Source organism: Rhipicephalus microplus, chromosome 6, assembly GCF_043290135.1.
Source record: "Rhipicephalus microplus isolate Deutch F79 chromosome 6, USDA_Rmic, whole genome shotgun sequence".
NCBI lineage: Eukaryota > Metazoa > Arthropoda > Arachnida > Ixodida > Ixodidae > Rhipicephalus > Rhipicephalus microplus.
In genome coordinates, this window is record NC_134705.1 from 71983940 (window position 1) to 72056028 (window position 72089).

Here is a 72089-nt window from a genome sequence, read left to right on the forward strand (position 1 = left end):
GATGTTTACGACTGAGCGGAGCTGCATTCTGTGAACTTGTGTGCACGTTAAATGTTAAAAACTTCTGATGTGTTCCGGAGAACGCGCTGAAATCTTGGCATCTTGATGTGACACCACTGCAGTGTAACATACCAAAGAGATTTTCTTGCAGCCAGAGTGACAATTGTGCCACCTTTCGGATCATCTCCTCGAGTACTTCAGACACATCAACAAATTTTTGCTACTGATGACTGTAAAGTGTTGCAGTACAGCAATCCAAATAGGAATGAATCCCCTTGATGGGCCGCAAGACACGCAGGTCAGCGCAGTGACAACACCAGAAAGCTGTCCACTAGCCCTAAATCAAAGGAAACAGTACTTTATGAAGTTGATCCACACAGAAACTTTTTCATAGCGGCAAACCTCCCACGACACCTAGAGACATTATTCCACAGACTTCGATTGGAAGTAGCCTATACAAACAGCTTCCTGCACAAGATACATCGATCCAACTCACCGGAATGCCATTGTGGTCATGCAGAAGAAAATATTCGCCATATACTTTTGGAATCCGTTAAATACGCGAATGAAAGAGAAAAATTAAAGAACAAATTAGCAAGTTTGAAGAGACTGCCCTCACAATAAAAAATTACTTGGACAAAGGCCTGGGATGCGTCTCAAGAAAAAGGCGGGGATGCATCTCAAGAAAAGTGGAGACCAGACTGGACAAGCGCCTATGATAGACAGCCAGAGGTGGATATATATAAAATGTGTTTATGTATATACTGACAGTAGAAAAGTAAGGTGTGCGTGTAAACAGTTTATGACTGCGTGAACTGCTCTAATAAAACTGTGTATTGGCATGATGTCTGAACTAGCTTCAGTGTGCCCTTACATTTTTTTCCGGATTGTTAATTTGTAGGTACCGTTCTGTATTATTCTTTTTTTTTCGCTGCATAACTTCATGGTATATGCACATCAAGCTCTCCACAGCAAATTAGTTAAAACAGAACAAAACAAAACAGCATACGAAAGCGCCCGCCTCTCATCAGTAGGAACTTCTTGAAGAAGGACTGAATAAAGTAGACCTTAGATGGCGCCACTGTGCAAGAGAAGAGATGTCAATTCATTGTAATAAGCTGCAATTTTCATAGCTGCAGAAGAGCGCCCTTAAGGCGTAGTGCTATTCTAGCGTGAAACGACACCACAGGAAAGAAAACAAGATGTAATGATGTCCTTTCGCGCTAAACAACCAGAATGGATTTACACCAACTCGCTTGACAACATGTTGTGTTCATCTATAATTTCATTGATAGTGGGCTACTACTCCACTCACGATGTCTATGAAATGTATTTCTGTAGGAAAGCAGCTGGAGGAATACTAATATTGCCAAGTTATTTGACTAATTGCCACAAAGACGAGGCAAACCTCTTTAAGCTATTGAGTTCCTTCACCGTACAACAGGCTCTATAAAAACGTGAAACACTGAATTTTTCTGATAAGACGTACCACTTCTTTAGTTTACAACGTGGCCATAATACGTGAGCTCGTGAAATTGAGGAGAGACCTATCTTAGGCTTGAGTCAGAGGCCATCTTACGATAAGGCCCGTACTACCAATTTCAGGCGGCACTGATGCTCGTTGAACGTTGGAGCATATATTACTACGTCTCGCAGGTACCCGCGGCTGAAGATTTATGACGGCCCTGAACTTTGTTTCTGAGACGTTAGAACGTCACTGGGGTGCCAGTATATCGCCAATATTTAAAGGCGGCAAGACATACTGTATGAAAAAAGTAGTTTCCTTGAGCAATGCGTGCCGTGGGTACTTGTAAATGCTTGTATAAGTATACCGTAGAAAAATAGCGCGTGCTTTTAAGCGGTCAGGAGCGTCATTCACACGTCGCAGCGCATATACGTCAAGTGGTTTAATTCAGTCCGGCTTTTTGCAGTCAACACAGAACCTGATGATACCATCTTATAGTTTTCCGAATTTAAATGATACAAAAGACTTTTAGACTCAAAAATAACGTCTTGTTTCTGCATTTCTATTGTGTGTTTCTGAATGATACGGTGCTCGGAAGGCGCAACGAGACGAGGTCTTTGGGGACACCCTTCCGCATCAGTACGATGCTCGAACAACGGTACATGCACGCTCGTTAGAAGATATGACATCCGTATCCTGGTACTGCCGCATAATACATTCATGCATTTGAACTCGTCTTCTGTGACCTGTGGTACGAAGTTTTTGGTAAAGCTATTGAGGGCAATGACAGTACGGCGCGAGTTTTAGTTCTACTTAACTGCAAAGCGATTACTGGTTGATGTATACATTGTAGCGTCGCCGTCTTTTTTAAAGTGGTGTAGCTTTACCAGATTATTGATTTTGTTTATGTCCGGTGTGTGTCTGTGTGTGTGCGTGCGTTTGTGCCGCTGTCGGTAACGATGGATTAATCGATATGTGGGGTTTAACATCCCAAAACCACCATAAGATTACATATTTATTTATTTTCCAAATACTGTTAGCCTTTCGGCTGTTACAGGGGTGGGACATGCTAAGAATGACAAACATCCATACATTCAACTCATACAGCAATTTAAACAGCAACACTTAAACTTGGAAGTCTTACATAACATACATTAGAAACACCGGCATTGATGATGAAGGAAAAACAGTGCAGTCATAGTATCAGCATACAAATAAATTGAAATAAATTAACATAATAGACCATGCTTACAGAAAAATATCTTTGAGCCCTTCCTCAAAATTTTCCAGTGAATCACAATGAACCAGAGGTAATGGTAAAGCATTCCGCTGACGAAGTGTTCTTGGAAAAAATGAATTCGCATATACATTGACACGCTGTTGTGGCACTTCGTATGTGTAATCGTTTACACTTCTTAGATTTCTTCCACGGAACGGCGTTAAGTATTTTGTTGGGTTTATGTTTAATTTATTTTTTGACAATAAAAACAAGAACTTCATCCTTGCCAATTGCCGTCGTTAGGCTAAAGTGGGCTCTTAAAGAGTGCGTAGCATTTCTGTTACGGACTCAGTCGAGGAAAACTTTGAAAGAATAAACCTGGCAGCTCGCCTCTGTACTCTTTCTACCATATAATGAGGTCGATTTTGGAAGGATCCCACACAATGCTGGCGTATTCCAATGTTGCCCAAATATACGTAAGATATGCTGCTAGCTTAACGAGAGTTGTAGCAAGTCCTAGTTTTCTTCGCAAGTACCACAGTTTTTTCTCCGCCACCGCACAAACGTTTTTCAAATGGGTCCTCTAATTAAGATTACTGGATATTGTTACACCTAAATATTTTATTTCATTGACGGTAGACAGGCGGGTAGAACATAGAGTGTAATTGTAATAGAAGACACGCTTACTTTTGTTTGTTACGCGCAAAGCAACTGTTTTAGTTTGATTTATTTTCATTTTAAATTCAGTGCACCAAATACTGACAGCATCAAGAATATCATTAAACGTTTTTGGTAAGCTTCACTGTGTCTTTCTTTATAAATTAGGCAGTCGTCTGCAAAAAGTCTCACTGTAGTACTTCTATCTATGCAGCATGAAATGTCATTTATGTAAGTTAACAGTAATATCGGTCCTATAACTGAACTTTGCGGTACCCCTGAGGTAACGCTTAATGACTTAGATTTGAAGCCGTTTATTTCTACTAATTGTGTTCCGCCTGTCAGGTGCGCACTTATCCACTGTATTATGTTATAATTTATGCCTAGGTGTACTAACGTATTAATTAACTCCCTGTGAGGAACGTTGTCAAAGGCTTTGGAGAAGCCGAGACATATTGCGTCAAGCTGAACACTATTATTTAAGGCACGCGTGAAGTCATCGACTGTTTCTATCAATTGGGTTACAGTGAATAAACTGTGCCTAAAACCATGCTGATTAGGAAAAAAATGTTTTTGTGCCCTCAAGATACGTATACATAACTTTGGATATACTATGCTCTAAAAGCTTGCAGCATACACAGGTGAGGGAACTTCGACGGTAATTTTTCGCCTTTTGTTGGTCTCCACCCTTATGCGTTGGCACGACCTTCGCCACGAGCCAGTCGTCTGGGACACGCTTTTGCTCTATTGAGGCATTATATATTATGTATAAATAGTGCGCAACCCATTCCGCATACCTTCGCAGGAAATCATTTCGTATGCCATCTGGACCGATCGACGTTTTCACGTTCATGTTCAGTAATAATGATACGATGCCTTCATAAGTGACATGAACGTCAGGCATAACTGACAACTGAGAAGGAAGTGGCGTGGATGCATCACCATTATCAGGACAAGCAGTAAACACTGATTGGAAAAATCTGTTGTGTAGGTAAGCGATGGAAGAGCAGTCGGTCACCAATTCATATTTGACAAGAGAATGCACGCGTCTTGAGTGGTCTTCCTTCTGAGACAAGTGACGCCAAAAACGATGGGGGGAAGATTTATTAATTGTCGGCAATATTTCTTCGTAATACTTTGTTTTTGAGTCTTTCAGTTCAGCACGCAGAAGCCTTGATAAATTGCCTATCTTGGATCGATATTTGTTTACTTTTTGCTTCTGGCGGTTAATGGCGCGCTTCAAATGTATTATCTTCCTGTTCATCCAAGGATTCTGTTTATTTTGTTTCTTTTTTTGCAAGGGCACAAATTTGTTAATACATAACGTCAAAATTTCTTTAAACCTTATCCACATCTTATTGCCGTCACTTTCCTCACTGAACGCGTCCAAGGAAAACGACAAGTAATCAATTATACTTGTATCGTCGCCTTGTTCAAGTTACGCACATGTCTGAAGCTTTCTTTTTTGCATGGCAAGGCACCATCAATGCTTATGTTGACTGAAACAAGTGTTGTGGTCCGACAATCCATGTTCAATTGCAACGTTGTATGTGTCGATTCGCCCGTCAATAAAAACTAGATCCAGTATGAAATGTGAATACCCTGTTTGACGTGTACTGTCAGTGACGACCTGCGTGAGGTCATGGCTGAATGCCATGGCTAAGAGCCATTGGCAGTCTATTGCTTCCTTCAATTTAGTTGAGAATGTGATCCAAATTATTCCAGGGAGATTGAAATCTCCCGCAATAACCATTCTACGATTCCGGGTAGCAATACCATCAAGGTATTGCTGCAAACTTTCTAGGTATGAACTAGGGGTGCCTGGAGGCCTGTTAACGGCACCCAAAACAAGAAAAGTTTTGGGCAATTTTGTTTGTACCCATACACTTTCATGGTGGGGTTCCTTCCATAACAATTGCTTCAACATCTGATGCAAGTAGGATCGCCAAACCACCACCTCGTGTATCGCGGTCTTTCCTAAATATTTTGTAGCCGGGTGGTATGATTTCACGATCCGCTATTTCCGGTCGCAGCCACGTTTATATGACGGTGATTACGTGTGGGTTATAGCTAGCTAACATATATTCTAGCTCACTAACTTTATTGATAAGGCTACGAGCATATAGATTAATTAAGCGAAGGCTGCATGCACTTGACTGCGAATGGCATCAGTCATCGTCGTCAGAGTGATGTGGTTTTTTCTTTGTATGCTTAAGCTTAACAGAAGAACAAAAAAACAGAACGTTTTATTGTGCTAAATGAAGAAGAATACATGTGCATGATATACAGAAAGAGGTCTCATAGTCAGAGATTGCGAGGGAACCTCTTGTACAATGTAGAATTGAGAATGATTGTGATGTACGTAGCAGGGAGACAGAGCTACAGTAAAATGCAATTGAAACAAATAAAGTAAGAATATACCCTTGTAATCTCACAGAAACAATTTAAAAGCAAGAATAACGCAGTAACTTCAGTGACAAGTGATTACAGAACGCAAATCACAATGAACAGGAATCAATTAAGAAACAGCAAAACAGGCTAGTTAGTTGACATTATATGATTTTTTAACTTCAATTTAATTACCTTCAGGGAACGGCATACTTTAATGTCGGAAGGTAAACTATTTCAAAAAAAAATTCCGGAAAAATCAATGGTTTGTTTGCCATAATTGGTGCAAACTTTTGGCAATAGAAAGTTCTTGTTAAGGGCAAACCTTGTGACATTGTTATTTGAGAGAATGGTAGTAAAGTGTGGAAGTTGGTTATTTATAGTTCTATACATGTAAATACCAAGGTTATATTTAACTAGCTCAGATACAGTTAATATATTGTTTTCGTGAAGTAGTGACTTAGCGTTAGAGAGATGTGGGCTTGACGTGAGAATTCTTATCGCTTGGTTTTGAATTGTCTGAACTGAAGTAAGATGAGTAGTGTATGTGTTACCCCATGAAGTAATACAGTAAGAAATGTGCGAATGAACAAAAAAAATGCAGTGACATAAGTATTGATGGATTGAAATAAAGACGAGATTTAATCAGTAGTCGAACGCCATACGTCATTTGTTTCCTAATATATGCAACATGTCGGTGGTATTTCAAGTTACTGTCGAGTTGAACGCGTAGGAATCTACAGCAGTCACTCACAGGGATGTTATTGCGCGCAATTATAACAGGAGGGATAGAAGGTAAGGGTTTTTGTGGTGAAAAGAAGACAATAAATTTTGTCTTAGACGTGTTAATTTCTAACATGTTATTACTGCACCACCAAACGTGTTGTGCCAGATCAAAGTTTAGTTTTCCAGTTATGAATGTAATGCTGCTATCGGAGTTAAAAATTGTGGTGTCGTCGGCGTATAATATACAACTGGATGAAGAAAGGCATTTCGGCAAATCGTTAATATAGAGTAAAAACAAAAGGGGCTCCAGAATGGACCCCTGGGGTACACCAATATTAGTTATTTTGGTTGACGAATATGCATTAGAAATTACCACCTTCTGTGTCCCGTTGCAGAGATAGCTACGCAATAATAGTAATGTTGGGCCAGTTATACCAAATGCTTCAAGTTTATTAAAACGAATGTGATGATTGAACGAATCAAAAGCTTTAGTTAGGTCGATGAAAACGCTGCCCGCATAGTAACCGTTGTCAATAGCCTTTTTCAATTGGTCAGTAAGTGAGATTAGCGCAAGGTCACTGGACTAGCCGGAATGGAAGCCAAATTGAGAAGGCGATACTATAATAAATTTGTTCAGGTAATTTGTGAGACGTGTACAGATCAGTTTTTCAATTACTTTGCTCAAGAAGGGTAAGATGCAAATGGGGCGGTAGTTAATCAATAACGAAGCATCTCCTTTTTTATGTACGGGGATTATTTTACCCTTCTTCAGTTCATGCGGGAAAACAACTGTTCTAAACATTCAATTCACGATTGAAGAGAATACATTTGATATAAGGTGAGCTACCAACTTTATATGGGAGGGGTGAATGCCGTCAAGACCAGCACTCGTCATTTTTAGGGTATCTGTAACGCTGATTATTTCATCTCGAGTTGTGGGAAACAGAAAGAACAAATGGGGTAGGCGATATAAGGCCATTTCATGTAATAAAGGTAGGGTGTGCTCGACGTTAAAGAAGTTTGCAAACTGATCGGTGATGTCAGCTGGGTCACTATAAGTGACATCATTATGAAGAACTGTAGCTATTTTATCCGAACGTGGGTTCCTATTTAAAAAGAAATTAATGATGTCCCATTTTTTTTTCCGGCCTCAGTTATCTTTTGCGCATAATACTTTCTTTTAGCTTCCTTTAGCTGGGTGTTTATTAAGTTGCAAAATTTTTTATAGCGAGCAAGCAAATTCGTGTTAAACGGTTGCCTTTTAGTTTTTTGTAGAGGTTGTCACGTTTGCGCATGTCTGTTAGTAAAACTCGGCTGTTTTTGTCGTAGTCCCAGGAATACACGTCTTTGCCTATGACCAACTTATCGTAATTCAAACGCATGTGTTTTCCTGCATCTCTTTCTTCTTTTCCTGATTCCCATAATAGCTTACGCTTGGCTAGAGTTTCCTTGCAAAAGTCGTCCCGAACTGATATACTGCTGCCTTTTAGCTTTTAGCAATTTTTGTAAACTGTTGACGTCTCTCAAGAGTCGTATAACTTCATAATGACCGGACGCTGTGGAAAACCCCCTTTTCGGCCTATTCTGTGGATCCGTTAAACTGTTTCTAGTTCGACGCAAAGCGTGCGAACAAAAATGTCCTGCGGTACCGCTTGTTCCAGGTCTTCTGTGGCCTCTGCCTCGCCCTCTTCAACCCCAAAGACCAAAAGATTATTCCGTCGACTCCTATCCTATACGCTTATTAGCATTTCTTCTTGTCTTGATAGTGTCACGTTAAGGTTCGTGATGGTTTTTGTTAGCTGGCCTATTTTTTAGCCTGATCATTGATTTTTTAAATGGCGTCTTCTATTTTAGTCATTCTTTCTCCTAGAGTGCTCAGATCTGCCTTAATTGACTTCTGACCTTCCGACAGTTCCTTTAGGAGGACTTTCACGTCAGGACCTGGGTTGAGTTCAACATCGCCAGACAATAGCAGGCACGAAAAGGAAAATCCAGAGAACAGTACACTTGGGCACGGCAGCACAACAAGAAATCTGTTGTCAGTTTTGTAACAGTATTCTGAGTAGAAACTGACCTGTTCGAGCAACAGAGGCCGCAGATTAGACGACAATGCTTTCGCAGTGCTGCCGTGCTCACTGAACGCTGCTGGCAGAGGGTCCAACTTTATAGGTCCCGCGAAGAACCGCTCTATGCGCGTTCCAGGGTGCGTGCGCTCGAGGGTAGCGTCGACGATGTGTCCGTGGTCGATAACAGCGGTGTCAGCAGCTGGCACGGCCACGCATGCGCTGTATGCCCCAGCTTGTAGTGATGCGCAGACGAAGAAAACCTGTTCGAGCAACAGAAGCCGCAGATTAGGCCACATTGCTTTCGCAGTGCTGCCGTGCCCACTGAGAAATAATGAGAGACGCCGTAGTGGAGGGCTCGGGAAATTTAGACCACCTGGGGTTTTTTAACGTCCACCCAAATTTGAGCACACGGGCCTACAACATTTTCGCCTCCATCGCAAATGCAGCCGCAAGCCTCATAATTATATCATGGGTTGACACGAAGGCTTCCGCGTTTAATAAGCTAAGTTTATAGGAGTTTTAGACACATTACTTATCCTAATACTTACTTGTCAGATGCACGAGTGAAGGGGCCTAGGTGGAAGTGCCAAGACCTACCACCCCAAACTTTTTTTACAGAAAGTTTTTGACAATAATATCTCGGGTGAGTCACCTATGGTAAGTCACCTAATAAGTTTGAAGAACTGGACTGAATCTGCTGCTAACTCCAAATTGAAGGCCTTCCTACAATATTCTCTATTGGGACAGGCAGTATGTACTAAATAAAAAAAATAAAAAGTATATATATAGGCAACGTCATCTCTTACCGTAAGTGCTAGCTGTAATATCCACATTGACACTCTCGTGTTTTTTTTAAGTCGCAGCCATATTAAAAGCGAAGTTGTTCTAGCTCACTGTAGATTGTGCGGTGTCACTTAGAAAGAAAGCATCAGGAAGCGGCGCGTGCTCTCTTCGGCCTGGTTTTATCATCGGCGCCGTCCCCATTATCTCTAACTTTGCTCTTAAATAGGTGCCAATTTAACCGGCGCCGGATGCAATAACTTTGGTCGGCGAGATGGCAAGTGAAGGTATACATATGTAGAGAGAAATAAAGGTAGTAAAACAGAGACAGTCTAGAAAAAATAAACGTTCTTCGCGATCCAATATTCTAACCTGCGTACAGGCCATCAAAAGGCGACGAGATATCAGAGCACAGCATAGCCCTTTTTAGTACCTTAAGACAAGGTGGTGGGAAATTAAAGTGAAAGAAAGGAGGACAAAGTGAAATACAGCACAGAGAAATATAGAAATGGAGAAACAAAAGGCGTGCATGATAAAACCAGAAATAAAGGATTAAACATGGAGAGAAAGAGTAAGAAAGGAGAAGCAACAGATAAACAAGTGGATGACTGAGAAAGATAAACAGAGAGAGGAGTGTGAGGAGGAGAGAACACCCATAGCTCCGCCACCAGCTGAGTCTCCGCATCAGTAGTTGCTATAGGTATAGTGTATGAGAAAGGGCAGTGGGCTTACTCAGCTGCTAATCTAACCCATTTGGCGTCAGCTATGGGAGAGGTGGTGCCACAGGCGTCTTCAATAGAAGCTTCAACTGAAGAAGCTGCTCGCCTACGGCCGCTCGTAAAAGTTGCGACGGGCATTCGTTCGATATTTGTAATAAACTTGCATGCTTTGACTGCCCTCTGACTAAAGTAGGAGCTTATGGTGCCTTCACTTCAAAGTGTTTCCCTTTTCTTTTGCGATACAGCTTCCTGAAAATTAGTCTGATGGCAGCCGGCGCAGTCTGTGCGTTCTCCTTTCTACTGCAACGCAGTTAAAGCTTTTTATGTGTAGGTGGGTTTCGGAGGGTGTGTGCTTGATGAGTTCGTTGACTATTCCAGACAAGCACTATATTTGTTCAGGCCTCATCGTGTTTGGTCAAATATAACACCGCGTCGAGAAGGATGATATATCCGTGAAATTATATTGTTGGAAACAGTTACCGAATGTACGGTTCATGCTATGTAGACGAAACCTAAAAAGAATATGTAACAAGATTATGCCCGCCCTTCGACGACATAATTAAAAACAGCGCACGTTCGCTTCCTAGAAAACCTTTAACATGCAGGAATGCTGGCTTGGTTTGCGCCTTTGTTATTAAGCCAAATTGTAGTGCTTAAATACTTTTGTTCTGCTTCAGTCATAGAACTTTGCGCAACAGTTTTCTGGGAGTTATTGATAATCATAATTTTACAGATACACGTATGTTACTCATATGTAGAGCGACATAATGAAAAACTAAATAAAGATACGCATGAAGCTCCCGTTGATGACATGAAGCTCTTATTTGCAAGAAATGAAGAACACCATCTAGCCACTGATTCACACAGCTTATTCACTTCAAGTGCCACGGCTGAGCTTCAGATGCTTGGCCCTCGGCCGCTTTCCTGCCTTCTCAGTGTTCAGTCTTTTCACATAAATTGAGGACGTGTTACAACGTAAGAAAAGTAATTACTTTCGCTGTGAGGGTAGGAGCGTGCACACTGCAATCATGTGTAATTGAGAGACTGCGCTGAACATTTGCCAGGGTGTCCATAATACTATCGAAGTGCAGCTTACTCTGGCAGAAACATTGTGTGAAACTATCCTCGAGCTTTTTCATGAAGCTGTGCAGCTGACTGGAAGGATGAAGAAGGCCTTCTCAGTCACAAAAGTTGGTCAGCCAAGAAAGTTGAAAACAGTATCAGGGTGGATATTGGGTCTTCCAAGGGGTATCCACGTTTCTTTTTCATCGATAATATGCCCAAGGTTCTTAAGGTCAGGACGCGTTTGCAAGTGGAGTACACAATCAGAAATAGTATCTTTTAAAAGCTTGTCCGCTCTGTGCTTGTTCTTCTCGCAATTTCAGCCTGTTTGCATCCTTCGAAACGCAAAACAATGACAGCTTTGGCCCAATCTTCACGAAAACGTTGCATCCTAGGCACCTAAGCACGTAACCATGGTTTTGTCGTTGTCGCGGCATAGTTGATGCACTGTAAAGCACACTGTCAACTTGCGTGGTGCGTAACGCTCAAAACTGATGGCAAAAACTCGGCGCAACAATGTACAAAACAACACAACGTGGCTCAAACCCCGTTGCTCTACAGGACTTTACCGGCTCACAACCAGCGCAGCTGCAAAGTTCCTCCCAAACTTTTTCCATTGATGGCGATGCCAGCGCCGCCGCTCGTGCGAACAGAGGACCACAAACGTGTGATGTCTCTGGAGCCACCCCTCTGCATACCCTCTGCCGGAGAGTGAGCCCACTGCCCCCTTCTAGTACACTGTACTATAGGTCTCCCTACCTTCTGCCGTTTCTTAAACCGGTGCTATTGGGTGAGTGTAAGCTCTTGAATGATCGCAATCTTTTTTTCTCGCTTAGGCCGCTGCTTGAACTTTCCCTGACGTGGGCTAATAACGTCTAGCAGACAATGATAGTGATCGGAGCACAGAGTGCTCGTTCCACGAGTATTGCACGTAGACCTTGAGTCAATCGTGAAGATGAGAATAAAATATAGTAGCTGGCAATGCTGGATTTGTTGCGAATAAAGAGGAAGTATTGACGCCAATGGGTTTCCCTTTTCCCGGTGAAAGCATGAGGGCCTGCACGGAGAAGTGCGTCAAATATTGCTTTTTAAATCGTCTACCCACTGGTTTCAAAACTTGACCCAACACAAGATGGTGCCGGTATTTGTTGTTAGGAAAAGTGCTGCATCGGCGAGGCTTTATTAGGCCAATGCCTCGACAAGTGAGTTTGCAAGTCTGGGTGCTAGGCATGGTTGGGAAAACACTTCCCTTAACTCCAGGCACACTGTTTCTGTAACCGACAATCACACATTCATTCGACGTGATAGTGCGCCTCTTGAAATCTTCATGCACAATCTTACCTTTTTAATGGCGCAATATACCTTTGTCAGTCTCCAATGCTTTATGTGCGTTTCACCTTCTAGACTGTCAGACTGCGTCGTTAGCCGCCATCAGTTACTCCAATTACAAGCAGCTGCTTACAGCTCGTACCAAACTTAAGACAAAATAAAGTAACAATGGACACACACAGAACAATCTATGTGCGCCAAGACGAGCTCTGCGGATGAGCACTGCGTATGTTCTTTCACCACAGTGCGGAGACATAGTAGAACCAAAGGCAAACGCTGAGTACGTGGCTTTGAAGTTACAAAAAAAACTCTCAGTTACCTATACATTGCGTTCTCTTCTCTCGACAAAGGCGCTACATGCTCGAAATCGTTGCTTACCAGGCCAAGCCATTGGCTGAATCGAACATGGCTTGCTGGGTCATCAGTAGGGCTGCCATAGAAGGTTACGACTTGTCCCCGCGTGTGCGTGGGATCGCACCGAAAAGCTGCGCAATCTAAGAAAAAAAATAAAATGTGATCAGGATCACGAGGCGAGCGTTACGCATATCCTCCTCCCGTGCAATCCCGAACCTGATTAGCTGGCAGTGCTTTCTTCTGGATGAGAGAAGAGGTAATGTGAATGCAGCATTCGACAACTTCTTTAACTGCGCTTCTAGTCAACCGATTATACTTTTTTTTTGCTGCAGTTAACGTGAGGCGAAAACCTCCTTCAAATCCATTAAATGGCTTCCAGAAAAAGTGTTCAGGGACCCCGTCCTTCCAAAATACAGGGCATACTGTTTGACGAAATAACGTGCTGCTTAGTTGATGCGCAAGGCCTTATTGCTTAGGAGCGTTAATAAGCAGAAATAAATAATGATGGTCAAAATACACCTAAAAAAACTGAATATAAACGTTTAATGCTCGTCACACAGGCGTTATTTGTTGCAGTCGCATGCATGCCTAAACTTGTGCTTCCTCAGATCATTGCGAGCTGCCGTCATACGCAACGCGCTCAATATATACATGTGATGTAGTTACTTGTAATTGTTTGCCCGTTTGGCTTGTCCCATATACAGTGTACCCTTTGGCAGTCGGGCATAATACAATAGATGAATAATGAAAAATGACACAACAGTTGCAATATTGTTTTACCGGTAAATTCTCACACTACATTATACCGCCTCGACATCAAGAAACTTTCTTCATTTTATTCAGCACCATCCTTGAATATAGTTTGCAAAAGTGTCTACGAAGCGACGTAAAATGAATGATAACGTCAGAGTGTTTATAGGATTGCGTCTACTTTTATCCACGATATGCCGGATAAGTCCGAGTGTCACTGGCAAGAGCGATGTTCGTCTCTGCCTTGTGGCCTTGCCTCTCGTGCGTGACGCCATACTTGTTGTCACAGGTGTAATACGACAAAATAATGGTAACAGTTGCTCAGAGAAGAACAAATGAATTCAGAGCAGGGTAGTAAGGCAGTGCGGGAAAATCCCTTTGTCGCAGGTGAGAAAAGAATGGTTTGAAGTGTGCGCCAAACTTAAGAAGAATTTATATTCCGAAAGCCGGTTATGTAAATAGTCGGCGTATTTAAGAACAGAAAAAGCTGTGAACTACCTAGACGGGCGTGTAAACACCAATTTTAATGCGTTTGGTTGATGACTACCGCAACTCGCTGCCTTGCGTAAGAAATCACGCAGTTTTTACTAGAATTGAAAGCGAAAATTGCTGGAATAATCACACACATGCGTCAGCGCTATTATAATTTTATCGCCATATAGAACCCACTGTCCTCCGATTCAACAGTCTGAAGGTTTGAGTTCACGTACGATTGCAAGTTTTAATATTGTCTCGTGCGAGAGTTTATAAGAGCAACAGCTGTACATCAATACAAGAATGTGAATCGTGAACGAAGGGCTATTACTCTTCGTCTTTTTCATCTTCCTTTGCAACTGGCCATCGCTTACCGGCTCAAAACACAAGGTGGAATTTATTCCCTTCCAAATAGGGTATAGACACTATGTAGCACAATGATGGGGCGCCTAATAATAAAAAAAATGGCCTCGTTTTTGCATGTTTGATTGCAGATCTCGAGGAAAGACGATAGATTTCCTTCTGGAGAGAGAGAATAGAATAGAAGATTTATCTGATATTTTGCGCGAAGAAATCACTGAATCGGATTCTGAAGGAGCTGCGTGAGATATGAGTGCCGTCTGGCAGTAATCTCAGAAAGCAAAACGATAACATTCGTTATGGCGAGTGCGCATCGTGTGAGCACAATTTTCGACGCAATATTTTGTAGATTTCAAGTTAGGTGGCAGTACCTTATCTTAGCACCGTGTTTTAGCAAAGCGTAAGAAACTCGCCTTTTCGTGCCTTCACATTGTCAGCGGAGCGTAGTAAATGCTACAGTTTTTTGAAATTACTTATTTATTACTTGTGACACAAAAAAACGCACCAAAAATTATGTGTTGATTTTCTGTTTCATATATGCGGAATATTTGCTTTTTAACTGACAATCGTACAAGTATGGACGCAAAAACCTGAGCAATGTTGGTGGGCGCAGTGGATATATGTGGTTGTACTAGAGCGATTTTGGTTGACAACCAGTTAATCACACAGGCAGAGAGACAGACCGAAATTTTTATGTTGAACTATACCAAGAAAGACTATCGTCTTTTAAAAGAGTGAAACAGCGCTTTGACAGAGAACGAAGGAAAGAAGTTGCACACACGTCACCTCCTTCCTTCGTCCTGTGTCTTACTGCTGTTTTATAATGTTATCATGGAACCCCACGAACGCGCCCAATCTGCCTAGCTTGTTTCATAAAATGAAACAAGAGGACAAATAAAAGATGTACTTATAGCACATAGCACACAGTGTACGTGAAAGAACTTGCAGTTTGTGAAAAAAGTAACGCAGTTCACACTTTTGGGGAGAACTAACCAACACCATCAAATAAAACAAGAACTTTGTGGCGCCGGCACAATCGGACGAGGATCACCGCATGATTTGTGGTTTTAGGCGGATGACATACACAACCTTTCTGCGAGGTGAGACGTGCTCTGACGTTGCTGAGCCTCCGTCTTGAATAACTTCATTGTTGAATATTTCATCCACCGTATACTTCGTAGGTGCCGCAGTATTGATCAGGTGCTTCTTGTTGAGACCTCGCTGCCTAATGAGAGTACAAACCCAAACGTGGTCGCCAGGTTCATTGATAAATTGTTGATGGTGGACATGGTACATTTGTGCATATGCAAAATGCGGAGATCTTGTGTGCACACGGATTATTTGGTGCACTTCCTTTTCATTCAGTATGTTATCCTTGGTGCCAGGAAATAACTGCTCAGGCTGGTCGTTGTCAAGGGAACTATTGCGTTTGAACGTCTCAACCACAAATGAGGTGGAAGAGTGCAAACTTTGCCATATGCTGCGTTTAAGTTTTCAGCGCAACCGGTAGATACTGCAAGATTTCTTACCGCATTTCATGCTGCACGTCTACGTAAAAGTGATTACGACCACCAGCATTTCGTTGAGCAATTCTGTCGAAGCAATCGTCTTGGGGTGGTTTGCCGTGTTCTTCCCGTGGTTAGAGTAGCTGAGCTTGAAGATATCGTCCATAAGTTTCGCCGTAAACGTTGTCTCTTGTTCAGTCATGATGAATGACGGGACACCGTGCCGAAGCACAATATGGTGCATAAAAAACTGGGCAACTTTAGATCCTGTCCCGCGTTGCAGTTGCTTCTACTCAGCGTAACGCGTCTGGTGATCAGTTGCGAAGCGGATCCGCTTATTTCCGGAGTAGGACAAAGGAAACAATACAGTGAGGTCTATCCCAACCTGATGAAACGGCGTGCGTGGTGGATCGATAAGTTGTAAGAGGGCTGCAGGTTTTGGGCGTAAAGACTTGCGACGCTGACATTCTGAATACCCTTTATCCTTAGCATTTAACGCAAACTGCCACTTTAGTTCGGAATTATAGCTAATGCATTTGATCGAGCGTCTGTAGGTAGCCCAGACGGCCAGATGTTGGCTTGTCACGGGAGGTTTATTGGATGTCATCACTAAAGCTAGATTCATACGTGAGGGCAAAATTCCGCTGCTCCGCAGGCCAAATTGTCCTGCGATTAGATTATTCCGGTACAGCAGCGGAAACGTCGCACGCACACAGTCGGAGCTACGCTCGCGGAATTCCCGTGAATACTCTCGAATTCTATGCATATGCAACGCGCTTGTTCCTCCTTTATTTTCTACCTAAAGCCATTTGACACAGGACGCAGCTGATTTTCCTAAGATATTCGTATTTATATTATTTATTCGTTGTGACTTAGCGTTTTTGAACGCGTGAGAACCTCCGCGTTTGAGAACCTTAGCGTTTGAACATCAAACGCTAAGGGGAGTCTGCGTGTACGTCAAACCCTCATGGCGGTCCGCCGTCAATTTCCACAGTGTTACGAGACACGCGCCAAGAGAGAGAGAGAGAGAGAAAGATTAACTTGATCTAAACATATGCTAAGGAGGCTGAGAAAGGGCCATTTTGACCCTTAATTCAACTTCGAGGTTCCGCCCAAAATGGCACTGGCAACCGAAGGCTTGTAACGATGCACCGGGCCCTCTGGTCCGCCTTGCAGTTGCTGCTTGTATTCGTTGTTCTCGAGGGCTTCTTGCCAAGCTTTTTGTGTATTCAGTTTTGCTGCGCTGTGGGTAGCGCACAGCAAACATGTGTTCGAAATTGCTATAGGATGGTTTCAAAGGAAGCATGTGGGTGGCGGGTCGGGGTCGACTCTGTGTAAGGTGGATGGTGCTATGTACGTATGTGTTTGCAATCTTCTTAGAGCTATAGCTTATTCTTTGTTACGTTCTGGGTGCAGTTCTTCAAAGGCACGTCTTTGTCCCCGGTAATGTGAAGTGATCTCATGGTATTTGAGTGCTTGTCGTGGCTGCAGAGATTCTCGTACCGCACACTCGTCGACGGATCGTTGTCCACGGCGTGGCGTGTGAGCTCACGCGCCAGGTGGTTGACCTCTTTGTTGGGATTGCAGTGGTCGAGTCACGGTAACTGTCCCATGTGGGCTGGAAACCAGGATACGTAGATTAGAGCTTTCTCTTCTTTAATAAGGGTTTCATTGCTCTCGTACTCTCTTATTGCATTGACGGTGAGTTTCCCAGTGCTTCTAGCTACAAGGCTGGCCACGAACATTCGTGCTGCCGTTTTAGAGTCTGTGTATATTGTGGACTAGGCTTGGCAACTCTCCAAGGCTAGCGCAATCACCATTTTCCTGCTTCGTGGATATGGCTTGTTTGGACGGTTGCCGCGTATGTGAGATTTCCGTTTATATCAACGTCCGTTATGGCAAACGCCTCCCTGCCGTAAGCGGGCGGCATCTACCAATAGCGCGTGCGTATTGTGGTTTTTTTTCCTTATATGTGAGCGCCGTCGCACTGTCCTTCCTTCGCCCTTTGTTTAACGTAAGGTGAACGTTGAGGGGAATTGGCTTAACCCTGATGTGTTTCCTCACGTCATTACCAAGTTGGGTTCTTCTCTCTGGTTGAAAAAAATGGCAGTATATCCACGAAGTGAATGATGGAGAGTGGGGCGAAGCATCCGTCCGCCCATTTGTTTTTGTTTCCGTCCGTCCATGCGTCCATCTGTGTGACCGTGCATGCGTCTATCCGTCCATGCGTCCGTCTGTGTGACCGTCCATGCGTCTATTCGCCCGTCCGTGCGTGCGTCTGTTCGTTCATCCGTGCCTGCGTTCGTCCATGCATCCTCCCACGCATCCATTCATGCATCCGTCCATGCATCTGTCTGTGTGTCCGTTCGTCCATCTATTCTGCAGTCCAAGTACCACCATCTCGCATCTTTTTATCATATATTCCTCATATAGAAGTACCGCCATCCAGCGGACATTGCAAGGACTAAACGAGAGGTGGCACACGCACACTTTCTTACGGCTTGCGCTTCGGATCTACTTCCCATTTTTAACCACCTCGAGTTCATGGTATAAATACTAGTTCACTGTATTCATGGCACTGCGGCCCAACGCTCGCTAAACCTTTCTTACGCCCAGCGAGTATAACGTAGCAACGTTTTCCTGTCAGATACTGCTCAATGTACATGCCAATGGCTGCTCATTGGAAATGAGAAACAGGAGAATTCAGCTTTTACCTTATTACGGCTTGCGCTTCATATCTACTTCCGACCTTTAACCACCTCGAGTTCATTCATGGTATATACTAGTTCATTGTATTTATGGTATTGCGACTCAGCGCTCGCTAAACCTTTCTAAAACTAAGGAGGTTACACACAGTGAGTATAACGTAGCAACACTTTTTTGTCAGATAGTGCTCAATGTACATGCCAATGGCTGCTAATCGGTATCGCTTCGTCCACGTCAACTAAAAGCCGAATGCTCCTGTCTCTCATTCCCCATTAGAAGCCATTGGCATGTACATTCAGCACTATTTTTCATTGTTCACTGTGAAGGAAACCATGCCGCATATTTACGTTCCTGTACATACTAAAAAAAGAAAAAAGAAATAATTACATAAAAGGTGAAGGAGAACATATCATTTAAGAAACCACGGCGAAGAGTCACACCATTCTATGGACCTACATACGCTGATGCGGCACGTCAGGGGGCACCGCCGCACCAGCTCTCGTCACTCCTTCAGTCCGCGCATAGCGATCTGGTGGTTGTGGCACCTGCCCCCAGGGCGGCTGTAGTTCAGGCTACACAGCCTACTCCCAGACAGAGACCGGAGACTCCAGAGTCCTCAGGTCTCAAGGCCTTAGCTCACCAGGCGAGGCCCGAAATTCGAACTAACAGCCCGCACGTGCGGGCATCTAGTGCCTCCGAAGAGGCGATGATTACATCGGTACCCTTGGTGCCGAAAGAGCGGCGTGGCTCCTTGGAGCGCGCCAAGAAAACAAAAAAGCAGATAACAGGGCCTGGTGACGGCCCTGTTACGTGAACTCAAACTCCCCGTTTAAACAGCCACTCGCTTTGCGTACACACAGCACTATTTTACATTCACCGTGAACACTCAAATTATACAATGGAACGTCAGGGGCCTTCTCAGAAACCTTGACGACATCCAAGAACTTTTATACGAACAGTCACCGAAAGTGCTGTGTGTACAAGAAACACACCTTAATTCAAAACACACAAATTTTCTTCGTAAATACGTTATTTTCCGAAAGGACCGTGATGATGCCATGACATCATCTGGAGGTATTGCCATTATAATGAATCAAGGGAATGCATGCACACACTTACAACTCCAAACATCCCTTGAGGCAGTGGCTGTTCGAGCGGTTCTTTTTGATATACTGATCACACTCTGCACTATTTACATTCCTCCTAGCTATCAGCTGCAAAAACGTGATTTACACTCTTTAATTGATGAACTTGTGGAGCCTTATGTTCTCCTTGGATACTTTATTGCGCATAGCAGGCTATGAGGTGACTCTCGTTGCGACGCGCGAGGTCAACTGATTGAACAGTTCCTTCTCTCGTCGAGCGCGTGTCTCCTAAATCGAAAACAACCAACCTATTATAATCTCGCTCATACCACCTACTCCTCCATAGACCTAAGCACAGTATCTTGATCTCTTGTGCCTCTACTCCAGTGGAAAGTCGTCAGTAATCTGTACGGAAGTGACCACTTCCCCGTAGTTTTGAGCACAACTACAGCAACTGAGTGTCCACCACGTGTTCCCAAATGGCTCATAAACAAAGCCGACTGGGCACAGTTTTATACCATCGCTCGGCTAGATGGGAGTGACATATGTACTTTAGGCATTGATGTTGCTGTCGACTACTTCACAGCGTTTTTGATTGATGCTGCAACAAAATGCATCCCACAAACAAATGGGCACTCTGGAAAACGACGTGTCCCATGGCGGAACTCTGAATGCCGAAACGCGCGCAAACAGCAAAACAGAGCATAGAGGTTGCTTCGGAACTCACCGACAGCCGAAAATCTTGACACCTTTAAGAAAATAAAGTCTCAAGGCAGTAGAACGCGTCGGCAGGCCAGAAGAGAAAGCAAGCAGAAGTTTTTTGTCAGGGATCAATTCAAACACACAGGAGGCTTAAGTCTGGAACATGGTTGGTAGGATAGCAGGAAAACAAGTACACACACTTCCACTCGTAAAGACTCAGTGTGATACATTGGAAGATCAGGCAAACTTTCTCGGTGCGCACTTTGAACGGTTGTTTAGCTCGTCCCACTATACTGACACTTTCCAAAAATACAGAAAAAGAATAGAAAAGCAGTGAATGCAATCCCTTGATTCATTCTAATGGCAACACCTCCGGATGATGTCATGGCATCATCACGGTCCTTTCGGAAATTAACGTAATTACAAAGAAAACTTGTGTGTTTTGAATTAAGGTGTGTTTTTTGTACGCACAACCTCAACACAACTGCACTAGAAACGAGACATATGACGAAGCTTTCAGTCTAGCTGAGCTCTGAGCATCTCTAAACTCCTGCAGTACTCTGCCCTAGGTTGTGACCGTGTGGTGTATTAAATGTTAAAAAACCTACCAATCCAAACGCGAAAAACCTCAATTTGTTTGTACAATTCAATTTGGTTTTCTGGCACTATCCCTATCTCCTGGAAAGAGGCTATCATTATTCCCATTTGGAAAGAGGGCAGGAACCCTTCTTTAGCTTCGAGGTATAGGCTTATTGCACTTACTAGCTGCTTCTGCAAAGTCTTCGAAAAAATGATAATCTGCCGACTTGTACATTTCCTTGAAACAAACAATTTGCTAAACCCAATTCAGTGCGGGTTTCGAGAGAGTAGATCCACCACAGACCACCTTGTCCGCATCGAGGCACAGATCAGAGACGCTTTTGTTCATAAACAATATTTTCCCTCTGTGTTCCACGATATCGAAAAGGCTTATGATACAACATGGCGCTTTGGAATTCTAAGAGACCTGTCCCACCTTGGCGTGCGTGGAAGAACGTTTCACATAATCGAAAGTTACATGTCAAACCGGACTCCGAGTGGGCAGTGTTGTTTCCCAAACATTTGTCCAGGAAACAGACGTGCCGCAAGGTGGTGTACTTAGCTGCACACTTCTTATCAAAATAAATTCTTCGCGCTTGTCCATCCCTCGCAATATGTTTTATTGTACATATGTCGATGGCGTCCAGCTTAGCTTTAGATCTTGCAATCTGGCATTGTGTGAGCAGCAGGTTCAGTTAGGTTTAAACAAGGCCTCCAAATGGACAGAGGAAAACGGATTCTGCCTGAACCCACAAAAAAGCACGTGTTTCTTGTTCTCCCGAAAGAGAGGCGTGCACTTAGAACCCGACATTGAACTGAACGGTCAACATCTGTCTGTTAATGCGGAACATAAATTCTTAGGCTTAATCTTGGACAACAACTTGACCTTCGTACCGCACATCAAGTCTTTAAAAACTAAATGTTTAAACGCCATGAATCTTTTAAAAGTGTTGTCACGAACTACATGGGGTAGTGACAGGCAATGCCTCATGAATCTGTATAGAAGCTTCATTCGCACCCGCTTAGATTATGGGGTCGTTGTTCATCAGTCTGCGCCTCAAAGTGCTTTGAAGATGCTGGACCCCGTGCACCATTTGGGCATCTGCCTTTCTACGGGTGCTTTTCGCACCAGCCCCGTAGAAAGCCTTTACGTTGAGTCAAATGAGTTGTCGCTTCATCTGCAGAGAACACACATGTCCTTTGTATATTTGCTTAAGGTGAAGGCAGACAAGAACCAGCCCTCATACTCTACTATTAGTGATTTGTCGAGCTCCATTCTGCTTCAAAATAAGCCTTCGATAAGGCAGCCCTTCTCAGTTCGCCTGAAGGATCTATCTGAAGAAACTGGAGTGTCACTTGAACACAGTTTAATGGCTCCAGTAGCATACCCGCCACCGTGGCAGTGGCAGACTGTAGACTGCGATGTGTCTTTTCTAGCAGTTACAAAACATGCACCCATTGCCCATATCCGAACATACTTCCGGGAACTTTAACAAAAGTACACACGTCCTGAGCTTTTTACAGATGCCTCCAAGTCTATCTCCTCTGTGTCCTACGCTGCTGTCGGCCCATCCTTTTCGGATGCTGGCCCTCTAAATTGAGAGACAAGTATCTTCACAGCGGAAGCTTATGCGATACTTGTGGCCGCTAAACACATCAAACAACTACAACTACAGAAAACAGTAATTTATACGGACTCTCTCAGTTGGGTAATGGCTCTGCACACTCTTAAAAAGCAAAAGACCCTCTCCTCCTCTCACTTTACTCCATTTTATACACACTCTACACACTCAAACAACATGTTGTAGTATGCTGGGTGCCCGGGATCCATGAGATCTAAGGCAACAGGATGGCGGATCAGCGTGCTGCATCCGTCCATGAGAGCACTGCCACTACACTCATATCAATCCCGGCCTTCGATCTTAAGCCGTCTGTCAATCAAAAGCTCAGGGACTACTAGCAGAGCAAGTGGGATAGAAACACACAAAACAAACTTCACATTATTAAGACACACCTTGGCCATTGGCCGCCAGTATCAAAATCGCGTCATACAGAGGTAATACTAACGAGGCTTAGGATAGGACACAGATACACGACACACACATATATTTTGTCCGATGGTGATCCACCATTGTTTGACAGATGTGGTGAAGCATTAACTGTTCCTCACATGTTAATACAGTGCAAACAGTTAAAACGCTAAGAAAACAACACTTTTCATTACCCTACCGACAACATATACCTTTGCATCCTGCAATGTTCGTCGCTAGGGAACCGCTTTTTATTCATAAATCATTGTTACCGTTTTTAAAAGAAATTCATAGTTTTCATATCATATACCCTGGCATTCCGTAGCACGACTTCTCCAGAGAGGTTTTCTCTGCGGTGGCTACACAACAAAGCACTTGCCTCACGGGTTTGGACGCAAGTGTATGAACGAGTGAGGCACTTGTGCTGATTCCATACATGTCCAACATCGTTTTCATTATCACCAACTTTTGCCATCTATTCCAACCACACACACCTTTAACGGCATGGTCATGATATTATTACTTGTATGTTTTTACCCGCCTTACCGCGTAGAATTTTATGGCCCTTATACAGCCGCTTAACACAATTATTGTCCATATTTTTAGTAAAACGAACTGGTGCTCTTTGGCCGTGAATTGGCCCTCGCGCCACAAAACATCAAACATCATCATCATTTTTCATTGTTCAAAAATGCACAGAAGAAATCTCTCACCTGCACCATCTTGGAGGTCAAAATGTTATGCTCGTTACATACTACAATGGCTACGAGGGACGAATGTGTGCCGCTATAGAGAGCTTCGCCCCTAAACAATTGGCCTCGTATTTGCGTGTTCGACTGCAGATCTCGTCGAATAACGATAGTCTTCCTTCTGAAGAGATGAATTAGAATAAAACATTCATTTGATATTTTGCGCAAAGAAATTGCTGAATCGGATTCTGAAGGAACTGCGTGATACATGAGCGCCGTCTGGCGGTAATCTCAGAAAGCGAAACGATAAACTTCGGTATGGTGAGCACGCATCATGCGCGCACAATCTTTGAGACAATATTCTGTAGATTTCAAGTCAGGTGGCAGCACCGTATAGTCTTAGCAAAGCGTAAGAAACTAGCCTTTTCATGCATAGCGTCGCATTTTCAGCGCAGTGTAATTAACGCTACAGTTCTTGAAATTACTTATTTATTCCGTTTCTAATGCAAAAGAACACACCGAAAATATTGACGTGTTCATTTTGTGTTTCAGATATGCACAATATTTGCTTTTTAACTGACAATTGTACAAGTATGATGCAGAAACCTGAGCAATATTTGTGAACCTTGTGGTAGTATGTGGTAGTACTAGAATCATTTTGGTTGACACGCAGATAATCACACAGGCAGAGAGACAGACCAAAATTTTTCTGTTGAAGTATGACAAGAAAGACTATTGTCTTTAAAAAACTTGACACAGCACTTTGACAGAAGATGAAGAAAAGAATTTGCACACACGTCACTTCCTTCCTTCGTCCTGTCTTAATGCTCTTTTGTATTTTTATCATAGAACTCCGCGAACGCGCCTGATCTGCCTGGCTTGTTTCATAAAAAAAGCGAAAGAACAAATAAAAGATGTACTTATAGGGCATAGCGAATATGTACGTGACGAAAATTGTGGTTCGTGAAAAAACTAACGCAGTTCACAATTTTTTGAAGAACTAACCGACAACATCAGATAAAACAAGAACGTTGCGGCACCGGCACACTAGGATGAGGATCGCCGCATGATTTGTGGTTTTAGGCGGTCGACATACACAATCTCTTTGCGTGGTGAGACAGACTCGGACGTTTCTCAGTCTCCATCTCAAATAACTTCATTGTTGAATCGTCGAGCCACTGTAGTACTTTGTAGGTTCCGCAGCACTTGCTCACGTGCTTCTTGTTAAGACCTCGATGTCCAATGGGAGTACCAATCCAAACCTGGTCGCCAGGTTCTTAGATAAGTTGGCGATGGTGTACACTGCACCTTTGTGCATATGCTATAAAATATCATCATCAAACGCCGGAAGAAGTAGAAAGACGACTGCTGCCTTGAGCGAGCGCGTGCTACTTCACTTCTAACAAACCGTATTCGTTCGAAGCAGTCCTTGGTCTCGATTGTGTTAATAATAGTGCCGTGACCAGGGTACTAGCTCCTCGCCGGCAAGAAAGGTCAACCTGCCACGTAGCAGCAGAGAAGAAAACGGCGGAGGAGCCGAGGATCAACCTGGATTGAGCGACGAGACCACGGTAGACAGTACGAGCATCAGAACGAATTATTGACAAGTGAGGAGTCATTGTTAACCGCCTCAATATGAGCAAGGAAGTGATATAAAAGAAAAGGAAAGCGCTTCGTTCCCAGATCACGCGACTGATTAACGCAGCCGAGCAGCAAATTAATGATGGAGCTAACCGGGAGCAGCTGCTTACAACGCAGGCGCAAATTAAAGCAGTAAGCGACAATCTCAAGACCGCAAACGAGCAAATGAAAAAGTTTCTGACAGAAGGCAATGCCGAAGCTGAATTCGAAAGCGTCATAGAGTACGACATGAAATTAACGACGACCTTATCTGCAATAGAATTCAGACTTCGACAGCCTGCACAATTGGATTCAAGCAATAGGACAAGGCAGGTGACGCCCTCAAGTACAAGACAAGAAGCAACGGAACTAGTTAAGCTACCAAAGCTTGAAAGGATAAAGTTTAGGGGAAAAGCTTTGGAGTGGAATTACTTTTGGTCTCAGTACGAGTCGGCCGTTCACCTGAGACCGAACATGAGCAATGAACAGAAGTTCTATTGCTTGTTAGCATCACTAACCAGAAAAGCGGCGGCTGCTATTGAAGGACTTCAGTACTCGGCAGAGGAAAATTATGATGACGCAATCAAAATACTGCAAAAAACGTTCGGCAATCGAGAACATTCCGTTGAAATGCACATGAATGAGCTATTGAGTTCGGAGAAAGTGAGGTCTGTTCAAGATGCCGATGACCTAAATAGCCTAGTACAGAGAGTGCAAGTTAACATATTGGCACTCAAGTCCCTAAAAGTGGAAACCGAGAGCTATGCGCCGATGTTGTTACCGGTATTGAAAAAAGCAATTCCACCAGAATTATCAGTGCAGTTCGAGCCAAAAGAGGCTATGAGAAACAGCTCAGCTTCAGAAAACGGTGAGCAAAACAACGCAACGGGAAAAGCGTGCGAGGAAAAGCTGGACAGGCTTATGTTATTCTTAAGAGAACAAGTGGCTTTTCGTGAAGAAACACAACGTGAACAAGAGAGGATAACTGCAAAACCAAGAGAGAACCGCGGACAGATGCGCACAACTTCAAGCTTCTATAGCTCAGCGGACAGAATATACTTATTCTGCAAGCAGAAAACCCACGCAACCGAAAACTGTCGTAGGGGCACTCTAATGAATGAAAAGGAAGCTATGCTTACCGAAAATAGAGCATGCTTCAGATGCACGCGACCAAACCACACTGCACGCATTTGCAAGTCCCAACTGAAATGCAAGGGACGACATGCACGTCAGTGTGTAAAATGGTGATGCAGAAATCAAGTGCAGAGCTGGTATCAACAGCGCAAGCCGAAGCGACGACGTCTACGCTACACGCAACCGAAAATATCTAGCATAAGTTTGTGCTTTTTCAGATGGCTGTAGCGTGCGTAGAAGCAGAAACATATGGCCGACATTGCCGTTTGTTATTAGACAGCGGAAGTCAACGTTCATTTATTTAAGCGGGATTAGCGAAAGAAATAGATGCGAAGGTGTTGCGACAGGAAAGGCTGACGATTGGTTCATTTGGAGTGAACGAAAAGGTGAAACTGATGAACGTGGTGCAAGTGACTGTAGGATCACGGGAAACAAGCACGACAACAGGGATTGAAGCGTTACAAGTCGACGTCATCTCGCACAGTTGTATACCCACTCCAACTAAGACACTCCACGAGAAAATGAAACAGCTAAAGATGCAAGTGGCTGATCACAGGACCAAGACGACTGCAACAGATTCTGTAGATCTACTGATCGGCTCAGACTATTATTTGGAATTCTTTACTGGTAGAACTCGAAGAATCAAGGACAACCTGTTGGCTCTAGAAACTATATTGCGATGGGTACTGCAAGGGCCGTCAGAGCAAAGCAAGTCAAAACTAACAAATAATCAAGCATTCATTGTTCTGAAGGTCGAAGCTGCGGAGACAGATCTCCAGCAAGAGCTACTGAAGTTCTGGAGCTTGGAGTCAATGGGGATCACCAGAAATAGTTTGGATAACACCGGAAATGAAGGGCTCGAAGAATGCGAGCGCAATATTGTACAACAAAACGGTCGCTATCAAGTCACCTTGCCATGGAAACGGGACATAAACTTGGAAAGCAACAAGGAAAATGCAATAAAGAGACTACAGCAACTGACTAAAAGTCTGCAGAAAAATGAAGACATACTGTATCGCTACGACAAAGCTATATCAGAATATATGACAATAAGAGTCGCAGATGAGGTCCAAGAGCCATCAGAACAGCCAAATTCACTTTGCTGCACCATGCCCCATCATGCGATCATTAGAGAGGACCGAGCCACAACCAAGGCTCGAGTAGTGTTTGACGCCTCATCACATTCTCGAAAAGGCATGTCTTTAAACGAGAACTTAGAGGCAGGACCCGATTAGAATGAGAACATGCTATCGCTGCTTATTAATTTCTGAAAAGAAAAGGTGGCATTGGTTGGAGATGTTGAAAATGCATTTCTACAAATCTCTATACACGAAGAGGATAGCGATGCAAAGAGATTTCTGTGGTGGAAGCATGACGCTGAGGAAAGGTTAATGAATGAAGTGCAAACATAGCGCATGCCAAGAGTAACGTTCGGAACAACACCGAGCACGTTTATACTGGCAGCTACAATTAAACACCATTTGAAACAAGTGGAAGACCGGCTTCCCGACACGACAAGGCCACTGCAGAAAGCGATCTACGTGGATGATGTCATTCTGGGAGCAGCAACGCCTCATGAAGCAGTCAAGATGTACAAAGAGGCAAAGCAAGTGTTCAGAGAGGCAGCGATGAATTTGAGAAAATGGACATCCAATGAGGAGTGATTAAACAAAATAATAGATGAAAACGAAAGGGACAATTCTCACATAGATATTCGTTTTACAGGATTTACAATGCTTCTGGGCTTGATGTTGAAACACTCAAAGGGCATGATTTGCTTTCCTATAGAAAAGTGGAATTTATTAACAGATACAACGTACTTGACAAAAAGGGCCGTGTTACAAACCACAGCAAAGATATTTGACCCGCTCGGTTTGTTGTCGCCATTCACAGTACCTGCGAAAATAGGTTTGCAGAGACTGTGGAAAACGAACGTCACGTGGGAACATCAGTTCCCTAAAGATGAATGCGCAAATGGAAGAACCTTATGTCTGAAGCAGAGCACTATCGAGTTCTAGAAATCCCCCTATGCTACGCAAGCAAGAATCAACCATTACAAGCATACAAGCTTCATGTATTTCCCTACGCAAGGCCATTAGCATACGGAGTGGCAGCATACTTGATAGCAGTATACCACGATGGAAGCAAAGAATAACGGCTGGTAACAGCAAAAAGCCGCGTAGCTTCAATTAAAAAAGCTTACATTTGCGCGACTTGAACTGATGGCAGTGGAGGTACCATCAAGATTGTGCGACTACATCAAAGGTCACTTAAACGAAAGATTTCAGGAAATACACTGCTGGACGGACTCGATGATTGTGCTTCACGGTATCAAGGGAACAAGCATAAGAGATTCGTTTGTTGCCAACAGAATCGCAGAAATTAGAAAAAAAAAACTTCAAGCAAGCTTGTCATTTGTTTAAATTGACGACAAACCTGCTGACCGACTTACACGAAAAATAAGCGCAAAGGCATTGATAGCGTCAATGTTATGATGGAATGGTCCCGAATGAATAACATCACTGGAAAAACACTTAGTAAGCATAATTGGCACAAATACAGACGTGTCAGACCAGCATAAAACACAATGTCACCAATGCATTGAAAGAGCCGAAATTGAGCCAATCTTGGAAATCGAAAGGTATTCATCATACGGACGGCTTATAAGAGTGACAGCATGGGTGTTCAGATTCATAGACAACACAAGAAAGGAAAATCACAAAGGGCCGTTGACAGGAAAGAGTTAACAAATGCAAAAAATACTAGATAAGACAGACCCAAATATCACTGGGATAAACAAAGGGTGAGGCCTATTCAAGCACTCAATCATTTGAAAAAAATGGACACGAAGTCTACCTTGATGACGATGAAATCATCAGACAGAAGGGACGATTGCAGTACAGGCAAGAATTCAACAAGCACGTTATAGTAATTCCAAACGATGAGCATTTTACGGAACTACTAATACCTGACCTGCATAAAATGGTATTACACGGAGGAGTTCAAGTTATGCTAGCGAAACTTCGAACTAAGTTCTGGATATTGCAGGGTAGGCAAGCAGTGAAAAGACTTCTGAACAGATGTGTCGTCTGCAAGAGGCATAACTCCAGATCGGCGACTCAAGACATACCTCCACTTCCGGCAGACAGAGTCACTGAAGCAGAGCCATTCAAAGTTACGGGAGTTGACTTCACAGGACCTCTTTACGCAAAGGACAAGTACCAGATTGTGAAGCAATATGTACTGATATTCACCTGCGTGGTAATGAGAAGAGTACACTGGGAAGTTACCAACAATTTGTCATCGTCAAGATTTCTACAAGCATTCAGACGATTTACAGCTCGACGGGGAATGCCAGCAGTAATAAACTCGGAGAACGCCAAAACATTTATAAAAGCTGGGAAGGAAATCAACAGAATGCTCGAAACAATTAAAAACGAGGTCTTAAAGAATTACTGCAGTGGCCAACAAATTCCGTGGAAAACGATAGCCGAGTGCGCGCCATGGTGGGGATGATTTTATGAGCGCCTCATAAGAAGCTTGAAGTGGTCAATGCGAAAAATTATATTGAAAAGCACAGCTTTGGTAGAGGAGCTACGCACTATTGTAGCAGAAATTGAAGCAACACTCAACAATCGTCCAATGACTTACGTATGTGGAGAATCTGACGAGCCAATGCCACTTACTCCAGCAGATATCATAGGTGGACGGCGACAGCTTAAAGACGGACAAAGAAGACTGTACAACGGTGACATTGACGACGCATGGCGAAGCAGATACAAACTTGTGCGCGCTTGGCGGAAAAGATGGCATCAAGAATACATCAAGGAAACAGGAGCTACGGTCAAAACCAAGACGCGGCAAGCAAAAGCACTCTCACAGAGTGACACCGTGTTGGTTGAGGACAAGGCTCCAAAAACATTTGGAAAATGTGCCGGATTAAAAAACTCTACCCTGGGCGAGACGGAATACCAAGAGCTTGTCTCCTTCGCACAGGCAAAAAAGAGCTTCTAAGAAGATCGGTGAACCACATATACCCTATGAAAGGTTGTTTCAAATAGCCCATTAGAGCTTATCACATTTCAACTTGGGTGGGCGGGAGCCTATAAAATATCATCATCAAACGCCGGAATAAGAATAAAGAAGACTGCTGCCTTGAGCGAGCGCAGGCTACTTCACTTCTAATAAACCGTATTCGTTCGAAGCACTCCCTGGTCTCAATTGTCTCATTATATGCAAACTGCTGAGATAGTGTGTGCGCACAGATTAGTTGGTGAACTTCCTTTTCATTGAGTATGTTATCCTTTGATCCAGGAACTAACTTCTCAGGCTGCTCGTTGTCAAGGGAACCATTTCGTTTGAACGTCTCAACCACATACGAGGTAAAAGAGGGTACTCTTTGTCATTTGCTGCATTTAAATATTCAGCGCAACAGGTACATACTGCGAGATTTCGTCCCGCATATCATGCTGCATATCTATGTAAAAAAGATTATGACTACCAGCTTTTAGTTGAGCGATTCTGTCGAGCCAATATTCTGGGAGTGGTTTGCGGTGTTCTTCCCGTGGTTTGAGTAACAGAGCTTTAAGATGTCATCGAAAAGTTTCGCCGTAAACATTGTCCCTTGTTCAGTCATGATGAGTGACGGGACACCATGCCAAAGCACAATATAGTGCATAAAATCTGGGCGACTTCAGATTCTGTCCCGCATGGCAGTGGCTTCGTCTCAGCATAACGCATCAGGTAATCAGGGTTGAATCAAATCCGCTTATTTACGGAATTGGACAAAGGAAACAATACAGCAAGGTCCATCCCAATCTGACCAAACGGCGTGCGTGGTGGGTCGATGGGTTGTAGGAGAGCTGCAGGTTTTAGGCGTGAAGACTTGTAACGCTGACATTTGCGGTACCCTTTGACTTAGAGCTTAACGCAAACTGCCACTTTATGCCGGAATTATAGCTAACGCATTCGATCGAGCGTTCGTAAGTAGCCCAGATGGCCAGATGTTGGCTTGTCGTGGGAGCAGTATAGGATGTCATCGCTAAAGCTAGATTCACACGCGAGGGCACATCCGACTGCTCCGCAGACCAAATAGTCCCGTGATTAGTTTCATCCGGCGCAGCAGCGGACATGTCGCATGCACACAGCCGGAGCTACGCTCACGGAATGCTCGTGCATACTCTGGACTTCTATGCTTATGCAACGCACTTGTTCCACCTTTATTTTCTACCTAAACCTATATGACACAGGACGCAGCTGAAGCCAGTGATGTATTCGTATTTATTTCAATTTCTTCATTGTGACTTCATGTTTTTGAACTTGTGACAAAGTTCCCGCATTTTTACGTGCACCTCAAACGCTAAACGAAGTCTGTGTACATCAAACCCTCATGAAGCACCCCCGTCACTTTCGACAGCGTTACGAGACGCGCGCCAAAACAAACTACTTCGCGTACTGCTCTAGGTGCAGAAGTTCCGCCTCCGTAGCTTTCTCTACCGTGCCAGGAAAGGTTGTCGCAGAGTGTAAAACACGTGGCTTTTAAGCAGACTACTTGCTTCCCAGCCATGCCAATCTGATCAATGTTGACAGATTTGACGCTGAACTCTCTCGATTGAGAGCGGACGACCGTCAAACGAAACGATCGCAATAGCGGCGACACATTTCCATCGTGGCCGCGAGTGGAGGAGAGCGGATGAAACGAGGACGGCACGTTTTGATGACGCGAACATCACGTGATGTGCCGTCTGTGGAGAAAATTCCTCTTCCGTTCTCTCGAGTGAATCCACCTGAAGCCTTGTGGGATGACTAGAAAGGAAGATCTGGAGGCAACACTTATAGAATGGGATCGCTAAAGCCTTGGGGGATGACTAGAAGAGAAAATATGGTGCAACATTATTCTTTTTTTGTATATAAGTGCTCTCGTGAACAAAATGACGGGATTGTACTCAAGATTAGACGAGAAATTTATACAATAACAACTAATAAATCATCGATAATACGCCTTACTCGGGGTTCGCTGATTGTTTAGTCTTCGGATGCACCCAACTGAGAGTCCGCAGGAAAGCTCTGTCGTCTTCTGCAGTTGCACTGTCAAATTCTAGAGGTGCTGTTGACAGCGCATCGGTGCCTTCGTAACTTTTAACTACGTTCTGTGCAATAGTGACATCCAACTCCTGACGTCGCGGTCTGCTTTTTGCTAAAAGCCCGGAAGGTTACCGCAGTGTTAGCCATAGAACATATAGCATGATGATAAGCCACAACGTTGAATGGGTGCCCATAGAGATAAAGCCTAAAGTTCGTAATTTATCATATTACAGCGAGGCACTGCTTTTGCAACATTGAACTTGGCCTTGGCGCGTGACAGATTGCAGCTCGCGTAGGTAAAGAGTCGTTCAGTCCCATTTAGAGTTTGCTTCAAGACAGCTCTAAAAGCAATGTTGCTCGCTTCAATGCCTACCTCCGCGTCAGTATCCGGATCGAGTTGGTTAACTAAGGGGGAAGACGATGTTGCAGAACATCGGCCCTTATAAATGTAGTGTAGCCATGCGCAAGTCTATTCAGTAGCTCCACAATTTTAGCGAAATTTTCAATGAAGTGGTGATAATAGGAGCACGGACCGAGAAGTTATTGAAGACATTTCTTGTATGTAGTAGTTCTAAAAGCGGGAATGGTGGCAGTCTCTAGAATAGCGTGTTGACAATGCGACCGAACGATGACGAAGGTGCTTGTAAAACGGCTCTGAAGAGACAGCGACATCATTAAGTAAAATGAGGCAACTTTTTCTTTCGTTGTAATGTTGCCGGAGTGGAACAGACACCAAAAGGAAGCACTCGCATTCCGAACGAGCCATTCATTGTTACTATAGCCACTTTCTCGCGGTTTCGCTCATCTATTCCCATTGACCAATAACCCCTTTTGAAGTAGCTTGAGTAAAATACTTCGCATGCCTCAGCTTTTTTGAGATTGGTCTACCATAGGCATCGGGTACGTGCCTAATTTTGTGACATTGTTCAGCTTCCTATAACCAACAAAAAAAAACGAAGTGTGCTGTTGTTCTTCTTTAAAAAGATGACTGGCGATAACACAGAGGCTGCTTGAGGGGTTGTAGGGCGCCATGTCTTAACATTTTCTTCACCTGCCTTTAAATAACGCGGTGTTCAGTGTCACAATAATCTCGAGAATGCTTACAGTGGATGAAATTGAGAGAGAGACGGGAGGCGCAGGAGGCACAGCAAACACATTTCTTATGTTATACCTAAAGGCGAAAAATAATAAGCGTATGTGACTGACAAATGCCACAGTTTGAAAGACATAGGTTAAAACCAGTGGCAAACAATAATATAACCCCAACTTTATGAAAAAACAAACGTGTACACAACTCTTCTATACATTGATACAAGAGCTATTTCAAGCTTATCACCTTAACCCCAAGCCAATCTCTAGTGAATATGGCCTCTCTGTGACTACTCCCGTGCGGTAACACACTAGTCGAATGTCTCACTACTCATGACGTGGGCTTGGTAGCGATGTAGCTTCGACGTCGCATCATGTCCGTCACTGACGTTCTGGAAGCGGTCATTCGGTTGCCGTCTATGTGTGTCCGGCTGATGATTCATTTGTCTCGATTGCTTGTAACCCCACCGTCGGTCGTCATATGTTTTGACGGGTTAGGTGTACGCGTCAATGTTTACTCTGAGCACTGTCAAGTGCGTCGCAGCCATCTTGTTTAGTTGGTGAATAGCGGCAGTGTGCCTGGTAGTGCTGTTAGGAGGTGTTTTATGCCCGGTAAGCGTCTCTAGCAGTCTAGCAATATCGACGGCTGCTTCCCGGCACGCAGCTAACTCCAGGTCCGGATTTCTCCGCGAGCGTGACGCTGTCTCTTTCGACATTCTTTGCTCGGCACTCATTTGTACAATGCCAGCTCATCTTCTGGGGTTTTTCACCGCGGCTCAGGTCCAAAGTCACAAGCTTTTCTCTGAAAATTCACATGTGCGAGCATGACATGGGCGCATAGCATCGACTACGTTTGCTTGGCTTGAAGCGCAATCAGCACCCGGAGACCTTCTGCACGTGCCTTGTGCTATCTTGCTCATAACATACAGCTGGTGAATTGGGGTAAAGCTGTTGCCGCAAGGGTGCGCGTCGTCGGAGATGATACAGTGTTTTGTAATTGATGTATGATGCACTTTTCACCAAAGTGTGAAACAGGCGTGCACTTCCAGTAACAGGTCCTGCAGCCTTCGTTGATTTTCGCCAGGAAGTGTTGGACTTACGTGAACCACATGGAGAGGTGCCTTGGCAGCGCCAGCTGCCTCAGAAGCAAAACACTCACTGACTTTGATAATAGGGCCAGCGTATGCGATGGCAGTACCAGGGAAAAGGTGGTGGCGCTTATAGCTGAAGTTTTTAACAAGACTTTTGCAGTCGCCATAACAGAGGTCTCGCAGGTTTCCTGTTGCCCAGACCCGCCAGTAAAAAGAATTAGAGAGTGATTACTTTTTCTAACTAGGTAACAACGTACTAAGCCGTCACACGCCACTCGAACCACAACACTTACGCGCGTTAGTATTGTGACAGCGTCGTAAGTTACAAGCAGGCATATTCTATTCGGGCTGGTATGATTCGCTGGTGTGATGCTCTTTGTTGAGAAGATGACGATTGTCGAGTGTCGATGCGCCGGTCGATGCCTCCTCACCGATGCCCTCAGAAACTGCACACATTTGATGAGGTCTTGCGAACACTGGCGGAGAACGCTCTACTGATAACAAAGGTAGAACCAAGAGTCTGTATTTATGCCGTGCAAATTTAATTTTTAATTCATACTGCAGGTGGGTACATCGCCACATGTTGTGGCGATGTACCCACCTGCAGTATGAATTAAAAACTAGCGCACAACGCTCATGCTGAGAAAATCGTAGAACCACGTGTCATAGTTGGTGCCCTGTAAATGCCGATTGTCGTAGACATAGCAGTACACATCTACCACATATATTTGGTGTGTACACACACAAACATAGGGCACCGAAGAATTCAGGAGGAAACAGGCTGAAAAGTGCCACCTGTAAGAAAACAACACCTGCTTTCTTTTTCAGGAGGGACATATACCGAGCAAAGGAATACACAAAAAAGATGAGAGCAAAGAAAAGCACGCGAAACCAAACAAAACACACTCACACGTAAACACAAGTAAATAGACACATGGGAAAATCTCTATATATGCGAGGCCAATTCAATTTTGTTCAAAAAAGTTGGCAATCCTCGATGGACCCGATGACGCTGAGAAGCACATCTTTCCGGAAACAGCCAGACGTCAAGTGTAGTGTACCTAGGTCCAATAGTTATAATTCCTTTATGAGCAGTGCTTGCTGTGCCAGGAATCTAGAACACACTAATATTGTTTTCTAGTGTCTCACAGGAGCCACATGACGAACATATTGAAATATCCGCACGTCCTTGACGATATAATCATTCGCGCACAGACACAGAACGAACTCTTAGACTATATAACAGGGCTCTGTCGGGACGAGGAAATCCACGACCAGGAATTCAAGAGTGAACAATCCGCGTTTGGCGCGCTGATCAGGGTACTGTTTTGTAAGATGTAAGGGAATCAGCCTACGAGCATTGTCAAACCGGCATGAAGTTTATTTCATTGGAAGTCAAACTCGTTGTGGGCACAAGTTGAAGCTGATTGATGGGCTACTTCTTCCTCAGGAATTGTACCATGCGAATGCATCCAGTGGGAAATGCGGGAAACACCATGAGTAGGTAATACGCTTTGTGGCAGATATACCGAAGCTGGATATAATAGGGCCATTAGAGTTTTTCTCAATAATATGCTAAGAGCCGCACCAACGTATGTAAGTATGACAACCTTCGATGCTCCTCATTTTTCTTGTACGTGATATAAAATAAACTTTGAACTATGTAAAAGAACTCAGAGAAGATATTCGATATGTAATAAACAAAATCAAGATCTCGCGGCTGAAAATGACAGACTACATCGCAGAACAGAGGAAGTCGAGGCTTATCGGTGCTCAAATAATCTGGAAATTAAGGCTGTCCCATCCGATGTTGAACTTCTTGATGCGGTTAAGAACATCTGTGGTATTGTTTCTTAAAAAATAAATGCACATGACGTTGATATTTGCCACAGAGTATCGACTGCTCGGCATGACCAAATTAACCCAGTATTCTGATTCTATCTTGCAGTGTTTATATTTGAAGAGCTAGTCGCTATTCTTAACAGACACAGCAAATTGTTAACGCCGCAAACTTGACGAGACGTTGTTGAGCTCTCGACGCTTCACAAGCTTTTCCAGCAGAGGCGAGAACACAGCTCTCGTTGGATATCGCCATAGCGGAAATGCTCGGCTTCTATTTAATTAATGTTCCAGATAGAAATGCTGCGAAGCTCAACTGCAGATACTTCAAGCATCATAACTCAGCTGCTTCGAGAGCGGTCTTACACAGTGCCCCGTCAGCGAGCATCATTGGCCTATCGTGCTGGCCACATAAGTGCACATGTTACCAGCGCTTCTCAGGTTGTGTACACACAATTTTAAAATTTAAGAGCGACTTCAACGTATAGTTCAGATATCTGTCAAATTAAATTAACCATTTCAGGAGCGAAGCTCCTCTTAGTCTTTGTGCTGCGACAAGTGTAACTTATATTATCCGTCAAGCAGACAGACAAACAAACAAAAATACAGACAGACAGAGAGACAGACAGACGGAGGGACAGATGGACGGATGGACAGACCATGCACAGGAGGAAGACAGATGGATGCATGGTTAAAAGCTCGGACGAACGCATGGACGGACGCAATGACACACAGACGAATGCACGGACGGCGCTTGGACAGACGAACTGATGGACAGAAGATGGATGGATGGATGGACGGTCGCTTCGTGTCACTCATAATCCTTTACTCTGTATATGCTGTGATTTCTTTTCCTCGTGTGCAGTGCCTGAAAAAGGAGTGCCGACGATCAATGCATCGCGCTTTCAGCAACACAGGCTGTCACCGAAACCTTCCGGGCGTAGTAGCCGGTGCTTGTCTGACTCGTATGAAGAACACGTAATTTTCAGTCAGTAATTTGGTACCACATAAAGAACCAACACACCGGCGTACTTTTTCAGCAGATTGCATAGGTACCTTCCTGGGCGGTATTTTAGTTACACGTATCGATATAAGTGCCAATGTGTATGCCGGCACGCCTGCTGTGCTGCCAGTGGAGGCCAGAAAAGTAGCAGTGACTCAATATCGCCTCACCGGAAATGCATGTCTGTCTACACTTGCCCTTGTACTTACTTCAGGTACAGTTTAGCTAACAGTTCGAAATTTTCCAAAAATCATATGTAGAGACTTCAAGCATCGCAAGTCTGCTGCTTCGAGAGCGGTCTTACCCGGTGCCTAATCTCAGCGAGAGTCAGGCCTATGGTGCTGGCCACATTGGTGTGCATGTTACCGACATTTCTTGCTGTAAGTACACATATTTTTTTAGGTGTTGAATGACTGTAAACTATAGGTCAGACATCTGTCATTCTAAATAATTTAGATCAACTATTTTTTCTGTTGGGCGGTGCCCTCAAAAGGAGCCACGACGATCAATGTGTCGTACTTTCAGCAACGCAGGCTGTCACTGAAAGCTTCAAGGCGCAGTAGCCGATACTTCTGTTACTCTTGAGTATGAACACGCAATTTTCAGTTTGAAATTTGGTACGTGTCCAAGTGTGGCAGCTGAGCTGCCACACTGGGACACGTTTACACGGGATCGCATTAGTATTTTCTTAAGCGTTTTTTTTATTGTAGGTATCGATATAATTGCAAATCTGTACGCTCGCACACCCGCTCTATACTGCCATAACGTCGCTTGCACGAGAACATTACCCAATAATCAATTGTGTGTGCACATATGCATCGAACAAGTCATCATAGAACTTCTGTTCGTGTTTACCAGTACCAAAAGCGAGAAACGGCAATCAGGGAAGAAAACATTTGCAGTAGCAGCTGAGAATCTGTGGCTGCTCCTACAGTTTATTTGACATTTTTTGAAGTTGAAAATAGTTGTTCTCTTTCCAATATGCACATGTCCTTCGGTGCCCGACAGCCGTTTGTAAGTATCGAATAAAAACGCAATTTTGTTATTTGGAAAAAAATATCGAGTCTCTCTTGACTGTGCGACTTGTAAACATGAAGCCGAACGGCGTCATGATTGGATATATAATCATTTTACAAGCAACTAGACATGATCTGGCTTGGTGGAGTGCTCGAGTGGGAGCAGAAAGTGGCGAGATCGAATCCCTCTAGGCGGACTTTTTTTTCTTTTTTTATTTCGCCAGTGCATTCTGCGTCGTTTCTTTTATAATATGTTTATTTATGGCAAATACTCACTCAAGTTATAACGCTGTAAAGCCGTTTTGCGCTGTGCACTCAACGCTCCTCAGTAACGTCTCTCCAGCGTCCCAGTATCCAGCGCAGTACTGGGCTCATAATCCGGCAAGGCACTGTATGCTGGAACCCAGTGGCGCTAGGTTTCGCAATAGGGTAGCCGCAAGAACGGGAAACGCCGGGAGAGAATAACGTGCTCGTTTTCTGTATTTTCGGGGTGATTTAGGAACCTTTCAAGAGAGAGCAGTTCCTCAACAAAGCGCACAAGATTGCATTGTGGCTCCCTCAAAACATCTCTGCGGGCTGCGGGGCTTTTCAGTCTTCGGGCTACATAACACGTTAGAAGAATTTCTCGTTGAGCATTTTGCAGAACAAATCCACCAATTTCAAGGAAGGAGGATGTGCCATTGGATCCTTGAGAAAATCAGGCATGAGGTATCTCGAAGGGTAACAATCCTGATATCATGCCCCCCCCCCTCCCCACCATAAGAAAGGAGTCTTTCATAAAGCCACCGCCAAAAAACATATTGGCCAGTCATCAGGACAGCAGAAGTCTAATCAGTATGATACCATTAACTCGTTGCCCGAAACGCACGCGTCCTAACCACAATTTGCGTAGATTAACAACACCCATTAACGAGACCTAACCAATGCATACGGAATTAGCATGATCACTTTTACCGGCAAGAACGCAGATTCACACCAAGAGAAAAGCTATTTGTTCCGTCAGTGTGCTTGTACGACAGAAACCGAGGAAGCGAAAATAGTCCTAGCAGCAGCAGCAGAAGCCAGTTTGACTTTTATATAAGCGAGTCTTGGGCTTTTGTTTCTAACTTTTCGCCTAGCATTATTGTCACCTAAACGCTGTACGTTTACTCCTACCCACTCCCGTTACCGTTTTTTGAGGAACACTATGCCCTATTGAGCTGATATGTGTCCCAGATCAGGCAGGAAGAGCAAACCAGGCAGCCCGTCAATATGCGCGATGATTTGTCAACTAAACGGTAGGACCCACCTCGGATTCGGTTTACCTTCGTGAAGGCCTGACATCATATAAAATTACATAGTATTGTGGGCATTCAGTATACCAATCCTCTTCATCTGTTCATTATCATCATTATCATGTGTTGCTCATGCATCATCATCTTGGTTCGTTCATCTCAGCTGTCAGCTGCCAGTTCTTCGGGCCTAATAAAAATCTTCCAAACAAAGACTTCATACGTGGTGCAGCGTGCTGTTGGATCCCCCGTCATCCTCCCGACCACTCTACCCCCTGGAGCTACGTTCAGGTCGCCGCTTGGGCCAGGTGTCCGGAAATATGTCGCACCAAGAAGAGATCGGTGCTGCAGCCGTTCCCACTCTGCGACCACGTGCCGCGCCTTTTCACGTCATTAACAGCCTCCAGCGTGAACCCCATCCCTTCGCTGGTTTGCGCGGGGAATATGTGGAGGATTGGCTGGACAATTTCGAACGTGTAGGTGCTGCTAACCGGTGGGATAACACCTACAAACTCGCTTACGTGTGATCCTACCTCACGGGTGTCACGAAGACGTGGTTCCTCAACCACTTCATCGACATCCCCGACTGGTCAGCCTTCAAAGATCAGCTTCGCCATGTCTTTGGCACACCGGTTGTTCGTTCAGCTCTCGCAAAGAAAGCTCTCGCGACTCGGAAACAGCACAACGGGGAGTCGTATACATCCTACATCGAGGATGTCCTTTCACTTTGCCGCCGGGTTGACACCCCAATGACAGAGTCAGACAAGGTACGCCAGCTTCTTAAGGGGATCGGACCCATCGCATTCAGTGCCGTTGCAATCCAGAATCCGGCTACCGTTGCTGACGTTGCGACAACCTGTCAGCGCCTCGAAGAACTTGAGTCGATGCGCCTACAACCGGACAGTGACGCGACCCGTATTACGGCGGATCCGAACCTACGAGACACAACAAGGGTGATAATACGCGAATAATTATAATCAATGGAATTTACACTACCTTCAGCGTGTCCCATTCAGTCTTCTTCAACGTCATTGCGGGATGTCATCAGGGAGGAGCTCACGTCTATGACCCGTATGGCCCACCTGCAGCCCTCTGTCGCTCGTACTCTCCCATCGTTCTCGCATGCCGTCGCCGCACCATCAGGCACCGTCAGCTCGACGTCGCCACCACGAACGTACGCGTCGGTTGCTGCCGCACCTCCCAGAAGCTTTCCCACGAGCTTTCCATCACCACCGCCTGAGCCATCATCTGTCCCTCTCACTGCTCTCTCTCCCAGTGCATCTAACACAAGCTACTACCCTCCTTATCGATCGACTCGCCCTACGTGCTATTATTGCGGCTATCGTGGTCACATTTCACGCTTTTGCCGCAAGCGCCAGCAAGATGAGCGCCGAGGGTACGACATACGCGAACGAGACCATACCGCAGGTGCCTTGCAACAGGGCCGTCGTTATTCATCACCACCGTGTCGGTCTCCATCTCCGCCAGCATGCGGTGAACTGCGCAGTAGTCATCGATCAACCCGACGCCGTTCATCGTCGCCCTACCGTCGCTCCTCTTCTCCTCTTCAGCCTGCTTCCCTCGCTTCTGATCGGCGTCCGGAAAACTAAGTGATGCAGTTTTTGAAAGACAAACTGCATTCCAACACAGTACTCTAATTCCTCCAGCGCGCCCTTACAATATGATTGCAGTCACAGTTGAGGGAGTGCACGTTGATGCTTTGGTGGACACTGGCGCTGGGTTTTCTATTATTCGTGCTGATTTGTGTACCCGTCTTGGAAAAGTCATGGCGCCTTATGATGGACCAACACTGGTTACAGCCCAGGGAACAATGATTCGCCCTTCCGCTCTCTGTACCGCCAGTGTGCTAATCGACGACAATCTTCATCACATACAATTCGCTGTGCTATCCCCGTGCTCTCATGAACTCATTTTAGGCTGGGACTTTCTTTCGTCTGCTTCCGCGGCTATTTGTTGTGCACAACGTGTCGTCCATCTTACTGACACAGACCACTTGCTTAGTGATGAAACCTACAGGCCACTTAGACTCATCGCTGCTCTAGACATCGAGTTACTCCCGAACGAACATCAATTATACACAGTTTTGTCCAACGACGTCGACTCTGGTGACATTTTGGTCACTCCATCGCCCCGTTGCCCTAATAAAGGCATAGCTCTCGCATCAGGTGTGGCTCGCTTCAACAATGGATCAGCTGTCCTTGCTGCTACGAACACCACACTAGATAAAATTTTACTGCTGCGGGGTACTACTGTTGCCTGCGTTGCCGATCTGGAGCCTGTGTGCGCCTTGCCTCTTACCCCTGCCTCCTCTAAACGCCATCCTGGAGATCATGCTGCTTCCTCGGCCTTTACAGCAGCCATCAACAAGGACTTGACAGACTCGCAGAAGCAGCAGCTGCTTGATTTATTGCAAAAGCATGCAAATTCTTTTGACGTTCATTCATCCAGCCTGGGTCAGACAACTGCTACAGCACATCGTATTCAGACCGACGGAACATCCATTGTGCATCGTCGTCCATACCGCGTCTCCCTAGCCGAACAAAAAATCATTGAGAAAAACGTAGACAATATGCTGCAACGGAAGATAATCCGACCCTCAACCAGTCCTTGGTCGTCTCCAGTGGTTCTGATGCGTAAAAAAGACGGTTCCGTACGATTTTGCGTCGGTTACCGAGCACTCAATAAGATCACTAGAAAGGATGTATACCCCATGCCACGTATCGACGACGCGCTCGATTCCTTACAAGGTGCTGAATTATTTTCAAGTCTCGACTTGCATTCCAGCTATTGGCAAATCCCCATGCACGAAGATGACAAAAAAACTACGTTTGCAACCCCGGACGCCCTATACAAATTCAATGTTACCTATACGAATTCAATGCAATGCGCCCGCAACTTTTGAGCGCTTGATTGACACCGTGCTGCGTGGCCTGAAATAGAAGACTTGCCTATGCTACCTCGATGACATTGTTGTTTTTTCATCGACGTTTCCTCAACATCTGCAACGCTTGGACGAGGTCCTGACTTGCATTGCGGGCGCTGGTCTTCAAATTAACACCAAGAAGTGCCATTTCGCCAGCAGATCTATCAAGGTCCTTGGTCATGTTGTGAGCAAGGACGGAATTCGTCCAGACCCTGAGAAAACTGCTGCGGTGCTTCGCTTCCCTCGCCCTGACAAGCCGAAAGATTTGCGAAGTTTCCTTGGTCTCGCCTCTTACTTTCGGCGATTCATACAAAACTTTGCCTCCATAGCCGCACCACTCCATAAGCTACTTGCTTCTGGTACGCCATTTCAGTGGTCTCAGGAATGTGAATTGGCTTTCGACCGGTTGAAGAGTGCCCTCACGACCAATCCTGTACTTTCTCATTTTCACGATGGTGCACCGACCTTCCTCCATACAGACTCTAGCGGCTACGGTTTAGGAGCCGTGCTCCTCCACCGCGACAACTCTTCGCGAGAGCGAGTCGTTGCGTACGCCAGCCGCGTCCTCTCCGCAGCCGAGAGAAACTACACGATCACCGAAAAGGAGTGCCTCGCCATCGTTTGGTCAGTGCAGAAATTTTGTCCCTATCTTCACGACCGCCATTTCATTATTATGACCGACCACCATGCTTTATGTTGGCTTTCGACACTCAAGAACTTGTCGGGGCGCTTCGGCCGCTGGATTCTACGTCTACAAGAGTATGATTTTGACATCGTGTACAAGTGTGGCAGAAAGCATAGCGTCGCCGATGCTCTCTCTCGCTGCCCACTACCAGCGGCTGCCCTCAGCGTTTCCGCAATCACTTTGCACAACATACCCTCGGAGTCCACGTCTACGGTGGTTTCCTCTCTCGCCTCTATGGACCAGCTGCCTTCGGACGACCCGCACGATCTTTCTTCTCGACAGCTGGCTGACCCATACTGTCGACGTATTATAGGCTACCTCACTGGCAGTTCCCGTCCACCTAATGCGAGGCTCCGTCGCCAACTCTCGCAGTTTAAGCTGGAGAACTCGGTGCTGTACCGCAAAATTTACCATCCTGACGGTCAGCGCTGGGTTCTTGTTCTACCCCGATCGCTTCGGTCCGAAATCCTCAGAGCACTTCATGACCATCCGACGGCTGGTCACCTTGGTTACCACAAAACCTACGATCGCCTTCGAAGTCGGTTTTATTGGCCAGGTATTACCACTAGTGTAGCTCGGTACGTTGGGTCCTGCACTACCTGTCAATGTAGAAAACTACCCACATCTGCTCCATCCGGTACACTACAGCCTCTTCCGTGCCCAGCCACACCATTCGAAGTTGTAGGCATCGATCTTTATGGCCCCCTTTCAGTCAGTGCTGCTGGAAACCGATAGATAGTAACAGCCGTTGACCCTTTGACGCACTACGCCGAGACGGCATCAGTCACTACCGGTTCAGCTTTTGAAATTGCCGGTTTCATCCTCCGAGCCATTATACTGCGTCATGGTGCTCTACGTGTATTGCTCAGTGACCGTGGAAGGGCCTTTTTTTCACAACTAGTGAACGAACTTCTTCGCGCCTTTGGCACAACTCACAAGGCTGCCTCTAGTTATCATCCCCAAACTAACGGCCTCACTGAGCGATTCCACCGCGCTCTGGCTGACATTATCGCCGCCTATATTCAACCAGACCACAAGAACTGAGATGTAGTCCTACCATTCGTCACTTTTGCCTACAATACGGCTATTCAGCGGACAACCGGCTACTCACCATTTTACTTAGTTTATGGACGCTCCCCTACTTCTCTCCTGGACGTCTCTTTCTTTACCTGCCATGTGGATTCATCTCCATCCTCTTCAGAGGAATACGTTTTACGGCTCGCAGAGAGCCGCCAACGTGCTCGTATAAACACTGAAGCCCGACAGCAAGACAGAAAGCTGGTTTATGATGAATCGCATCGTGCTGTATCCTTTAAACCTGGAGACGAAGTGCTCCTTTTGACGCCTATTCGCACACCTGGTTTGTGCGACAAACTCCAGCCACGGTTTATTGGGCCGTACACAGTTCTTGAAGAAACTTCACTAGTGAATCATCGCGTGACGCCACTTGTAGCCCCAGCAGATCGCCGTTATCGAACTACTGAGGTCGGCCATGTCTCCCCTATGAAGCACTTCATGCGACGCTCTTTGTCCCCTTGACTTGCCGCGGCCAGGCTGGCCGCTTTCACGTGGGGGGAATTAGTGTGGGCATTTAGTATACCGATCCTCTTCATCTGTACATTATCATCATTATCATGTGTGGCTCATGCATCCTCATCGTTGTCACGTAGCACCATCATCTTGGTTCGTTCATCACAGCTGTCGGCTGCCGGTTCTTCGGGCCTAATAAAGGCCTTCCAAAGCAAGACTTCAGTATTACCGCCTTTCGAAGCCCTACCCTCACATTACAAATTAAGCAAGTGACGAGTTTGTCTTGCATCGACTGCAAACAGGTTACCATGTTCATTTATTTATGTACGTATGTACGACCACACTAATGACCCACACTACTCGCACTGTGGGTCAATAGCCACATCTAGTCAAATTAACTGAGACTGCAGGCCTCTCTTGATACCCTCGCCACCCTCGCGCATGATGACCACAAACAGCATGGGAGTTCAGCTCTAGCCTCTACAGAGGGCTAAGAAGGTGGGTGCTACTTTCAGCCTGGAAGCATACTTACTTCCATGAAATTAGTTCACTATAAAGCCGCGTTCAATTTGATCTCCCCCCACCTTCTTTTTTTTTCTACGTAACATGTGCAGCAAAAGCTGTCACATGAGAGCGTGAGACTCCCATGACTCGGCCCGTACTGTCGTGTTACTGTAGCCATTTCGTCATCCTCGTTTTTGTGTCATCAATGCCCTTCCGCATACTCATCGAATGGAAGGCTCTGTGCTCAAACTGTGCGTCAAAGAAGTCGCGAAAAAGCTGGTCATTCATCCTATGCGGCCCCTGTCACGGTTTCCTTAAATGGTTTGCTCAGCGAGGTGCTCAGCCGCACTGGACAACAGCGTGACTTGTCAACATGACTTGCTAATTTTTCGTCGTGCTCTCTCCGATATGTCCTGTAAAACTGGGGAACCATTAAGCTTCGCCTTTAGGAGTTGGACACGATAGCGATAATTTTTTCCCACTGCCAACCTAAATGTCTTAGTGTATAAAATCTTTTTGAACTTGCTGTGCGCCTACTACGTAACCTTAAGGGTGTACTAGCGTGTATGCTTTTACTAGTGAGTGACTGACCTTAAACTGTGAAGTTATTATGATAGTCCCATGTTCTGTCGCCCGCTGGCAATGTACGCTCATACCAAGCATTATGACGGCAATATTTCATGTTGACTCAAGAAGCATGCATACAGGACGCATTGGTTTGTGAAGCATGAAAGGTACTTGCGCTGCATTTCCAAGCATACGAAAGTGTTTTCAATGTATTCGCAAGCAGAGGCGTGGCTCTGTGCTTCTATAAGATGTGATTAAACGAGTGAAGAGAATGAAAGTGGCTCCTGCCATGGAGCCCGTCTTTTTCAAGCTTCACACCAGTACATTATCTGGCAGGACATTTGAATTATTATTTATTATTATTTGACTTGCATACACAAATTCTTAAGGACACAGAGGAAAGAGTGAGACAGCAAGCTGGCAACTGCCACCTAGAGGGGCACAACGCCTGCTCACTCTTTCGGGAGGAGAGAAGAAACAGCGGAAACCAAGACTAGAGGAGAGAAATAGGAAAGAACATGAGAAAGGGAAAAACTGACGAAGACTTTGACGAGTACGCGTAAAAAACACAAATAAAAATATTCAATAAAGAGAAAAAGGAAAAAAGAAACCATCTATAAACGGGTGACTAGTTCCGTTTGGTTCATAAATGTAAGGAGAGCTCGGTGGGCCTGGTCGCATCGGGAAGCACTACCACTCGGAAATAGGTAGTCGTCTAGAGTCGCAAATTAGAGTACCAGGAATTCATATTCCTTAATCAACAAAGGCTGCTGCGTTGCAAATGTGGGACAGTGCACTACGAGATGCTCAAGTGCTTCGCAGGAACCACAAGCTGCGCACAACGGGCTGTCCACACGCCATTGACGGTGTAGTCGTTCAGGCACCAGCACAGAGCCCACTCTTTGTTTGTACAACAGCGCTCGGGAACTACCCGGCAAGCCACGGCCACGAACATGGGGAGGGAACGATTCATTCGCCACACGCTGGTCTGAACGTTGCTTTAGGAGGTGTCGGCGTATAACCAGACGAGCATTGTCCATCGTACATAAAATTCCTGGACAGTCACAGCCATCATGATTGCTTGACGATGCAAGGCGATCCACTTCTTCATTGCCCGCAATACTCACGTGCGAAGGTATCCACTGTGCAGCTAGGCATACCCCACGTGAGAGAATTTTGTGAATGGATTCTATTATGCTGATCAGAATTGGGCTCATAAGGGCACCACAAGAGTTGGTGAAAATGACCACCTTAGATGCTGGTAACCCTTCTTTTACGTACTTAGGGTGAGATCAACCGCTGCTAGCTCGGCCGTCACCGACAACGAGGGTTGCGGTATTTTAAACAACCGCCTAATATCGGTTGAAGCGCAGAAGAAAGCTGCAGAAGCGCTCAGGCCATCACAGCGTTCAGAAGCGTCTGTAAATACTTTTGCACAGTCTTCGAAGTTTTCAAATAAGTGTGAATGGGCTAATTGGTATAGTTCCGAAACAGGTTGGTAACTTTTTGAGTATTCCTGGAATTGACAGATGGGTAAGGAAGGCACGTGACCTGTGCTCTCTCGATGTTGGCAACTGAATAGTTTCGCTGGAATTGCCAGTAATGTCAATGAACGAAGCCGCCATTTTACCCATCTGAGAAAGCGGGCGCTGTAACAGCCTGTTAAGGAATGTCTTGCCATGTGAGGCTCAGTTCAGACGCTCAATATGATATAGTGCTCGCTGATCGGTTTGCAGCCTTAGCGCCAACTTGTGTGCTTCAGACAGTAGTGGGATGGATTGCGCTTCACGAGGTAAGCCAAACAGTACTCGGAGGGCAACACGATGATCCCGTTCTAGGTGAGACACTAAAGCAGGCGGTACAATTCAGACTGGCAAAGCATACATCACGCAAGCGAGTACAGCTGATTGGTAAACCTGTAGAGCCGTCCTCTGATCAATGCCCTCACCCCTAGCAGTCAAGGCGGCTACATACTTGAACACGGACAGCGATTTTTGCCTCCCAGTTTTAACAGCAGGGTGCCATGAAAGGCGATCTTCGACGATTACACCCAGGTAGTGATGTTGGTGTACCCACTGTATCAGTGTGTCACCGAGGTAAAGCCATTTGGATGATACGCGTTGCCTTGGATGATACGCGTTGCCTTGGATGATACGCGAACCCAGCTGACTTCGCAGGTGAAACCTGCAGGCCAACTTCCACCAAGCATTCTGAAGTACATTCAGAGCTCGCTGCAATATACCACGAAGACGTGGACAATGGTGTGACAGACCACTGACCCAGAGTGCGATGTCATCAGCATAAATCGCTATGCCTATAGGAAAGTCACATTCTTGTGTTAATTGGCCTGGAAGTCCAGCAAGTAGACTGTTAAAGAGAAGCGGTGACAAGGCGCTGCTTTGCGGGACGCCCCATTTAACAGCGTGAGGTTGACTCGGTACTTCTCCAATGCGCACTTCAATTCCGTGCTCAGATAGAAAATCACGTAGAACATGTAACAGACGACCTGAAATTCCTCCACTCATCAGTGCACAAATAATTGCCTTATGTGGCAGCGAGTCAAACGCTTGCGTATGTCTAGAAATAGAACATACGCTGAATGTCTGTTTGCTCGAGCACATACAAGCGATAATATAAGATCTGTTATGCTGTTGAGGGCTGAACGGTAGCGACGAAATCCACTCACGACATCAGAGGAGAAAGTGAGCTCCTGTAATGTGGCGTCCAGACGAAACAGCACCATACGTTCCATCAGCTTCATACCATTAGAAGCTTGTGATATTGGCCGGTATGACTTCAGGAGTTGTGCAGGGCGACCAAACTTTAAAATTGGCTTCCCAAAATACGATTTTCATTCAGCAGGAATCAGACTCATTTGCCACACTTTGTTGTATTCGTCCAGGATACTTTGATGAAAGATCTCATCAGTGTTTCTCAAGGCTGGTACGTAACACCATCTTCGCCTGGGGCAGTGCGACAGTAACAGAGGCTAAGTGCATGACGCAGCTCGGCTAGGGTAAATTCTGCCTCATCCATTTCACAAGGAGGTCCATATAAAATCGTTACGGAACGATAAATGGCGTTGTCTTTTGACATAAGACAGGTGAAAATATTGGCAAAATCTTCCGCAACAATTTTCGGAGATCATCTAGTCGTGATGCACAATGCTGTAGTTGGGTTCTTGCAGACCTCAGGTGTTCGGGGAGCCTTCATTATGCGCCATACACTACCAAAACTACTCGCCATATTCGACGTGCTACATTTTGCGGCCCAGCTTCTTCGACGAAGTTGTTTTTTTGTGCCCCCTAATAGCTGCATCTAAGCGGTTTTAAAGCGTCCTATCACAGCTTCTTTTAAAACGCTGTGCCCTCTTGTGAGCACTTCGTGAGCACGTAGTCTCAAGAGCTCTCGCTCAGGGTTTAGCTTTTCTATGTCTTGCAGTCGTCGTAGTGTAGCTTGCCGCAGACATTCACTCACTAGTTTAAGCAGGTTATTGTTCATGGCACTCCCGCAATCAGCTGACGAAACTTGTCTAAGTTTGTCACTGTGAGGCAGCACTCTGGATGCTAGGAGAATTCTCTGGAATCAGCCAAATGGGCAGGTGGTCTGAACCCCACGGGTCAGCTTCACTTAACCAAGACGCGCATCTCTCGTTGATATGGCAAGATCAATGGTGGATTGTTTCTTTCCTGTGTCGACAAATGTGGATGAGCCGTCTTTAAGGGTTTCCAGTTCATGTTTAACAATAAGCTCATTGATTTACACTCCACGATTGACTTGTGGGCGACAACATCAACGAGGATGATGGGCATTGAAATCTCCACACAGCAGAAATGACGAGCCACACCTAGACAGCAGGCACTCCAGCAATGTGATGTCCGAAGATTGCGTTGGCCGATGTCACAGAACGAGCGCTCAACAAGGGCGCGCCGCCAAATTCTCGCGACGAACCGCCGGAGTGACGCGGCGAGGTCAACGAAAAAAAAAGAAAAGAGAAAACAAGCATCCAAGGCTCCCCGGGCGCGCGACGCTCTCTCCTCGGAAGCGTGGCTTCGCCGATGAACCTCCTCACCTCCAACGGCGGCCGAGCAAGCCCTGAAAATTTCTAGAAGGTAAGGGGTGTGTTATGCCGGATTGAGTCATCTGTCGGGGACGGCCCTCGTACTGTCTCGCGCCTCTCCCCAGCCTTCGCTGCGTATCACGCCGACGAAATGACGAGAATTTTCTGGAATGTCGCGCGGAAGGTATTTAACCGAGCAGCGGAGATGAAAGATCAGGAGAAGACGGAAGTTAGCGCCAGAGCGCGTAGGGATTCCGCCGTGTAGTCGGCGAAGGTTTTGTCCGTAGCGACAAAGCAGGAGAAGAAGAAGAGGATTTCCACCTGAGGGGTGAAGGCTCGAGCTACAGGCAACAGCGTGTGTTTACCGCTATCGAGCGAAGACGCGTGGCAACAGCTGCGTGTGTGAAACCGACGTGTTTCTGGCAAAGAAGTTTGAAGCTTGAAGAGTGGCCAATTGAAGACGCGAGGTTTCCTGGAAGAGAAACTTCAGGGGGCAGCAGAACGACAACAACGCTGTACTTTGAGTGAGTGATTCTCAGAAGAGTATCATTCAGACTTTTGTTCCAAGGACTTTGGACTGAATATGTTTTCTATCTCTTTAGTCTTTAAGTGTCTTGGTTGTTAAATGCATGCGACTGCATTGTAGTGTGAATTGTTGTCTGTGTCCGTTGTTTTGAGTGTGGCTGATTGTACTGTGTAGTACCTTGGTTGAATGGTGACATATTGTACTCAACTATTGTGGAGTGTGCATACTCGGGTATTGTTTTCAATCTGCCATTATTGAGAATATAATTTTGTTTGTTTATCAACTCTCGGCTCTGACTTGTTCTTTGGGCCACAGCCAGCGTCTGCTGGCACGCCAATAAGGACCACTTCTAAATTTTCCACGCTTTCGTGGTGCGGTTCGGGGGGCCGATACTTCGGCTCTCGGAATTAGCCCGGCGATCGTCTCCCTAATTAACGGGATCTGGGTTACAATTAATCTGGCGTCCGCGACACAGGACCTTTTGGTGCACAGTGTGTCCAAAGTAGTGAGAAAGAGCGTCGAGTTGTTGATAGTGCTATCGGAACGATTTTGTGTGTGGTTCAGTGTTCTCGTTAACGAGTGCAGGAGAGTGTTCTGATAGACTGATTTAGGCAGATACTTTTTGCACGCGGCAAGGTTTTAATTGCGAGTTGCGAGACAAAATGGATCTCGAAAAGTTAGTCGCTCTTGGTGAGAAGATGGGTCTTTCTGGCGCCGAACTACGGAAGTGGGTCACCCAGAAGAAAAAAGAAGGAAAAGAGAGGGCCAAAGAAGAAAAGGCAGCTGAGCTGGAAAAAGAAAGGCTGGTGGTCGAAAGAGCCAAAGCGGAAAAAGAAGCTGAGTTGGAAAGAGAGAGGTTGGCAGTTGAGAGAGCCAAAGAAGAAAAAGCAGCTGAGTTGGAACGAGAGAGGTTGGCAGCTGAGAGAGCCAAGGAAGAAAAAGCAGATGAGTTGGAACGAGAGAGGTTGGCAGCTGAAAGGGCGAGAGAAGAGAGAGAGCAGCAATTGAAGTTGGAGCTGGAGAGAGAAAGACTGGCAGCTGAGAGGGCGAAAGAAGAAAGAGAGGAAAGGGAACGGCAGCGACAGCTCGAGATAGAACTCGAGCGGCTCCGTTTGCAACAGCGAAGTGAAAATCCCGTCCAAGCCAGAGTTGAAAGCAGCGAACGGGAAGACCACGGCTTCCGCTTGAACCCACGCAAGCTGCTCGTAGCGTTTGATCAAAGAAAGGACGACCTTGACGCGTACCTTCACCAATTTGAGACGATTGCAAGAAGCCAGAATTGGCTGGAACATCAATGGGAAACTGCATTGAGTACTTGCTTGAGTGGTGATGCGCTCAGTGTGTACGGTAGGCTGACGCCGACTGATGCAGCCAACTATGCAAAGGTGAAAGCTGCTTTGTTGAAGCGATTTAGATTTATTGTGGAAGGATTCCGGGACAGATTTCGGACAGGAAAGCCAGCTGATGGTGAAATGGCTACACAGTATGCCGCCAGACTTTGCCATTATTTCGACAGATGGATTGAACTTTCAGGGACATTGCACGAGTACAATGAGCTTAGAGAGCTCGTAATTAGAGAACAATTTCTTACTAGTTGCCACCCAAGCCTGTCGCTGTACTTGAAAGAGAGGAAGGCTTAGTCACTTGAAGGAATGCTTGAATTGGCTGATCAATTCTTGGAAGCGCAAGGTGGAACTAACTTGGCCAAGGTCAAGAAGGAGTGTCCCGAAGACTCGAAAAATTTGGTGTCCGAACCAAAAAAGCGTGCACCGGAGAGTGTTCCGCGATGTTTTCTGTGTAACCGAGTGGGACATCGCGTGAAAAACTGTCGAACTATCTTTACGAGCCCCACGGTTGTAAAATGTTTCAAGTGTGGTCAGACTGGGCACAAAGCAGACGCATGTCGAAACGGAGCGAGTCAAACTCACCAGGTATCCTGTGTGCAAGCGGCACCGAAATCCGGTAATAATGCCGTCACCGATGAATTCGTGGAGTTGAAAAATGGGGAGAAAATTCCTATTGTGGGTGGTGTAATGTCAAAACAGCCAACCGGGTTGCGAAAGGAATGCCAACGCTGCCTGGAAAAGTTGCGGGCAAGAAGGTTACGGTGTTAAGAGACACCGGTAGCTCCACTGTTATCGTGCGGAGAAATTTGGTACGGGAAAGTGAATTGACAGGCAAAACAAAACCGGTTTCTCTAATTGACCGTACGGTTCGGATGCTTCCCGAAGCAGACATGGAGGTGGAAACCCCGGACTTCAGCGGGAAGGTTACCGCTCTCTGCATGACGTCCCCCCTTTACAACCTTGTCATCGGAAACATCGCCGGGGCGCGAGGGCCGAATGATCCGGAAGGTATGGGAGAAGACCCTAAGATAGAGCCTTCGCCAACCCAGCGACCGCGAGATACAGTGGAGGAGCGTCCCGTGACGGATCACACTCGAGCCCAATGTGAAGCCCTGGCGCAAGAGACAGTGAATGAGAAAATGATCGTGTCGAATGAGTTCACGTGCTGGGCAGCTGGACGTACGTCGGCACGACCCCAACCGACCGACAGTGTAACGGTGACGGAGTTGGCCAGCCAAGCCCAATGCCATGACATGAACGAGCTGGTAAATAAACAGATAGGACCCGTTGAACGTTATGACCCGTTAACGGTGTCGGAAGTGACAACGATGGCTGAGACGCCGCCGGAGATACCGTCGTTGGAAAGGGCTCGCCGAAAAAGAACGTGGAAACACAAGAAGAGATCGAGCGAACGCCACAAGAAAGGGCGCAAGCGCTGCTCAAAGTACACAGGATAAGCGCTGAGGTCGAATTAGAATGTGTTTGGCAGTGCTGAGTGCCATATGCTGTGTTAATGTTGTGTTATCCTGTGTCACAAGTGTCGAAGTGTTTGTGCTGTGATGTGATGTATAGTATTGTACAATTGTTGTAATGAGAGAACTTTGTACATTTGTGTTGTTGGGAATGTGTGGTGGAGTGTTGTACTCATGTGCCTGTGGTTATATTTCATGTGTGTGAGATTGAATTACAATGTACAGTTGTCCTGAGTGATCTGTTGTGAATGTGAAGTGTCATGAGCGACGGTTTGTGTTCCAGTCTTTTAGAGTGTGTGATGACCGTTCGCGCTCGTTTGTGTGGTTTTGAATATTATGAGATAATATTCTTAAAGGGGGAGGGCAGTGTCACAGAACGAGCGCTCATTAAGGGCGCGCAGCCAAATTCTCGCGATGAACCGCCGGAGTGACGCGGCGAGGTCAACGAAAAAAAAAGAAAAGAGAAAACAAGCATCCAAAGCTCCCCCGGGCGCGCGACGCTCTCTCCTCGGAAGCGTGGCTTCGCCGATGAACCTCCTCACCCCACAACGGCGGCCGAGCAAGCCCTGGAAATTTCTAGAAGGAAAGGGGTGTGTTATGCCGGGTTGAGTCATCTGTCAGGGATGGCCCTCGTACCGTCTCGCGCCTCTCCCCAGCCTTCGCTGCGTATCGCGCCGACGAAATGACGAGAACTTTCTGGAATGTCGCGCGGAAGGTATTTAACCGAGCAGCGGAGATGAGAGATCAGGAGAAGACGGAAGTTAGCGCCAGAGCGCGTAGGGATTCCGCCGTGTAGTCGGCGAAGGTTTTGTCCGTAGCGACAAAGCAGGAGAAGAAGAAGAGGATTTCCACCCGAGGGGTGAAGGCTCCAGCTACAGGCAAGAGCGTGTGTTTACCGCTATCGAGCGAAGACGCGTGGCAACAGCTGCGTGTGTGAAGCTGACGTGTTTCCGGCGAAGAAGTTTGAAGCTTGAAGAGTGGCCAATTGAAGACGCGAGGTTTCCTGGAAGAGAAACTTCAGGGGGCAGCGGAACGACAACAACGCTGGACTGAGTGAGTGATTCTCGGAAGAGTATCACTCAGACTTTTGTTCCAAGGACTTTGGACTGAATAGGCTTTCTATCTCTTTAGTCTTTAAGTGTCTTGGTTGTTAAACGCATGCGACTGCATTGTAGTGTGAATTGTTGTCTGTGTCCGTTGTTTTGAGTGTGGCTGATTGTACTGTGTAGTACGTTGGTTGAATGGTGACATATTGTACTCAACTATTGTGGAGTGTGCATACTCGGGTATTGTTTTTGATCTGCCATTATTGAGAATATAATTTTGTTTGTTTATCACCTCTCGTCTCTGACTTGTTCTTTGGGCCACAGCCGGCGTCTGCTGGCGCGCCAATAAGGACCACTTCTAAATTGTCCACGCTTTCGTGGTGCGGTTCGGGGGGCCGATACTTCGGCTCTTGGAATTATCCCGGCGATCGCCTCCCTAATTAACGGGATCTGTGAGACAGCCGAAAATATAGGCTTGCCACAGTGATAGTTGTGTTCCTGAGACTAATAGAAACTGCTACATATTCAAAGTCGGTGTCGGTCACTGCGAAATGAACATGAGATCGTATGTGCAAAGACGCTCTCGGAGCATTTCGTGGATGCGCGGTGTCTGTGCACTGAAAAGATGCACACGCCATTACCGTGCATCGGGTATTGCTGTGAACGCCCACGTAACCCTGAAGTCTGAGCTCGTCATTTTTCACATTGCTTTCTTGGAGAGATATAACATCCGGTGGATTCTTCACTGCAAGGAGCCAAAGAACGAGATCATAATGACGTGGTCGTATAGACCTGACGTTCCATTGCAGCACATAGGGACGGGGCTTGCGACAGCTGTTCATGTTGCTTTTAGTGAAGACTGTCGAGAATTTAAACGAAAGCCTCCAAGAGCTGTTGTGCGGCTAATGCTGCTGGCGTTCGACGACCAGCTATGAGAGATCTGACAACGTGAACACGCATCTTGAGCATGGTTACAAGTTGGGCATCAGTCCCGTCGTGGTGGTCTAGTGGCTAAGGTACACGGCTACTGACCCGAAGGTCGCGGGATAGAATCCCGGCTGCGGATGCTGCATTTACGATGGAGGCGGAAATGTTGTAGGTCCGTGTGCTCAGATTTGGGGGCTTGGTAAAGAAACCCAAGTGGTTGAAACTTTCGGAGCCCTTCACTGCAGTGTCTCTGATAATCATGGCAGTTTTGGGACGTTAAACCCCACATATAAATGAATCAAGTTGGGCATCATTGTTGGCTGGAGCCGTTTTTGGTGCCCTGTTTACTGTATTTTCTACTGCAGACATGGCCTTGGCGGAAGCTGGTTCCGAAATTTTATGAGGCGTGACCGTTGAGGAGGTTGTGTCCGACGGTTTTGTTGGTAGCGCTGGCCACGATGTTGCCGAAATGCTGGAATCGCGCCTCCCTTCGTCGCTTCAATTTCCTCTTACTGTGCTATTCTTGGGACGTACAGGTGCATCTTCAGTTGTGCCGTTGCCAGCTACTTGACAGGTGGTATGTCTAGGCGTCTTTTCTCGTGATACTGTCATTTTAGCTTTCTTCTTCAGGAACTTCAATTTTTTCTTTAGCTTGGGACCTTCTTTGTCCGGTGCCTAGTGTTCGCTATTATACAATGGGCAGCGAGATGTCGCAATGTTGAAAAGTTTTACTTTGTGATTTGCGCCACATTTAGCACAGACCGCAACACTTTTGCAGAAACCGTGTACATGTCCACGCTTAAGACACTGGCGGTATTGCAGAGGCTTTGGTATGAAAGGTCAGACCGGGTACCGCACTATTCTGGCCTTTCTGTGATTAGGTAAATTTTCACAACCGAAAAGAATCTGCACACACTTCGAAGATTCAAGCCTTCGAGCGCTGATGACTCTGCTGGTGGCGTGCAGACTGTCATACTTTTGAAAACGTCGTCTGAAAGTTCGAGGTGTTCTTCCGATATAACCCCAGCTGTTACACTAGCGCCCTGTGGAACAAAAGCCCACACGTGGACATTGCATAGCTGAGATAGACCTAGCAGGGTTTGCACCATCTTTTCCTCTGTTGTGTCTACGGCAATGATATTTTTCCTGGGATTCACTCGAACTTCTTAAATCAGACCAGGGGCAATTTTTAAGAAAAAGTCATGAGACTTCTGTTTGGAGATAGCGTTCAGGCTTACCGTGACGTCGACGTGCACATAAGCAAGTGTCGTGGTCACGATGCTGTTGTATATGTCTCTTCGCTTGGGGACGATGCCGCCGACTTCCGTCTTGACTGTCGGTGCTTAGAAGGTAGAAATGCATCCGAGTCATCCGACGTAGCATCAGACTCAAAATCGGCAGCTTCTGATGTCACTGAACAGCTGAGCCTCTTCCCTGCAGTGGCAGGCTTACCATGCCGCTAGGCAGGTCCACCACCATCTCTTCCATAGCAAACGTTGCAAGGAGGGTTCCCCCAGCAGAGCAGCGGTCTTGAGGACCAGTACAGGGCGTGCTGGGTGCCAAAGATGCACGACGACACAAATAATTTATTTACGTCGATTTACGTATAGACCTACTGGAAGGCCGAGGAACGCCAGTAGAGCGAGGAACGTCAACAGGCCGAAAATACAAACAACCGCAAGCTCGGGGCGCACATGTGCACCAACGCTGTGGCTCTCCGTTTCTTGCTGCTTCGTCATCGTTCACATAGTTCCCTACAATGGACCCTAGTGAATAGCGTAGCCAACCTGACGACTTAAGGCGTAGTCACTATAGCGGGGTCGTAATACGGCTTCAGGCAACTCACATGCACAATTTCTTGGTCACGACGGTCTAAGTCCTCAAACTGTGTCAAAGGCTAAATCCCATTGACTGGTGACGTACGGGGAGAATGCGGTAGGGCCCGTGGTTTCGTGTCAGTAATTTCGACGAAAGGCCAGGAGTACTCGGTGGAATCCAGAGCCAATCGAGAGCACCAGTAGTGAAAGTAGAGAGATGTCGATCGGTGTCTTGCCATAACTTCTGGTGGCCTTGGTTGTCGGTCGTCAGTGAACGGGCCAATCGTTTGCGATCTTCAGCGTATCTGCAACATCAGAAATTGCAGTGTACTCACTGTCGGGCGTGTATGGGAGGATAGTGTCCAGCGTGCACGATGGTTCACGTCCGTACAACAGAAAGAAAGGGGAAAACACTGTTTTCGGGTGCGTAGCGGTGTTATACGCATACGTGACGAATGAAAGGCCAGTGTCCCAATTGGTCTGGTCTGAAGCTGTATACACCATCAACATATCACCGAGAAGCGATTATATCGTTCCGTGACGCCATTCGTCTGCGGGTGATGTGCTGTCGTCATGCGATGAACCATGCGATGAACCATGTTGTTGAGCGAGCAAGGCTTGAAGGGCGTCAGACAAGAAAATACGCCCCCGGTCGCTCAAAAGTTCGCGGGGAGCATCATGGTGAAGAACAAAGTTGCGCAAGATGAAAAACGCAACTTTGTTCGTGTTGTTGCGGGTAGTGCTGCCGTCTCCGCGTAACGCGTAAGGTGGTCCACGACGACAATTATCCAGCTATTTCCAGAAGACGACGTGGGAAGTGGTCCGTATAAGTTGATACCGACGATGTTAAATGAAGGTGCTGGACAAGACAGAGGCTGAAGTGTACCGACAGGGCGTTCAGATGGGGCTTTACGTCGCTGGCACGCAGTACAAGCACGTACGTACTTGCGGAAAAATGTGTACATGCCGCGCCAGTAGTGCCGCTGAGGTAGACTGTTGTACGTTTCGAGAGCGCCAGCGTGAGCGCTTAACGGGTCGTTCTGGAAAGCAGTACAGCTTTCAGAGCACGTGTGGTTGGGCATCACCAACAGCCACCTCCGACCTTCAGACGTGTAATTCTGCCGATAGAGGAGGTCATCTTGAATAGCGAAATGTGTGGCTTGACAGCGTATAGTTCTTAAGACCGAATTAGCTAACGGATCAGTCAGAAAGGCGAGGAGTTGGGAAATCCACACATGTTTGCGTTGTTCCAACGCCATGTCTGCGAAGTCGATTGGTGTTATGACAGCTGAAGAAGAGGATGAGGAGGTTGAGTCAGCCGTTAGCGGTGAGCGGAATAGAGCATCAGCGTGGGAGTTCTTGCGGCCGGATCGGTATACAACAAGAATGTTGCATTCCTGCAGGCGAAGCGCCCAACGACCAAGGTGCCCCGACGGGTTTTTGAGCGATGATAGCCAGCATAGGGCGTGGTGATTCATGACGACTTAAAAAGGGCGGCCATAAAGGTATGGGCGGAACTTCGTCAAAGACCAGACAATTGTGAGGCACTCTTTCCCAGTGACGGAATAATTACACTCGGCTTTCTTGAAGGTTCGGCTCGCGTAAGCAACCACGTATTCTTGGTATCCTGGTATTTGTTGAGCCTATACAGCACTAAGACCGACCCTACTAGCGTCGGTGTAAATCTCTGTAGGGGCATCGAGGTCGAAATGACGTAGTATTGGAGGTGATAATAATAACCGCCGAAGGGCGGTGAAAGATTCGTCGAACTCTTTTGCCCAAGCATAAATGCCTTTGGAAGTTATCAACAGGTTGGTAAGAGGCGCGATGATGGAAAAGAAGTTGCGCACAAATCGACGAAAGTATGGGCACAGGGCGATAGAACTTCGAAGCGTCTTGATGGACTAGTGCTTCGGATAGTCGGCGCGGAGTTTTGCCGGATCCGGGAGAACAGTCTCTTTGCAGACGACGTGACCTAGTATAGTGAGCTGACGTGCGGCAAAATGGCACTTCTTGATGATAAGTTGAAGGCCAACAGAGGTGAGACACGTGAGAATAGCACTAAGACGAACAAGGTGTGTTAAAAAGTCGCGAGAAAAAACGACAATGTCGTCTAGGTAGCAGAGGCACGAATTCCACTTGTAGCCGCGAAAGATGGTGTCCTTCATGCGTTCGAAGGTAGCTGGGGCGTAGCAAAGTCCCAACGGCATGACGTTAAACTCATACAGCCCATCAGGTGTTACAAATGCAGTCTTCGATCGGTGAGGATCCGCCATTGGAACTCGCCAATATCCTGAGCGTAAATCTAAATAGGAGAAATATTCTGCTCCTTGCAAGCAATCGAGAGCATCGTCGATGCTTGGCAACGGGTACACATCTTTCCGAGTTATCTTATTGAGCCAGCGGTAGTCGACACAGAATCAGATAGACTCATCTTTTTTGCGCACAAGTACAACAGGGGACGACCAAGGGCTCTGCGATGGCTGGATGACACCACGCTTGAGCATACGTTGACTTGTTCGCTGATAATATGGCGCTCTTCCGCTGAAACTCGATAAGGTCATTGGCGTAAGGGAGCATGAGTACCGGTGTCAATGTGGTGTGTGATGTTAGCTGTGCGACCCAAAGATGTTTGAGCGCAATCGAAGGCAGTACGGAACTCTTGAAGAAGGGGCAAGAATTCACGTCTTTGTGTCGGCGATGGCTCAGCGGCAACAGAGAGCTGGAATGAGTCTGGCGCGGGCAGTGTGGCCACAGGTGGCGTCATAGCATTGAGCTGGAGGTGAGATGGGTGTTTGGCAAACACCAGAGGGCGTAAGAGGTCAACATCTTGTATGTTACCCAAGCATTATCCGCGAAGTAAGGTAACTGGCGACGATAGCGAGTTCGCAACGAGCATGGCGGTAGCACTGGATTACACGGTGAGTATGGCAAAGGGCAGGTGTAGGCTACGGCGGCGGGTAAATACGTAAAACGGAGTGAACAAAACAGTTGCGGCAGGAGTGGCCGTACAGGTGAGGGCTACAAGGGTGGATGTTTTCGGTGCTATTTCCGTGTCTGCAACAACGACAAATTTGTAAGCTTCAGAAAGAGAATCTACCAAGCAAGGGGGTTGGCAGTGGTGTAAGGGCAACTTCTGCACGTGAGCAATCTATGGTGGCCTGATGAAGCGAAAGAATGTCCCATCCAAGAATGACTTCGTGGGAGCTTGATGCCAGCACAAAAAATTCAGTAGCATAAAGTTCATCTTGGATAATGACACGTGCAGTGCACACAGCTGTAGGTTCTTTGCACTGTGAGTTGGCCGTGTGGAGCATCAGGCCCGAGAGAGGCGTCGTCAACTTTTTCAACATGCGGCATAAGGTCTCGCAGATAATGGAAACGGTGGCTTCTGTGTGGATAAGCGCATGTGAGGCGGTCCCCTCAACATTGACGTCGATAACGTTTTGCGGCGATAAAGATGGAGGCCTTAAGCAGTTCGAAAGGTATGCAGCTGTTGCTTCTGGAGCTGCAGCGATCAGTTTCCCTCTGCCGTAGCAGGTTAGTGACGCATAGGTGACAGGGAGCATCGTCGGGGCGATGGTGACCGACGGGGTTGTCGGGGCGGTGGTGACCGATGGTTTGCGTAGGGTCAATGACCGTCAGTGGTGTACCATGAGTGCGCCCTAGACGACGACGCAATTGGCCTGCTCACGGTATCAACTGGACGGGAATCTCGGCGACAGTGGTGGGTGACGTGTCCAGCAATACCACAGGCGAAAAAGATGGGCCTATTATTTGGCGTCCTCTAAGCGTCTGAGCGACGGTAAAATGGAGCTGAAGATCTCGTGAAGGGATTCGGCGCAGCAATTGGGGTTGTAGGTACGACATAGAGTGGCATGGCAGTTAGAGCATACGGCATACGCTGTTGCGTAGGCTGAGCAGCAACGGCGGCGTACGTGAAAGGCGTAGTGACAGGTGGTTCCTGATGCAGCGGTGGAAGGGCCGCAGCGACTTGGGTCCGAATAACGTGGTGGAGGTCCAGTGCCAAAGCTTGTGCGGGCTCATGTGTCAGTGGCAGCAGTGACAGCTGGCGCGCTACCTCTTCGTGGACGTAGTCCTTGATTGTCGAAAGCAGGGACTGCTGATCGGTAGGATAGGCAGCTAGGTGCAAGCTTGCGAGCGTGTCTGGCGTCGTGAGGGCTTGACGAGCGATTGCGCGCTGCCTACACAACTCATCGAAGCTCTGACAGAAGAAAACGAGCATTTTTCGCGAGCAACATCTGAAAGGCAACGTCGTTAACGCCTTTCTAAATGTGCCTGATTTTTTCTTCCTCAGCCATGGTAGAGCTGAGGCGGTTGCATAGATGCAACACATCTTCAATGTAGCCCGTGTAGGTCTCGCCAGTTGCTACGCACGGTGACGTAAATGCTGCTCGGCTTGAAGCTTGCGTGCCGCAGGTCGTCCACAGACGTCCTTAATAGCAGTCTTGAATGCAGACCATGCAGGAATGTCAGCTGCGGGGTTATTAAGCTACAGTTGCGCGGTGTCCGCAAGGTAGAACATGAAGTAGCCCAGCTTACTTAGGTCGTACTATTTGTTACTTGCGCCGACTTTGTTGTACCTCGCAAACCAATCTTCAACGTTCGACTCAGTAGAGCCCGTGAAGATAGGAGGATCTCGTTGAGGATACACGGTGCCGCAAGTGACATAGACGGTCGAAGGTCCCACCTGGAGAGGTGTCTCGGTGGCCATGTTCGTGTCACGTAGCGGGGGAAGCTCACGGGAGCGAAGTTCCAGGTCTGTACTGGAGTCCACACACCTCCACCAGATGTGACGTAGTTTATTTACGTACAGATTTACTGGAATGCCAAGGAACGCAAATAGAGCGCGCTACGTCAACAGGCCGAAAATACAAAGAAGCGCAAGCTCGGGGCGCACATGTGCACCAACGATGTGGCTTGACATTTTTCCGTTTTCGTTTCCCTGGGATTATGGCTCATACCCACTTAGGGGGATTGGCCAAGAAAGTGTAGTGCAGTTTTTCTGTGATCATTTAAACTATGTGTATTTAATTTGTATTATAATAAGACTAATGTAAAAAAACATAAAAAGAGCAAACGAAAAAAATCAAGTTGAGCAATTTTGAGATTTGGGGTGTTATGATTACCACTCAGCGGCGTTTACTTCACTCTGCCTTGGGCCGTAATAAATAATTTTTTTGATTGAATATCACAAAGTATACGCTTGGTTGCCTGAATATAATCGCAAACGGCATTGAAAGCATCCCTGTGGCAATGTCTCAAAACTGAGGCACCGAAGCTTAGCGCCGTTTCCGCCGTCAATCTAACGCCTATTTTCAGAAATGGCATAACTAGTAACCATTTTCTAAGTATATTGTAGCGGTGACAATACAACAAATAATGATCTAGTGGTTCCATTTCTCCGCAGAATTTGCCGAGGGGTGATGTTGTCTGACCAGCTCTGTGTAGATACAGGTTTAGGGGGGGGGGGACACGACATCGAAATTTAGTAATTAAGACTTCGAGCTTTCTGGACTGACTCCAGTGGGGTTGCCATGGAAATATGAGGTGGTTATAGTCTGTCCATGTAGTTACTTTTTCTATCGTATCCGTGGAGATTGCTGATTTTCGATATCTTATTGCCGTGATATATTCAACATCTGGCAGTATGGACAAAACTGGCCCGTCAAGTGCGGCTCGTGCTAAGGAATCGGCCAATTCATTTAATCTTAATCCACAGTGTCCCGGAACTCATAGTAACCTCAGGAGTCTCAACTGCGGGGGTACTAATGTTTTGAATGTGCTTAGAATTCGAGAGTTCTCTGAAGCTGTCAGAGCTGCACAAACTGAAAGAGAATCCGTCATTATGACTGCGTTGTTTTGATTTGATGGAAGTTTTCGAAGAGCTAAAATAATCGCCACGAGCTCCGCTTCAAAAACTGGAGTAAAATCAGGCATTCTCACTGAAAAGGACCAGTCGTTTCTTGCTGCTTCGTCGTCCTTCGCATAGTTCCCTACAAATAAAAAAAATTTATTTTATCAGCCAAGAAACCTGACGACCGAACGATAAAACTTCGTCGTCGTCCCCGTGGTTTTCACTCACCTTGGGGAACAAATTGCCCTATTTGTGAGAAACAGGAAATTATAGACCATGTTTTCTTGCATTGTTCGTAAGGATTGTATTTTCGAAATGTACTTAAAAAGACGTTAAAGAAGGAATTACATTTAAATCCTTATGATATAGAATTTCTGCCAATAGTGGACGACAAGAGGATGCCTACTGATTTGAATATGCTATGTGGCCTTCACTGTTTACGGTGGGCTCGTATGACGGTTTTTTATTGCGACAAGAATGCACGGCCTGCACGAATGTACTTTCCGTGATTGTATGGCCAAGTTTGTTGAACTGCAAAAAGTCAGGGGATTGTACCAGAGTGGTTGTCGAGGGTAGGTCCCTTGGCAGCACTTCGAGAACTTTAGTTTGTGTCGGACTGTTAATGCTTGTTTTTGTAGTGCTTGTGGTTTGATGTACACGCGTAATAACTGGCACAAAAACAAAAAAAAACAGGCATGGCTGTGTGGTAGAACATCCACGTGCGACCTAAACGACCGGGGTTTGATCTATACACAGAATTCTTTATTATTATTTTATATGCATATCAATTCTTTGGTTACACCAAGATGATTTTTCGCTCACTACCAATGACGCCAATGCCGACTCTGGAAGTCCCGCAAACCAGCTCCTTAACGCTATCACGTGAAAACTCTTGATAGCCAATAGCGCCTACAGCCACAGCAAAGCACTTGGTTGCCTATCCCAGACAGTGTCGAGCCAGACTTTCATCACTGCTTCATTCCTCAAATGAACTCACTTTCCGTGCATGTAATATCGCGCTCGCAGAGCAGATAGCCATCGCACTAGACGCCGCAGATAATGATTCGAGAGTCATTATCAGCAACTCAAGGGGTGCCTGCCGCAATACTGAACAGAGCTACGTTGCGTACTCAGCTTACGAAATTCTCGGAAACATTGGATGCCATGATGCCCCTGCGCACAGGACGGTCACATGGCCTCCGGCTCACACAGGCCTCGATAGTAATAAGGTGGCTGAAGCCGCAGCCCGCGCGCTCACTCTCCGGGGAAAACCCGCTTCCTGCACCGATTCGGACTTCAAAAATCACGTTTATACACTTAGGGGATCACACAATGTTACCAATGTGGTCATCAGATCAATCTCAAACACTGTAAGGCCTCATAATGACGGAAGAATGAATCGGCCTTTACACCAAAACTCTATTGTGTCTAGCAATCCTGAAACACTTGAACTACACTTGCACAGGCAAGTGCCTGCACTGTGCGAAAAAATTCTGAGATATTTTCCTCAGGATGTGCGCATGCCAAAAAACCGCAAACCTCACCCCTCAAACAAACTCTTCTAGGTAGGACTAAGAGGCAGCCCAGCTCGGCTGCTCGTACCTGGCGGCCCAATTCGCTTTGATTGAGCATGCCCGGGCTGCGGCTCACGCTTATGGGTTCCTGTAAGAGGAAGCTCGCCTAGTGTTTATACAAGCCAGTCCCGCAAAGACCGCTTCCCACCGATCCCTGTACATAACCTCCAGACGTAAATCTTTTTCATCATTAATATGACCGCGTTTCTTCCATTATACAACGTGCTGGCGCAGTTGTGTAAACTATGCTTGTTCTTGCGCGTGAGCAAGACTGGCTAGGTTGTACAGGGCAATGGGAAATATTCGCAGAAATTTTTTATAAACATGAGAAGTAGTTCGCGTACAAGTTGTACGCATAAATAAATAATCTATAATCAGTATAATACAAAAAATCAGCATTACATTTTTTAAATACTGAAAATTTGAATATTTAAGGATTTCATGAGCTTCATTAGAGAAAGAAATCAAGTTAATCCCGCACACTATACGCAAAGTATGCATTTCTGCTTCCCCGTATTTAGAAGAAATCAAGAGAGCCTGTAACCCTCGTAATCAGAGATCGTGCTCCCTTTATATACAATACGGAATACTCAGTGCTGCATGGTTTTCTAAAAGTTCTTCTTAGTCTGGGCAAGCATGCTTAACAAGTATTCGCAGCTGGAAGTTTCACAAAAAGTGAGCGCCTTCTAAGTATTCCAACACTACTATGTTATTTTAGTTTGTATAGTCTTGGTGTTTCGTAACACACAAGTCAAGCGCACAATTTGCACAATAGTCTCTTATATTGCCTCGTTTTTCTGATGATTTTTGTTGATAGAGTACCACTAAGCTATTTGTATGAGTCGGTGGCGTGCTACTTCTTGGACACTTCTGTATTTTCACTGGGGCTTCCTTCATCACCTGAATACAAAAAAGACGAGGCCACGGTAGTCTACCTGTGTCGTTATTAGAGCGACGTAGCACCCAGCCTGAAAAAACGCACACAGAGGAGCCGAAGGCAAGCGGTATGTGCAAACGCGACTCCAGTTGAAAAAAACTAAATCTTCCAGCAAATGCGCTGCCAGTGTTTAATCGCAGTGAAAAAAAGCACTAATGGTCTGAATACGTACATACAAATATTATCAGCCAGGTACGATTAGTTTGTCGAATGTTTAAAGTTTCTCTCAGTGCACCCTAGTATGCCTAAGTTACGTAACAATTATTGTTCGAAGGCTACAGCTGCAGAGCCCAGAACAGCAGAGGACAATGCTCCTCTTTTCAGTGTAAAATCGCTACGATTTTGAGGGTAAGCTTTCAAATCAGAAATGACTCACACTTGCGCAAGAAGAAAGATGCACACGACCTAAAGGCCTTCAAGCGCGTAATGAAGCGGCAAGCACAAAACCGTGCAATTCCAGACCTTTCACGTCTACGCTGAGAGTACGCCTAACAACCAGGAATGAAATATGTCGGTGGTAATTGATAAAGACTTTTGCCGGGGGTCAAAATACTGATGTTGGAAGCTTCTCACTGAGGCCTCATCAGGGCTTGAGACTGAAACACACTTTAAAAAACAAGAGTCACTCGAGCTTTTTCGCGTGCCAGTAAGGAACTCTGTGGAGCCGCCAGGTGGCATGGCTATGTGTACATGCCCTCATCAGGGGATGTCCGTAACAGCCACCGCAAGAAGACCACCAGAACACAGTTTAGCAAAACAATAAATGGTGTGTATAGTGGTGTATCACATAAAACGTTTAATCTACTATTACAAAATCAATCATGTATATAAGAGGTGAGCTCTTTTCACAGAAAGACAGAAATGAACAGGGACAAAAAGTCCTAACAACAAACAAAAAGAGAATAAAAAAACAGACAGAAAATTTGCACATCATAAGAAAGCCATAGCAGCTGAGACTACCTACCATTGTAGCAAAAAAGCGGCAATGGACGTTTCAAATGCACTTATCAGGCACAGTAAAAACGTCTAGCACACGACACAGAATAGAAACTAAAGACCTAGAAAATGTCGTATATTGCATGCACATAATGCCGCCCTTGGCAATTTAGTATAGGGTAGTATAGTATTTAGTATAGTATTTATTATAGGGCAATTTAGTATAGGGCAATTCAGATAGGGTAGCTCAGCCTTGCTTTTTAGGAAACAATGGTAAACGGGAACAGCCCTTTTCTCAATCAAAGAAACGATAATAAGGGACATAAAAAGGAAAATAATATCGCTTGGGTTTTTTATAAATTTTAGCAAGGCATTTTACTGCCTAAGTCACACCATTTTATTAAAAAAACTAAAAGGCTATATAGCGCGTGGCAGCTGTCTATCACTGTTGAAATCTTAAATATCAATGTTCAAGTGACAGGCACTTCCGTGATTAGGTCAACGGTCACATCGTCTTTTCTTATAAACTAATTTGGCGTTCCTCAGGGAAGCGTTTTAGGACCACTTTAATTTATTCTCTACTCAAGTAACATTAGGAATATTTATACTAATGCTGAATTTATTATATACGCTTTTGACAGCACTGTCACATTATCTGGCACCGACTTACAACAATCAACAACATTACAATCAATTGACATCTGATTGTAATGAATTGCTGTGAAAGTTATCTCTCTAGTCTCAACTAAATCAACATGGGATCAACGAAAAGAAAAGTAAGGCAATTAATTTTTGTTCCAAGAATAAATTGCTTCAGTTGAATATTACAATTGCTCTTGACATTCATAAAATTGAAATTGTTGATAGTCACGAAACTCTTGGCATGCACTTTTTTTGCCAGCTCAATTGGAACAGGCAAGTAAATTAAATAAGTGAAAAGCTCTCCTTTGTGACAGCTGTATTATCCCGATGTCGTAGTTGGCTGCCTACAAAAGCCAAATTACATGACTACAGTGCCTAATTTCACGCACAATAAAAGTTTTGCACTTTAGTATTGAGCACAACTACCAAAACTAACGTACGTAGAGTTCTGATGCTACAGAAGATATTTCGCTATAGTGGCAACGCACACTATTACACTAGCACTATAGAAGCGTTTCCTAAATACAATGTTATTAGAATCAACTACCTTTATCCTTTCTGTTCTTACATACTGCGTGATATGCATCTGAATATCTCAAAGACTACATAAAACATTAGCACTCTTTAGAACGTCGTACAATTATTGTGAACTCAAGGAACCCTGAAAGATGGTCAGTTCCATATTTTAGGACGCATTATAAACACCAATTCTTAGTATATACTCTGCCATCAACAATAAATATATATGAAAAAATCACATGGGTAATAAAAAGATTCGTGTTTATGTTTCGTTCGCATGTAGCATCAAATACTGGGACAGTCTGTGCAATTGAATTGTGCATAAATGACGTCATTCTTTAGCGTAGCTATGATAATTACACGAATTTCTTGCAGCATTATGCGTTATCTGACCATCATTATTTTTGGTCTAAGCTAGTATTGCTATAGCAATACGGTGTTATTACTCTATTCTGTTACTATTTCTGATATTTGGTTATTGCTGTATTGTAATTTTTTTGTGTAATATTTTTTCACATTTTATGCACGTGTACCTATTTTATTTCACTTCTTTTTCTTGTGCACTTGTCGTTGCAGAAATATATTTAACCCATGTATAGATAACTATGATATTCTATTTATATTGTTTTACTTGTTGGTTTGCTCGCCAATGCACTGAACTGCTTGTCGTTACTGCCCTGTATAACTTAGCGCAGTCTGGTCGCTTGGTCTCTTCAAGCTACTTATGTAGCTTTACCCTGAAGGAATCATCCAGCATATATAAACTGGAAAATAAGAATTACATTAAAATGAAATGAAACTGAAACCGTCTGCCCCAGCGCTTGCAAGGAGTTAATTATCGATGCGCAAAAGGCCGCTCCAAAAACCAACACTGAATTCAGGTATTGGCTGTGGCGATCGCGCTCTCACCATTGCCACGTTGACGATGCTCTGCCGCCTGCCTGCCCCTGCCATACGATCCTTTGTTTTCTCGTTGTTTTCATCAAGCGCATTTCCTGCTAGCTTTCGGTATTCCTTTTTTGAACAGGCTTTTTTTTCAAATTCTTACCTTTTTTTTTACTTTCTCAATTGGCTCAAAACCCTTTGTATCTTCGGGTAGTACAGGCTAGGCACTTTCTTTACCTTCATTATTTCATGGAGGATCCATAGAGAAGACCTTTCTCTGGTGATGCTGCGAAAAACATCAGCAACAGCACTCTCATGATCGCCGTGGACCTTACTAGGTAGTAGAAAGACAGCCACCCGCAAGCGAATGTGCATTGGCCCCAATCAAACACCCTTTTTGTTTGTTGATGTGGAGGCACGGCATCATGGATACTAAGAAGCTGGAATTCTTCTTCCCCCAATCAGCGCTTCTAACAGATCAGAAGCTCACCGAAAAGAGCTTCGGGTACAATGCGAAGATGTTTCATTTATTTCGGCAAGTTCCAAGTCTGAAGAAAACCGGGGATCGCACAACACCGCTTTCGGACAAGCACTGAGACGTCAGTTTCAAAGTACCTAAGTAATGGATTTGGTTTATATATATTGTGATACACTGAAGTATGTATTCATTAAACTTAATTAGCTAAGTACGTTATGATCAGTGGTGCGTAGTTCAGTTTGGCATAAAAGATTAGCCCCGTCGATTGTCGCCTTTTCAGTTGCCTTATAGATGCGAAGCCGCTCTTTGACTAGCCTGTCCCTCCGCAACGCTGTCCGCCGTCCTCCGCTGTCCCTCCGCAACGGGGCGGTGCCAAGTAGGCCACGCCTTCCCTCGCAGTGCGCGTGTGTGACGTCACTCTATCCTTAGCCTGTCACCACTCGCCTCGTGTCAACTGTCTCGCGAAATCCTCTCCACCGCTCGCAACGCTCGAGCACACTCCTCACGTCAGCATTATCTCCTCACCCACGCCACGTCTCTCCTATTGTCAGTGAGAAGAAGTGGCGAGTAGGCACGCTGGGCTCGCTCGCGCGCCATCGTCAAGCTCGGCCGTGGCACCGCGGCACCGGCAATGTGGACAGCACGCCGCTGCTTGGCTTGGTAGCACACTAATGGGCAGGACGCTGCTGGAGTTTGCTTCCCGCTAGTGTGCGCGTACCTTTCCCAGCCGTCAGTGGCGTTGTGGGTAAGCGAAGCCGATCGCGTTTGCGAATTGAGACGTCGCGCCTCGAACATTAACGAGGCACGAGTCAGGAAGCCGAATGCAAGCGTCGGTAGTGAAACACCAACGACACAGATGAGGTGAAAGTCAAGAATGCCGATTACGTTGGAGAATAAAGACGACGCACGGGTAGCACCGGTGAGACGTGAGCCATTGATGCCAAGCGCAAGCGGCTTGAACGCGTTCTTTCTCCCGTGTTTTTTTTTTGGTTGAAACAAACGTTTACAATAGTAAACGCGACACCGAGTTTAGCTTCAAACCGTTCTTGCAGCACTCGCGTCGACGCCCGTTTCTATCGGGTCAACGCCGTGCGCATGGCTACCACATCGCATCGCATTAGGTTCCCTTTAGAAATATGGTCTATAGTTTTTTTTTGCTTCCATCTGCCGCTTACTGTGCATGGCAATGGTTTATTATGCACTACTTATTGTTCTGTAGACAGAAGTCTTCCGTTCCGGATACGTTCGTGCCCACTTTCGTGGGGCTGGGGTAAAACAAATGGCAAAAGTTGCCTAGGAAATTACGTTTTGACACAGCAGAGGCCTCAGGCAAAATAAACCTGATGGTGGTAAAGACCAAGACTTTGCGACTTTCTTGCCCGACGCAGCTGTGAGCATTTGGTAGTTTATAGAAGAACTTCGCGCCTTAAAAATGGACGAGTGCGAAGCTCTGTGGTCACGATCAACTAAAGGCATGTCACGGTATGCGACATGTTTAACACGCGTCCGTTTGCCTTTAGCTGCTTTCTCCGTGCTATACGACGCGTACAGCGATCGAAATCTCTGATGAATTTCTTAGACCGCAGTCTTTGTAAAGGCTACAAAAGGAGTAACAGCAAGGCCACATCACCAAATGTTTCCATGCCACTGGCTGTGGTGAACGTGAGTATTTGGATTGCCCAGCATGACAGTTACACTTATCATGTGCTTTCCCTTGTCTGCTTTGGCGGAAAGCTATGGAAACAGGTAAAACTGAACGTTGGTAATTACTCCTTTACATCTTTGGCAATTCGCAAGGCCACACTAACGTTGCTTGCGGAGTTTCTTCGTAGCATGAAGAGGTGGCATGTCTGGTTTTGTTTTCGTCGTCGTTCCCGCGAGTGGTCCAGCCAAGCGCTTTATGTTAGTTCAGAGGTGTGCCCGACTAGCGGAGAGAAATTCTTAGCGATCTTTCTGAGTAATGAATGCGGAAACACACGCAGTATTAAGCAAATATTATTGTTTTGCACTCACTAGATTAACCTGGTGCCACACCAAACTGTACAAGGGTTAGCCTCTGTACTATATACAACTTAACACAAGAGAGTGGCTACTTGGGCTGTTTGGTGTTTTATATTTAGTACTTTGTAGTATATTTCTTTCAAAAATGTAAACACAAGAATTTCAGGAGAGCTCCCGTCTGATTGGAAGACTGCGAAAGTAGTTCTCATACTTAAAAGCGGCTACAAACACTCACGAGATATATCTATAGCCCGACCTCTATAACCTGCATTTGTTGTAAAATTCTAGAGTACATCGTTTAATCACCCGTATACAGTCATCTAAAATAAAATGACGTTTTTTTTCACCGAACAACACAGGTTTAGGAAGATTTTTTTATGTGAGACACATCTTTTACAATTCTTAACAGACTTGCATTTCAACATGGACAGTAACTTGGAGATTAATAGTGAATTTCTTGATTTTTCAAAAGCATTCTGTCGGGCTTCCGGCTGCCGCCAGAATTCAAACGTTATTGCTCTAAAATAGGGTTAACATGGCTTGAAAATAGCATTGGTTAACATGTCTCCAGAATTCTCTTTCGGATCGCCAGCAGCTTACAATAGCAAACAATCTCTCTTCTCCTATGTCCTTTGTTACGTCCGCCGTACCGCAAGATAGCCTTTTTAGGCGGCGGCTATTTCTAATATATATCAATGACATCTCTAATAACATAGGTACCCGTGTGCACGTGTTTGCAGGTCATTTCATTTTATACCGCTCGACATATTCGGCCCTGATCACTATCACATTATAAATAACAATCTTCCAATTATTTAAAATTTGCTGTGAAACTTGGTTTTTGACCCTCAACTCGTCTAAATTTTAGGCAATCTCTTTTACTTGAAAGCATTCAGTTTCTAATTTTTCTTATCACAAAAATCCCAACCCGAAATATTTAGCCACTATATGCAAGTAACTGAAAATTCGTTTCACGTCAAACGTTTTCTGACACCTTCACGTGACATCCATAACTTCGAAGTC